Source organism: Suricata suricatta, chromosome 12, assembly GCF_006229205.1.
Source record: "Suricata suricatta isolate VVHF042 chromosome 12, meerkat_22Aug2017_6uvM2_HiC, whole genome shotgun sequence".
Lineage (NCBI taxonomy): Eukaryota > Metazoa > Chordata > Mammalia > Carnivora > Herpestidae > Suricata > Suricata suricatta.
This window is the reverse complement of record NC_043711.1, coordinates 80,395,101-80,461,395: the sequence shown is the minus strand read 5'-3', so window position 1 is coordinate 80,461,395 and position 66,295 is coordinate 80,395,101. Positions and strand designations below refer to the sequence as shown.

Genomic DNA, 66,295 nt, shown 5'->3' with positions numbered 1-66,295 from the left:
CTCAGGCTTCAACTCCTTGTTATACTGCGTGACCTGAAGGAACACCCTTCACCTCTCTGAGCCTTCTGCTTCCCCACTGGCAAAATCGCAAGTTCACAGATGAGGAAACTGAGACTCGGTTTGGTCATGGTAGAGCCGGGATTTGAAGGTGCAAATGCCCTGAGGTTACCAAGAAGGATCATTGAGATTAGGCTGGCAATGCACGCGCCATGGTCTTGGCACACAGTAGGTACTGACTGAACAGTGGAGGGTAATAGCAAACTGGTCACTTCCAGGCCAGGAGCCCTTAGGACCCATTTGGTTACGGTTCTGTTTCTGGGGGTTTGTAGTGGGCTCTGTAAGACGGGCCTCCACACCCCCTGAAATGTTCTCGTCACTGCACTTCCTTCAGACTTCCCAACTGAAATAATGATATCATCCTGTATGCATACCTATCCCGGGTCTGGGGGAAAAGTTGGCTTCGTTTTATTCCAGAAAATTTTCAGTGCTCCCAGACATCAGTTACCATCTTCTACATTTTTAAGGCTTGACCAGTAATTTAAACAAAGACTCCCTGTTTATCTGGTTGCCAAATGGCCATTTTTCTCACCCTCTCCTTGGCGCCATGAATTGAGGCAGCATTTTCCCCCCAGTCCTACCTATGATCACCTGAGGGTGACAGACTCCTCTGGGCGGCCAGGAACTTCGGAGGACTAACTAGTGAACCCCGTTGGTCCCAGCCCGGGGTCAGGCTGGTAGTCTCTTTGGAAGCTCCTTCCAGGCACCCGGAGCCACCAGACTTTCGCTGCTGTCCCTGGGATTGACAGCAGCGTTACAGATATCACAGATGAGAATAATGGGGCCCGAGAGGAGGACGGGCCATCAGCCCCCTTTTTTTTTAATGCTTTTTATTTATTTTTGAGAGACAGAGAAAGCAGGAGAGGGTCAGAGAGAGAGGGAGACCTAGAATCTGAAGGAGGCTCCAGGCTCTGAGCTAGCTGTCAGCACAGAACCTGATGCGGGGCTCGAACTCACGAATCATGAGATCATGACCTGAGCTGAAGCCAGACGCTTAACTGACTGAGCCCCCCAGGCGTCCCGGCCATCAGCCCTTTGCACCTTCGAATCCTGGCTCTACCAATGAGCAAGCTGTACCTCAGTTCCCTCCTCTGTGAAATGGAGCTAATGCTTAGCCTTTTGGAAGAGTGGCCGGGAGAGAGAGTAGACTATGCTGAGAGGTGACTGTCGTCTCTGTCACCATATCTCCCTTTCCGACTTCAAGGCCCCTCCTGTGGAAAACCAGGGGTCAAGGCAAACGACTCCCATTTTCTAAGTGCTCATTCTGCATCAGGCGTGGTTCCAAATATAAACCAAAGCCAGGGAACTCAGGAGGGCAGGAACCATACTGTCCTCTTCTGGGCTGTAACCCTGGGCCTAGTGCAGTGCCTGGCACCCAGCAGGCACCCAGCGAATATTTGTTGAATGAAGAAAAAAAACAACAACCCATGATCAAAAGAGTAATGTTGTGTTCCCTTTATAACCGAGGCCACCGAGCACAGAGGAGTTGAGAGGTTTGCCGCGGCTCGGCTGGAATAGGATATTGAACCAAACGGAATGGCTTCTGAGGCATCGGCTGTGTGGGGCCGAAAGATTTGTGTGCGCGTGTGTCTACACTGTAGAGTGCATCCTTTCTGACATGGGTTCATGTCCGGCGTGTTCACTGCTGCCCCTCTTGGGAGTCTTGGCCTTGAAGGTTCCAGGGCGGGCCAGCCCGTGCCACGTGACCTGCTCTGGCCCTGGCCCGGCAGCTGTTCCCCAGATGTGCCCACAGCATGGTCTTCCAGCCGCCAGGCCGGCGCCTCTGGGCTGGGACTGCAGAGCTGCAGGGGAGAGACCTTTGGCTCTGGCTGTCCCCGCCCCCTCCCTTGTAACAGGAGCCGACAAGCACCCCCCATCTCTACCCCCCTAACCGTGCCTCAGCCAACATTGCTTCTCTGCCCATCACACTGAGAATAAAATCCACCCCCCTGCCCAGCCTGCAGCCCCTGCTCAGGGCTACAAACCTCAGTGCCTTCCCTGCCCTTTCTCTCACTGAGGCATGGCCTCCTTTACTACACTAGCAGGTCCTGCCTCAGGGCCTTTGCCCGTGCTGTTTCCTCTGCCCAGAACACTCATCCAGGTCTGCACAAGACTTCTCATTCTTCAACCTCCTTTGGGTATTCACTTTCTTTCACATTCTCCTGGTCTTAATTATTCATAGAATTTATTGCCATCTGAAATGATCTTTGTGTTCTTGAGTATTGTCCATCTTCCTCCACTCTGTGCTCTCCCCAGGCTGTGAGTTCTAGTTGGGTAGGAACCATGGCTCCTTTGGTCACTGCTGGTTCCCTAGAGCTAAGCACAGGGCCTGGCCCAGAGTGGGTAAGTGAGTTGCTCAAAGTCACATAGCACACGGAGCGCCTGGCTGGCTCAGTTGGTGGAGCATGCGACTCTTGATCTCAGGGTCTCATGTTGTGAGTTGGAGACCTGTGTTGCACAGAGACAGCATGAGTGGGGGAGAGACAGAGAGAGACAAGAGAGAGAGAATCCCAAACAGGCTCTGTGCTGACAGACATGGGACTGAAACTCACAAAACTGAGATCATGACCTGAGCCAAAACCAAGAGTCATAAACTTAACTGACTGAGCCACCCAGCCTCCCCATAGATTACTTAAAAAAAAAAACACAGTTGGGGCGCCTGGGTGGCTCAGTCGGTTAAGTATCTGACTTCAGCTCAGGTCATCATCTCACAGTTCATGGGTTCGAGCCCTGCATCGGGCTCTGCACTGATAGTGTAGATCCTACTTGGGATTCTCTCTCCTTCTCTCTTTCTCTGTCCCTCCCCTGCTTGAGCTTTCTCTCTCTGTCAAGATAAATAAATAAACTTTATTTTATTATTTATTCATTTATTTAAATACTTATTAATCTTGGGAGAGTGCAAGCAAGGAAGAGAAAGAGAGAGGGAGATAGAGGCTCCATGCTGACAGGGTGACAGCAGTGAGCCCGATGTGGGGCTCAAACCCACGAACCACAAGATCATGACCTGAGCTGAAGTCAGACGCTCAATGAACTGAGCCACCCAGGTGTCCCAATAAATAAACTTAAAAATAAATAAAGTAAATTCTTATTGTATGTGAAATTGCACTCTCCTTCCATGAGGTCAAAGTCACACGGCACGGTACTTAGAATAGAGTAATATCTGTTGAATCAAGGAATTGTTACCTGATGGCCCTCAGTTTCCTCATGTGCAAAATGGGGACAACATATAAATTTAACCTACAGATATGACACTTTGGTACTTAGTGTAAGAGTTACCTTAAGAAGGCGACCGAGCGGCCATTTTGCTGTGGGTTGGAGAAAAACACCGTGCACCGACGACCCCCACCCGCAGACCTGGAATGTCCTGCGCCATTTAAAAACAGCCAATCATGAAGCTCCAGTTTTCCCCCCACCCTCATGAAGCAGGCAACCTAGCCTGTCCTGCTGCAACCCTAAAATGCCCTTACTTGGTAATCTGCCCCCCAAGACCAAACCCGGAACCCCCTCACCCATAAAAAACCTCGCCCCTCCCCAACCACCCGTTCGACTTCCCTGACTTCCCACTCCCGGGGTCATGGAACCTCGCCCCGGAATCGCAGATCCCAATAAAGGCTTTCTTGGCTCCATAACTTGGTCTCTTTCTTTCCTCCCCTCTCTGCCTCCATCTATTAAATCTTACACTTAGCACCTAGTAAGCTCTCAGAAATGGAAGCAGAGGTGCCTGGGTGGCTCAGTTGGTTAAGCATTTGACTTCAGCTCAGATCATGACCTTATAGTCCATGGGTTCAAGCTCTGTGTCAGGCTCTGTGCCGACAGCTCAGAGCCTGAAGCCTGCTACGGATTCTGTGTCTGCCTCTCTTTCTGACCCTCGCTTGCTAGTGTTCTGTCTGTCTGTCTGTCTGTCTGACTCTGTCTCTCAAAAATAAAACAGCATTAAAAAAAAAAAAAAAGAAATGGGAACCAGAATACTCTTGTGTGTCCTTCTAGGGATCTCTCTGTTCCATCCCCCACACCCAGCAGGCAGGGGCCCCAGATGGGCACATGAGGGTGTGGAGGCTTCAAGGTCTCTGTCCGTAACAGCTGTGAAACCTCTGCCCAGTCCCTTTCTCATTCTGGACCTCAGTTTCCCCATCTGCTGCCAACCCTCTGCCCTCAGGGTTCTGTGCTGGCCTCCTGGGTCATTTCAGGGAGAACGGGGGGTCTAGGCTTAGGTCCACCTTTTGCCTCTCATCCTGTTTTCAAAAGAACAATGGACAGGGAAGCTGGAGCCCGCCAGTCTGGGCCCCTCCCTGGGTCCCCTGCAGATGGAGGGGGTGGAGCCTTCCTGTGGCCTGACAAAGGACCACTGCTGTCCTGGGGTCTCAGGGGCCAAGAGGAAGGGCAGTCAGGGCCCGGCATCTTCTATCCTAGGTCACTCGGGACAGGCCAAAGCCGCGGAGCTACGAAACTTGGTGCTACCCACACCCACACAGCAACACAAACACACCTATCTGCACAACCGACAGAGACAGCTATGCACCATCCCTACTCACTCCGCACAACCGGCACACCAACGGGGAGGACCCGACGGTAACACTGAGAACCACACTAAAGCAACTCACCACTCACCACCAAGGTGCCAGCCAGCCACGCCCACAGCCTCAGAGAAAACAACACAGGCAAATGGACAAAGCAGGTCCCCTGTGCACCTCCTCCCGATGACTGTGCGCATCCCTGAGCCACACTCACTGCCACGGGTTCAAGCACACACACTGCCTCCTCTCACCTCAGCCGTTTTGTAAACAGACGTCACTCCCACAACACACAATCTGGAATCCTGCATAAACCCCAAGGGCATGCACCACTGCCCAGCCCCATGCAGATCCCAGGAACTCCTGTCTGGGAATTCGCAGGCCTGGGCCCTGTCTGGGGACAGAGGTGTGGGAGCTGGTCTGAGCCCAGCCGCCAGAGGCTGATGCCGCCAGCCAGGAGCACCCCAAGTCGGTGCCCTCTGTGGAGCCCTGCAGAGATGACTGATCCTTGTGCAAGGCCCGTGTAGGACCAGAGGTGGGATGAGGGAGATCCAAGAGGCTTCCAGTGGGGCTCCGGTGGTTTTTTCCCCAAATGCCCTGGGGCAGGCAGGGATGGGCAGGGATGGACCCGAGGCCCCAGAGGCTCGCCTCCCGGAAGCCGCACCTCTGCCCTGTTCTCAGCCAAGCCTTCCCTTGACGCACCTGCCTTCTACACATCTGGTTCCTTCTCTCGCCTGGGGCCCCCCGGAACCGGAACCAGCGGAGGGTGCGTCTCTCTCCAGACCTGCCCCATTCCCTGCTCACCCAGAAGAGCCTGGAGCAGTCCCCACCCTCTCTGCTCATCCCAACCCCAGCACCCTGTCACTAGGGGGCGGCACCTCCGCTGCGCCCTTGCCTCGGGTCACAGGAGTGGCTACCCTTTTCAGATACTATGACTCATGACAATCTCTTAAGTCTTTAAAAAAGGCTTATTATTTTTTTGCTGACGCAAAAGCAGAGCTGTTCTGGTTGAAAGGAAGCTGACATTTCAGGGACATTTAAGGAAGAGGGGACCTTTTTTCCAGGACACCGTGGAGTGAGGTTTTTCAGAGGGCCAAAGAGCCCCGGTTTGCATCCCGCCCTCTGCTTATGAACTGTGTGATCGGAAGTCACTTCATTTCCTCTTACCTCAGTTTCCCCATCTGTGAATGTGAGGATGGTATGAGCTCCATCTCCAAGAAGCTTAAATGAGCTGAATCACACAAAGAGCTTAGAAGAGTGTCTGGCGGCGTCAACATTCAATAGATTCTAAATGTTAATTATTTAACTTTTTTTTTTAAGTAGGCTCCATGCCCAACGTGGGGCTTGAACTCACTACCTTGAGATCCAGTTGCGGGCTCTAAAGACTGAGCCAGCCAGGGGCCCTGACTGGGGTCACTATTAATACTGTGACTTTTCTACCTCTCCTCCACGTAACCCCTGTTAGGTAATTGGGTATATGCTCCACCCACAGCATTACAAAACTTTAGAAGTGTTAAGTGCCAACCATTCATTCCGTAAATGATTAGCGCACATCTACTCCATGCTACACCCAGCGGTGAAAGAGCAAGATGAGGGTTCATGCTTTTCAGGGAGCCAGGTTCAGCTGGGAATAACCAAGTGGAAATGAACAGGACTGGCCAGGTGGTTGGTTCCTGGCTGCTGTGGCCACATGCTGCCATCCAGATGTTGAAGATATGTGGGCTGCTCCATCCCAAGGGGGCACTTTGTAGGAATTAGAAAGGGGAGCCCTTTGGGGGTGCCTGGGTGGCCCAGTGGTTAAGCAACCGACTTCGGCTCAGGTCATGATCTCACGGTTTGTGAGTTTGAGCCCTGTGGTGGAGTCTCTGTGCTGACAGCCTGGAGCCTGCTTCAGATTCTCTGTCTCCTTCTCTCTCTGCCCCTCCCCCATTCACAATTGGTCTCTCTATCAAAAATAAATAAACATTAAAAAAACCTTTTTTTTTAAATAAAGAGGAGGGGTGCGTGGGTGGCTCAGTCGGTTGAGTGTCCCACTTCTTCAGCTCAGGTCATGATCTCACAGTCCGTGGGTTCGACCCCCGCATCAGGCTCTGGGCTGACAGCTCAGAGCCTGGAGCCTGCTTCAGAGTATGTCTCTCTTTCTCTCTCTGCCCCTCCCCTGTTTGCTCTTGGTCTCTCTCTCTCTCTCAAAATAAAGACATAAAAAATGTAATAAAAAAATAAAATAAGAGAAAGAGGAGTCCTCTAATTTTGGGCAGATGAAGCTTTCTGTGGTCACTCTGTAGCCCTCGGTGCTCCTCCCAGCCTGCCCAGTGGGCCTGCAAAGCTGGGCCCTGCCCCGGGGAGCTCCCAGAATGCGGGGAGAGGTGGTCACTTCCCATCCCTGGTGCTGTGATGGGGAAGCACAAGGGGCTGCCGAAGCGCGTCACGGAGAGACCTCAGTCTGCTAAGGGAGGTCAGGGAGGGCCTCTTGTAAGAGGAGGCCATATCATGGCTGAGATGAAAAAAAGACAAGGAAGGGCAAGTCAGGTGCTGCTGAGCCACAGCATTTGCACATCTGGAACGAGCAAAGGACACGAGCACCACATCAAACTGCGCAGACTTCCAAGTCTGATAATAGAACATGTGGTGAGGATGTGGGGAAACTCCTCTCGTCTCCTGCCGGTGAGAGTGTGAACTGGCAGGATCACTTCGGGGCTGGGTTTGGCAATATCGAGTAAAAGTGCACCTTGGAACACCTTGTGACCCGGCCCTCAACTCCCATGGACATTCCCTGCAAGTCCAGTTCACCAGACACCAGAGACAGGGCCAGACGTGGCAGCTTTGGCCTACAGCAGCAAGAAAAGAAAACTACTTCCTTGTCCAGCCATGGAAGGCAGAAATGAATAGATAAGCGCATGGTCGACAACAGTTAACAGGAATGAATTAGCCCTACGTGTATTCTACTGGATACGTGCAAAATCTGATGTTACTTAGGGACAATGCAGAATGATTTTTAAAAAGCATAAACACACACACACACACACACACACACACGTAAGGCTAATATTGGGGTGCCTGGAGGGCTCAGTCGGTTGAGCGTCCCACTTTGGCTCAGGTCATGATCTCAGCCATTTGTAAGTTCAAGTGCAGCACTGGGATCTCTGCTGTCAGCACAGAGCCCTCTTAGGATCCTCTGTCTCCCTCTGTCTCTGCCCCTCCCCTTCATTCTCTCTCTTAAAAATAAATAACATATTAAAAACAACAAGTAACACTAATACATTTATGTACAGTCAAAGTATAAGGAAACATGGCCAAGTCATGGCTAGTTGGGGAGGGGGTGAAAAAAGTCTTGGAGAAAAGGGCAGCAGCTCTGGTTACAAAATGGTCAGCCAGGTCTGTAAAGTTTTACTGTTTATTTATTTAGTTAGTCTATTTTTTTTTGAGGGGGGGAGGAAAGGCAGAGGGAGAGAGAGAATCTTAAGCAGGTTCCACACTGAGTGGGGAGCTCCATCTCAGGACCATGAGAATGTGACTTAAGGCGAAATCAGGAGTCCCACAACCAACTGAGCCCCCCAGGAGCCCCTAAGTTTTATTACGTGACTTATTTTTTTTTTAATTTAAACGTTTTTACTTATTATTGAGAGACAGAAAGAGACCGTGCATGAGCATGTTGGGGTGGGGGGACAGAGAGGGACACATAATCTGAAGCAGGCTCCAGGCTCCGACCTATCAGCACGAATCCAACCCGGGGCTCAAACTCACAAACCGGGAGATCATGACGTGAGCCGAAATCCCACGCTCCTGAGCCACCCAGGCACCCCTAAAGTTTTATATCTTAAAGAAGATGAAAGGGGAGCAAATACAGCGCGCTGCCCACAATTGGTAGCTCTGGGTGGCGGGAATGTGGGGTTAGGAGCACAAGTCGCGGGCACTTCTGGGTAAGTTTTACATTTCACAAAAGGTAGGCGAGCACTGAGACAGAGCCTGCGGCCTCCCGGGGCAGTGGGGGCCGCACAGTTGCAGGTCTCGCGGCTGGAGATGGAGGGGCGCGCAGGGCGCCCCGACCGTCCCGTGCAGGCGGCAGAGGTGGTGGCAGGCGGCGGGCAGGTTGGCAAATGGCCCCGGAGGGAAGAGCAGGAGGCCTGGAGGAGCCCAGGGGCGGCGGCCGAGGGCGCAGGCGTGCAGGAGAGGCCCCGCAGCCCGGGGTTTGTTCCGGGGCGCGCACCCTCCTGAAAGGCATTCCTGGGCACGGCGCCCCGCCCCTTGGGGACGCCTGGCGGCTGGACCCGCCGGGCTTCCCGCGCTAGACCCGTGGGAACCGAGCCCGGCGGGCGGGGGCGAGCGCGAGGGCGCCGGGATCCGCCCCGGGGGAGAGGGGGTGCGCGCATGCAGATAGGCGGGGGCCGCGGGCGCCGGCAGATGGGTGCGAGGCCGGCCTGGGGCAGGGCGACAAAGTCTCGGGGCAGACGTTCTTGGCCAGATGTTCGCGGGATGGGGGGAGCCTGGGAAAACCCAGCTCGCTCTCCCGCCGCCCTGCCCCTGCGGCGGCTGAGGGCGAGCAAGGTGCGGCCGGGGCGTCCACCGCCAGGGGCAATGGGAAGGAGGAGCTGAGGCAGGGTCCAAGGGCTTCTCTGCGGTGAATATGTGACTTCTAGCCCTGCCCCCAACCGTCCCACTGGTCGCCGTTAAGTGCCAGAAAGGAATCTGGGCTGAAAGCTCCGCCCCCATGCTTCCTCGTTCCCTCCCCCCCAGCCACTCCCATCCCCCAGCCACCTGTATTAGCCAGGCATCCTGGCACGTGGGCATGTGGCGGTGTCGGCGCACACGCCCCGGATGCACCGCCACCGCCATCATGGCAGCAGTGCTGGCTGACATTTATTAAGCATTTATCAGGACTTGACTTCATTTCCTTAATTGTCACTGCCACGCTGTGCTGACCGTGCGCTTAAGTACCGCTTCTGTCGGAGGGAGGATGATGAACCTGGAGGTCATGAAGAATAAGTGACCTGGCCAAGGTCACAGCAATTTTGTGGCAGGGCTGGAGTCGGAGTTCAGGATTCTGGAAGCCTGCGAGTTCCTGGATACCACACTTCTTTTCTTGTGTGCTAAGTGCTTCACAAGCCTCATTCTTTCCTTCGGTGGACAAGAATTTGGGGAGCACTTATTGCATGCCTGGCCCTGCACCAGCGCTGGGATGTTATAATGAACACAACAGACAGAAGTCCTTGACCTGTGGGAATTTGTGTTTGGGCAGCGAGCGGGGTACACATGAACAGGGTCAGTGAATATATATTATCTTACCTGGTGATAAATATTATGGAGAAAATTAAGTTAGGAGGAGAGAATACGGAGGGCTGGGGTTTGGTGTGTGTGTGTGTCAACAAAATCCTCTCTGAAATGGTGATATTTCAGTAAAGAACTTGTTATCTGGGTGCCTGAGTAGCTCAGTCGGTTGAGCGTCCAACTTTAGTTCAAGCCATGATCTCACAGTTGGTGGGTTTGAGCCCCCATGTCAGGCTATGCACTAACCACGCAGGGCCTTCTTCAGATTCTCTGTCTCCATCTCTCTCTGCCCCTCTGCTCCTGCTCTCTCTCTTTCAAAAATAAACACTAAAAAGGTAATAAAAAAATAAATTGTTCTCTCACTTCCATCAGCTATCAGGAGAAAAACATTTCAGGCAGAAGTCACAACCAGTGCAAAGACCTTGGGGCAGAAGTGTGCCTGGTGTGTTCAAGAGGCCAGTATGACTTTAGCCAGAATGAGCAGAGAAGCGGGTGCTAGGCAGTGAGGTCAGGGAGATATGAGGAAGTGGGTAGAAGGCAGAGATGGATCATGTAGGCCACAGTGAGGACTTTGGTTTTCACTCTCCGTGAGGCAGAACTCATGGGAGGGTTTTCAGCAGAGAGGACTGTGTGACCTGACTCTGCTGAATCTCAACAGCTCTGATGCTCTCGCTGCAAGGTTGTTATCCCCACTGCGTGAAGCATGGCCCTGGCCAGCTCGGCCCTTATGTTTCTCCATTTGAAGGATGACAGCAGTTGGTTTAGATCAGAGTTTCTTTCTTTTTTTAAATTTTAAAATGTTTTATTTACTTTTGAGAGAGAGCGCAGGGGAGGGGCGGAGAGAGAGCCATACATGGACTCCTTACAGAGTCATACACGGGGCTCAACCCCATGAACCATAAGATCATGACCTGAGCCGAAGTCGGATGCTTAACCGACTGAGCCACCCAGGCGCCCCCAGATCAGAGTGTCTTAACTTCAGTGCTTCTGGGTAGATTTCAAAGTTGGGTGAATTTGATGCATTTTTTTCCCCTGGCGGCAGTGGCCGGAGGTGGGGAGGAGCCACTGCCTCTAACACGTTGCCAAAGGGATGTGAGAGGGTGTGGAAGTGTTCATAGCAGATTTGTTCTGTTCAGAGCAAATCTGTTCAGAAGAGCCACCAATTGGAAACAACCTACGTGCTCAACAAAAGGAGAATGGTTAAATAAACGACGAAATGCCATGTGGCCCTGGGAAATCATGAGACAGCACTTCCACTTTCAGGAATTTGTACTAAGGACACACTCCAATGTGTGAAATGGTGTATGTAGAGGAAGGACAGGCAACTGGAAAAAACCCTTCTAGGGATTGGTTAAGGACGTTTTCTCCATATAACGAATCCAAGCAGCTGTAAAGGAGACGGAGGAAGCTGCCTCTTATCAGAAGCTGCTAAGAACGACTAGGTAAGTGTTACATGGAAACAAACCCCAAACAAAATGAGTTCCCGAGTAGTATGCGTAGACTGCCATCACTTAGATTTTATTTTATTTTATTATTACTTTTAATATTTATTTTTGAGAGAGAGAGAGAGAGAGCACCAGCAGGGGAGTGAGAGGGGCAGCGAGAAAGGGGGACAGAGGATCCAAAGCAGGCTCCGCGCTGACTGCAGAGAGCCGACACAGCTTGAACTCCCGGACCAGGAGATCACGACCCGAGCCTAAGACCAACGCGAAATTGACTGAGCCATCCAGGCACTCCATCTGCTTATATTTTAAACAGGAGAAAAAAATAAAAAATAATAAATAAAAGAAGAAAAAGAAAAGGGGTGTTTGGATGGCTCAGCCGGTTAAGCATCCGACTCTTAATTTTGGCTCAGGTCATGATCTCACAGTTTGGTGAGTTCAAGCCCCACGTCGGGCTGTGTGCTGATGGTGTGGAGCCTGCTTGGGATTCTCTCTCCCTCCCTCTCTCTGCCCATCCCCCACTCTCTCTCTCTGTCTCAAAATAAATAAATAAACTTAAAAAAAGGAAAAAGAAGAGAAAAAAGATCGTATACCTGTTCTGTGTTTGCTTGTATCTCACTGAGATACTGATCACTCTCTGCCTCTGCCACATGTTACACTTGTTTTTTTATTTGTTTGTTTAAATTTTTAAGGATTTATTATTTTTTAATGTTTATTTGTTTATGAGAGAGAGAGACACACAGACAGAGTGTGAGTGGGGGAAGGGCAGAGACAGAGGGAGACAAAGAATCCTAAGCAGGCTCCAAGTTCTGAGGGGTCAGCACAGAGCCCAGTGCTGGGCTTGAATTCAGGAAGCGAGATCATGACCCAAGCTGAACGTGAGGGCTTAGCCAACTGAGCCACCAGGCGCCCCAAAGATTTACTTTTTTTTAATTTGTTTTTTTTGGGTGAGACAGAGAGAGCTCCAGCAGGGGAAGTCAGAGAGAGAGGGAGAATCCCAAGCAGGCTCCAAGCTGTCAGCACAGAGCCTAGTGTGGGGTTCGGACTCACAATACTGTGAGATCATGACCTGAGCCGATATCAAGAGTTAGATGCTTAACTAACTGTGCCATCCAGGAACCCCTGTTTGTTTAAATTTTTTTATTTTCATTTTAGACACAGAGAGAGAGAGTATGGGAGAGAGAGAGAATTGAAAAAAAATTTTTTTTAATGTTTATTTATTTTTGAGAGAAAGAGAGACACGGAGTGTGATTGGGGAAGGGCAGAGAGAGAGACACAGCATCCGAAGCAGGCTCCAGGCTCTGAGCTGTCTGTAAGCACAGAGCCCAACGCGGGGCTCGAACCCACAATCCGTGAAATCATGACCTTGGCCGAAGTCAGACGCTTAACCAACTGAGCCACCCAGGTTCCCTGAGAGAGAATTTTTTTTAAGTTTATTTTTTATTTACTTTGAGAGAGATAGGGAGCAAGAGGGGAGGGACAGAAAGAGAGGGAGACAGAACCCCAGGCAGCACTGTCAGCACAGAGCCCGATGTGGGGCTTGAGCTCACAAACCGTGAGATCGTGACCTGAACTGACGTCAAGAGTTGAATGCTTAACCGACTGAAACACCCAGCTATTGAGAGAGAGAGAGAGAGAGAGAGAGAGACAGACAGACAGAGACAGAAAGAATTTTAAGCAGGCTCCATGCTCAGCAGAGACCAGAGAGACCAAAGTGAGGCTTGATCCCATGACCCTGGGATCATGACCTGAGCCCAAATCAAGAGTTGGATGCTCAACCAACTGAACCACCCAGGCGTCCCAGTTAACATTTTAAAAATTATTTTTTAAAATATATTTTTTAGGGGCACCTGGGTGGTTCAGTCGGCTCAGGTCATGATCTCATGATTCATGGGTTTGAGACCTGCATCGGGCTCTGTGCTGACAGCTAGCTCAGAGCCTGGAGCCTGCTTCAGATTCTGTATCTCCCTCTCTCTCTGACCCTCCCCTGCTCGCACTGTCTCTGTCTCTCAAAAAATAAATAAAATACATTTAAAAAATATTTTTTAATGTTTATTTATTTTGGAGAGGTGGGAGTAGCCAAAGCAGACTCCAGACTCTGAGCTGTCAGCGCACAGAGCCCGACCCGGAGCTCAGACTCACGGACTGCAAGATCATGACCTGAGCTGAAGTTGGATGCTTAACTGACTGAGCCACCCAGGCACCCTGAGATGTCTACATTTAAAACATTTGTATTGTGACCATGTATTACCTGTTCAAAAATGAAGTGAAATTGAAATGTAAAGGAGAGAGGTCTGGACCAAGAAAGGACAAAGGGAGAGCGCTGTACCCCACCACGGACCGCGTGTTTTGGAGAAGCCTGTGAAGGAGTCTGAGAAACACCTGAGAATCACAATGGCCTGGAGGTGGGCCCCAGGAGGCGGCGAGGCTTGGAGGTAGTGAACACCCTTTAGGTTTTCTAGTTTCCTTTTTTTCCTCTTTAACAGCTTTATTGAGATACCATTTATTAATCATAAAATGCACCCATTTAGAGTGTACAACTCAGTGGTTTTTAGTACATCATGGAGTTGTGTATCCTTCATGACAAGTAACTGTAGAATATTTTCATCAAAATGTTCTGTAAAAGAAGAAATTCCATTCTTATTAGCAGGCGCTCTCCATTTCCCCCATCTCTCAGCCCCTGGCAGCCACTGATCTCTTACCTCCTTCCTGTCTCAGTACATTTACCTGTTTGGGATACTTCACATAAGTAGGGGACTCAGACTGAAGGTGGATTTTCCCTTTTTGTTGTATGTACTTCTCTATGATCTGCTTTTTCTTTTTCTTTTTAATGTTTTATTTATTTTTGAAACAGAGAGAGACAGAGCATGAACAGGGATGGGGCAGAGAGAGAGGGAGACACAGAATCGGAAGCAGGCTCCAGGCTCTGAGCTGTCAGCACAGAGCCCGATGTGGGGCTTGAACCCACGAACTGTGAGATCATGACCTGAGCCGAAGTTGGACGCTCAGCGATCTGCTTTTTCATAACAATTTGTTCTTTGTGTAAAAGCTGGTGACAATGGTAACACATATTCATTATAGGGAATTTGGATGTGCAGATGAACTCTAAACAAAATTGAAATCATTCTTAATCCTATCCCCACACCCATAAATGCAGAGAGAAAACCTCTGAATATGTAAATGTGTGTGTGGGGCGGTGCTGGGATCTGGGCAAGTTGCAGGAAGGCACTGGGGAGCAGCAAGGTGGTGGGGCAGAATCCAGGGACTTCCAAAGACTCCATTTATTAGGTTTTATTTCTTTAAATCAGTAATACTTTTATTTATTTATTTTTAAAGTAAGCTGTCTGCCCAATGTGGGGCTTCAACTTAGGACCCTTAGATCATGAGTCGTGGGCTCTACCGACTAAGCCAGCTGCGTACCCCAAGGCTCCATTTAAAAAGGCAATCAATGACTTTGATTTTCTATTGCTTGCTGTAACTGGTAACTATCCCTTCTTCAGAGACCTCCCCCTGCACCCCACCCCCACCCCCAGTTACTTGTCACAAGGCAGAACTATGCATTTATTTGGGGACTCATTTATTCAGGAGGGTTTTGGTTTCTGCAGGGTATCAACCAAATAGGGCTGACAATTCCAGCTTCACTCAAAGAGCAAGCAGTGCGGAGACAGTTTGAAACCAGGCAGGGCAAGGCCCAGCACTCAGCAGGTGCTCAACAGAGGATAAGAGACAAGGAAGCAGTCATTAGGCACCTGCTGTGTGCCAGGCTCTGGCCAAGCCCTAGGGAGATAGAGGTGAGGAACATTTAGGACTTCGTCCCTTCCTAGCTTCCTTAGGGACTTTATGAGGCCTTTTCCAGGATCATTATCCAACTCAGTAATTGCAATGATGATAATGATGGTACTGATCTAATGGGGGCTAAGACTTCAGGCTCTGGGGTGAGGCACAACTGGATTCTGACCAGGGCTCTGGGGCTTTGGGGACTGTGGTGCTCCGTGTCCGCTGGGCCTCAGTGTCCTCTTCTGCAAATTCAAGCAGAAAGGTTATGGTGGCGATGCGCCCGGACAAGGATGCAGTGATTCCTGACACATCTCCACCGATCTGACGCTCCCCAGCCTCACCGTGAGCCAGTACCATCACCTCCATTTTGCAGATGAGGAAACTGAGGGGGCAGACTACTGAGGGGCGTGGGGAGTTGACCTGGGCACTCTCCCTGTGTCTCACTCCCAGGACCAAGGGGCAAATGGGGCTGGGGGCTGGGAGGAAGGGGCTTTTCTCCTCCACCCTCTCCCTCCCTTCCCTGGGAAAGTCCAACAGGTGGCAGGCCGAGGCGCTGGGGGCCATTGTGCAGGGGGCCTGGGAGGGTCGGAGGGCCCAGTGTGTGTCTGGGAGAAGATGGATGCCTTCATTACCATGTGAATCCTGGGAAACTGCCACCGGGGCTGGGTGGTGGGTGGGCCCGGGCCCCAGGGCCAGGGGCTTGGCGTTCTCAGGCCTGGACCACACAGCAGCTGGGAAGGGGGTCCCTGTGGAATCCTACGGGACCCATTAAAAAAAAACCTTCAGATAATGGGATTTCCCCTCTTGTTTAATTTCTTATTTTGGGACATCTCCATCCTGTGGGGCTTCAGAGAGACATAGATTGGAAACAAAAAGATTTTTTTTAAAGGACAAAAAGACCCTTTTTCCCCCCTCTCAGGGTCTGAACAGTTAAAATCAGAGCCTTTCACGGAGTGCCGAACAGATCAGCAGCTCCATGGGGGCAATTTTCAGGCCATTCCCTGAATGGCTCTTTCATTCCCGTAAAATATGTCCTAGGTAAATCCAGGATGATTAGCCAAGAGTTGCTGAGCAAATTGGGAGAAGCAGGTTTTAGGCTTAAAAAACAAAGATGTCATCAGTTTGGCTGGAGCAGAAAGGACTGGCCAGTGTTTGGAAAGAAGGCAGGCGGCCGGGGAAGTGGCAAGGTGATCAACCAGTGACCAGGCGTCCGCATCTCCCGGCGGGAGAACTGAGGCTTTGGAGGGACCCACAGACTCTCTCTCTCTCTCTCTCTCACACACACACACACACACACACACACACACACACACACACACACAGAGGCAGGAAGAAGGTTGCAGAAGTTCCTCCAAGCCAAGCCTTTCCATCCTGGTCACGCACGATCTTGCGCTCTCTCTCTCTCTCTCTCACACGCACACCAGTGCAGGCATTTGCTCACAAATGCTCGCTCATAAAAACACCACAAGTACACGTTCACAAACGCAACCAGGTAGAGCACATCTACAACACTGTCCCATGTAAGATGTCCTCACGCTCACTACACACTTGTACGGACCCGAGCCCATTGGGGCTCTCACAAGAACACAATCGGTCTGTGCTCACAGACACACACTCCTAAGTGCACAGGGAAGCTCCCCATAGGACCCGGGTCCGGCAGAGGGGCTCGGCTCCTCCCCCAACTCCACACTTGGGCAGCTGGCTTCCCAGCTACTGCCCCCCACCATCTGTGACCCGTGTGTCTACTGTGTCTCCACCCACCCACCCCCATTCCAGCCCGGGGTGCTCCCTGGGGGAGCCTGAGAAGCGGTAGGCACCCAGCTCTCAGCAGCAAGGGTGGGACAGGCACGTGGAGGCCTTGAATGCAGAGCCCGGAGGTTCATTCTTCTCTGGGTTCCCTTCCCGGGCCCCCGCAGGGCTGCTCCCAGACAGGCTTGGGGCTGGGTCACTCCACTCCACAGCTTGGAGGAGGGCAAGGCAGGGCACAGAGGGGAGGAAGGGCTCACCGAAGATCCCAGCGGGTCTCATCCGCTGCACAGGGGTCTGCCTTCACATGCAGATCGCCTGTTTGTCTCACCTGGTCTGCCTTTAAATGACAAAAAAGGTTGGAGGTGGTCAGGGTATTAGGCAAGTTGACAACTGACCAAAACGGGGAGGGGAAGATTGTTAACTGTGGAAGCAAAATAGATGTGCCCTTAGATATAATTTGCGTTGCAAAAAGGACATAATAAGCATTAAAAAAAATCCTGAAATCTATGTTAAAGTGTCAACAGCAATAATCTCTGGGTGGCAGGAAGATGCTCTTTTTCCATTTTTAAAACACATATTCTAATTTTCTACAAGGCACGGATGCAGCTTTTGGGTAATAAAAGGTTTTTTGTAAATGATTATTCGATGACATAAAAAATGACAAGGAGGTGGTGGCTGCATGTGAACCCAGAGCTTGGGCCAGGCTCTTGATTGCAGGCGGGCAGGTCTGGTCTCTGTGCCTTTATTTCCTCATCTGTATAACGGAGACTCCTCACATGGAGGGCGATGTGAGCTTTCAGGGTGTAATGCATGTAAACGCGTGGAATGGTGCTTGGAAAACAGTAAACGCTCAATAATGTAGCCGCCCTTTATTATTCTTCCAGTGACGGTTTCTGTTTACACTGTCCCGGTATAGTGTCAACTGTACTGCCAGCAGAGCAGGGTGTGCACGAGTCCCGGAGGCTGACTTCCTGTGCAGGTTCACACGCATAAAGGTCGGCCATGTGTGCGCCTCATGCACACACCCAAATTGTGTGCATCGCACACGCGTGGGACATCACGTGCGTGCACCAAGTGCCTACAAACGGGAGCCAGGCCCTTGGCCCAGAGCCTCTTGGTGGGAGGTGCTGACACCATCTCAGTGCTCCACCTCCAGCACGCATGTCCCCAGATCCTTCGGCTCAAAGTTGCTGGAAACCTAGGCTTTTTCTGGGCATCCCACCAGGCTCAGGGCTGCTTCAGGGGTCTTAGGACATATTTAAAGGTGAGAGTGGTGTGGGTTGAATAACCTCCAAGGAGGGGTGCCTGGGTGGCTCAGTTGGTTAAGCACCGGACTCTTGATTTCAGCCCAGGACTGGTCATGATCTCAGGGTTCATGAGATTGAGCCCCACCTCCGGCTCTGCATTGACAGCATGGAGCCTGCTCAGGATTATATCTCTGCCCCTCCCCTGCCAGCGCATGCACTCTTTTTCTCAAAAAATAAACAGGAAAAACCCCACAAACCTCCAAGGAAAAGGACATTGGTAAGTGGAGCTGGGACACTTGGGGTTGCAGCCCTGCCAGGCTACAGACGGACATCTGGATGACCTTGGGTCCGCTCTCTGGCCTGCTGTTGTCCATTCATGTCCATGGCCCTTGCCCTTTTATCACTCAGAGCATCACCATCGCTGGCCAGTAGCTTCTTGACTTCCATTTCTAATGCTTAGAAAGGACTATGTACCCCCTCCTGCTTCAGAATCCTCCCTTGGATCCCCACTGCCTTCAAGATAAAACCTACACTCCTTGGCCTGGCCTGTAGGACCTGCTCACCTTTCTTCATCTCTCACTCTTTCTCACTCTGCTGGCCTTTCCCCTCACTCAGCCTGGATCCGTCCTGGAGGCCGTGATCTCTCCTCCGTGTATTTGACTTGGAGTCCAACAAGTTGGCATTCAAATCACATCTTTGCCATTTCCTAGCTCTTCGCGACCCTGGGCAGGTTTCAGACCCTCCCTGAGTTTTAGAGGCCTGCTTTGCCAGAGAGAGATAATAGTTAATGTGTCTTTCTGCTGGGGTTGGATTTCTTTTTATTCTCCATTTCATTTGTATTGTTTGTGTTGCATTTGTTTTTTGAAAAGTATGTTCACCTGGCTCAACATTTTAAAAATACAAAATATACCAAAAAAAACACCTATACAGTAGAAATTTCCTCCCGAACCGACCAATTCCTTTTTATCTTTCTAGGCCTCAAATTTACCCAAATAGTATCTCTTTTTACACATCTGGTAGATGCTTTGGTAAATATCATCTATGGAGGACCTGTTAATGTGTGCTCCCCACGGTGATTTCACTTAATCCTCACAGCCACCCACGAGGTAGATGGGGAAAGAGGTTCTGAGACAAGAAGCCCCTTGCTTGAAGTTACACCTCGGGTAGGCAGTGGACCCAAGATAATGTGTGTCCGTTTATGAAATGCCTACTATGTGTCAGGCCCCTAGGGTACTGAGTGCACTCATCTTTTGGCCACCGGGCCAGGTGCCGGGTTAAAATGGTGGGGAGGACGGCTCAGCCCTCCCAGAGTTGGTTTTCTACTGGAACTCTGGAGATCGTCCGTCACTGTCACCCCATTTCCCGGCTAAGGGAACCAAGGAACAGAAGGGCAAGAAACTGCCCCAAGTCACGGGGTGCTAAGAAAAGAGCTAGGATAAGCAGACCCGGTTCACTGGTGGGGAAACTGAGGCCCAGAGAAGGGGAGGGGTTTGCCCAAGGGAACCCAGCTAGCAGTGGCAGAGCGGAGGATTCAGGGATCACACAGGCTGACCCGACACCAAGCTTGGCCGCTAGGCCGCTTGGCCCCTCCCCACAGGGGCGTCCCCAGCCCGGGCCCCGCCCCCAGCACTCGCGGCCGCTTCCTGCCTGCGTCGCTGGGCTGGCGGCCGGCCCATCTGGCGGCCCCCACGAGGAGGCGCGGGGAGGCGGCCCAGACTCGCTGGAGCCAGGCGCCGGCTCGCGCCCCCCGCCCGCCGGGAGAGCCCAGGTGTGGCCGCGGCGGGGGTTGGGGTGGTGCCTTCCTTCCCGCTCGGCCCTTCCTGACGCACCCGGGCAGGATGCAGCCTCCGCCTCCCAAGACCCGGACTGGAATCGCGGAGGGAATCTCAGCGGTGGGAAAGCCGGATGGGGTCAGAGCACCCCTACCCCCCACCCCCCGGCCCAGTATCCACTTCTTGTGAGAGCCCGGGTAAGGTTTGCCCCTTTTTTGGGGGTGGGGCTCAGTCCTGCCCACGTGTGCAAGGACAGATGAACTCTGACTTCTAGGATCTGCCTGGAAGGGACCCCAGGCAAGATTGTGGAAACCGAGGCACCTCTCCTGCCCCAAGGCTTGACATTATTCACTTTTTCAGCCATTTCAAGCTTATCAGTTTCAGCTCGGGAGCGGGCGCCTGACCTGTGTTCCCTGCTGTGCCCAGCTCCTTCCTGGTGCTGAGGTCCGACAGGGTATCTCAAGGCTTTCCCCCCGAGAAGTTGGAGCCGCCCTGGGAGGGTCTTACCCCTTTCACAGCTGAGGAAACAGGACCCAGTGGGCAGGCCCCTGCAGGCACAGGGTGGCGGCCAGCCCTGCTCCACCAGACGCTGACCCTTTTCTCCAGCGCTGCTCCCCAGGAAGGGAACCCGGAATCCAGTATCTCGATTTATGTCAAACAGCACCTGTGGTGAACACCATGGTCTTGGAAGCCAGACATCCGGGGTTCAAATCTCCGCCCCCGGCCCTCCGTCCCTTAATGTCTTTCTGCCTAGGTTCTCTTGATCTGTAAACGTGATGGTACTACCTTGCAGGGTTGTTATGATTAAATCAGTATTTTAAAAATCCAGAACACATTGCTAGAAACATGTGAAATACAAACGAAATTGTATTAGGGCTCTCCACGGGGCACGCCTTCCCTGTTGGAACCCCCGCTACCGAGATGGGGGTTCCCCCCCCCCCCGGAATGGTTCCTCTCTCAGGGACAGAACTTGGGGGCTTTGGAGCAGTTTCTCAAGAATCCACCCTCACCCCAGGGTGAGGCTGGCACCAGGCCCACCCCTGCCCTGCCCAGCCACCCACCCCTACCTCTCCTGCGAGCAGGCCCCGTCCGTGCCGGCCTGGTGCCATCTTTCCATGGGACTCTGGCGGTGGCGGTTCACATCTGGAGTCTAGACTCGGAGGCTCTGCGGGCCGGGCCTACCGCCCGGGCTGGGCCACCGCTGCCCGCTGTTTGCTCAGCTGAAGCTGGTTAATTGGAATTAGAGTGGCCTCTGTGGTGCCGGCTGGCCGGGCGGGCCCTGGATGGCCGCTGCCGAGGTCTGTGGAACATCTGGCCGGGCCAGGACGGTCATTAGGTGGCAGGCGCCCGGCGCCACTGCCACCTCAGCCTCCGCCGGGGGCCGGCGGTGACTCAATGAGGCCTTTGTGGGCCCTGGGCCGCGGAGCCAACCCTGCTGTGTGCCTGGGCTGCCTGCCCCATCTGCTGCCCTCAGAAGGGCCTTGTTCCAGGACCACACGGCCTCCCCTCTGGAGGCAGCAGGAGGCGGGGGGGATCCAAGAAGCCCCTGAAGGGGACCCCGTGGCTGAGAGAAACCTCTGAGATTTCCTACCCTTTCTTTCCTTCCCTGTAGGCCCAGAGAAATTGGGTGGCCATCTCAAAGGTGCCCAGAACAGCAATCAGTGACGCCAGCCTGGGGGCTAGAGGAGAGTCACATAGTCCTTAGGAACTTCGGCATTCAGTGTGGATTGCTTGGATGCCCAGTCCATATCCACAGGTGACCCACCTCGATTTGCACAAGGGGCCTAGGACTAGCACCAGGAGCGTAAGACAGAAATGAAGGGAGATCCTATATGGAGGTGTGATCATTACACAGATACTTCCTATCCTCTGCTCATACTTGACTTCCGGCCACCTCCAAAATGTCTGGAAGCCACTGTTTTCCCAGCCTTTGAACCCAAAGCTTGGGCAGGAGAGAGCTCTGGGCTGGGGGTTGGAAGTCTCAGACCAGTGGTCACCCCCTTCCACTCGCTTCTCCACGCAGTGAGCCCACACCAGGCAGACAGAGAAGGGCTGTGCCCATGCCTCGCCTGGTCCACTGGAGGTTCGCCTGTAGGCCTGGGCTGCTTGCTGTCTGCAGCAACCCCGGCTCTGGGATCTCCAGCTCTTGGGCCTGGATCACCTCCAGGAGCACTGGGCCTCATGTCCTCCCACGGCAGCCTCTCTGGGGCCCTGGCCCTTGTGCTGTGACTGGCCCCCATGTGGGAGTGGAGTGGGTGGTTTCTAGCAACAGGATCCTTCTGGCCTTGCAGTCATTTTGGGAAGAACCCAGGGAATGAGCACAATAGGAATGACGGGGGCTTGATCTACAGGGTGACCTGGAGTCCAAGTGCTCTCCAGCTGAAGCCATATGGACATCAGGCCTGGGGAAGTGGGCTCCTGCCAGCCTGCAAATAAAATCAGAACTAATCCCCGGGGTCCACAAGGCCCTGCACATTTCTCTAGCTTTGCAGATACCGGTCCCCTTGCTAAGTCGGGTTGGCTTTTCCATACTCTCCTTGAGGACTTGCTGGGGTAGGTGGGTGACACATACAGCACTTGCCCCCAGCCTCATAGCCCCCAAATGTTGGAAGTGGCAAGGAGAACTCAGAGGGTGGGGAACTGAAGGCAGGCTCGTGGGCCCCCTCTGCTGGCAAGAGGGCATCCATGGGGTGCTGAGTTGGCCAGGCACTGGGTGGACCTCCCAAAGAGGATGGAAGGACCTGGAGGTCAGGGCCTCTCTCCCAGGTTAAGAGTTCACCGTCCCCAGGAAGGGGCTTGCAGGGAAGTTTCTGGGTGGGAGGGTGAGAGCTAGTAAAGTCAATGCAAGATGCTGGGTGCAGAGAACCCCTCCAGGGGCATGGTGGCCTGCCCGGGCAATGGGATGAATTTTTAATGTAAGGCAAAGTCAGTCCACAATACAAAAATCTAAAAACCAGACCCACTTTCCCCACCTGGCCTCTAGGAGCGGGGGGAGGTTGGGGGCTTTCTTTGCCTGCAGGGGACGTGAAGGGGCAGAGGAAGGCCAGAGAAGCGGGGAGAGGGAACCAGGCCACGGGAGGCCCCGCTCCCGGAGCTGCCAGGCCTCCTGTGCCCTCTGCCCGAGCAGGCCTGTGCTCGTCTGTCCCCGCTGCCTGGCCCGGCCCGCAGAGGGTCAGGCACTGGCCGCCTCATTTCTCCTTCTTCTCCAGCCCCTTCGACGCCGAGGTCTCTGTTCCCTCTTTGGATCCCTCTGTCACTGCTGCTGGATCCTTAGGATTTGACTCCTCATAACTGACCAACAAAACAAAACAAAACAATAAAAACGACACCTTTAGAGGAGGAGGAGGGCAGAATCTCTGGGCCTCGCCCCCCACCGTCCCAGGAGAATCTCTGGGTGCCCGAGGAACGCCAGCCTGGCATCCAAGGGCCAGCCATCCTCTAGCACTTGGCCCTGGCCCCACCATATGCCCTCCTCGCACAGGTACTCTCCTTTTTCTGTGCCTCGTGGTACCCAGAGGTGGCAAGGGCAGTGGCAGATGGAGGAAGGGTTGGCTGGGCTTGGGTGGACTAACTTTAAGCTTCTTGAGCTTTCTACCAGAAAAAGTGGGGGGAGGGAAATGGGGCGGCCAGGACGAGGTCATGGAGATGGTCTGCTTCCCAGAGCACATGGCACATGTCCCCCAGTCAGCCCCAGGGGTGCAGGCAGGGGGTGGCACTACTGGCAGGTGGTACGGCGCTACTCTTGAAGGCCACCACCCTGGTTTAGCTCTTGCGATGGGCCCCACTTACTGAGTTCACACCAAGGACAGTACCTGTGTCTCTTCCCAGGGGACCCCTGTGAGGCAGGAATGTGCCCACTTACAGATGAACAGGGAGAGGGTCCGCAAGAGGGAGTGAAATGCCCGGGGTTATGTGTAGGGGCATCTACTCCCGGACAACCAGGGCTGTCACTGCCTGCCCTCTTGTACGGGCCCGGCACTACCGGTGAGGACAGTGAAGTTCTAGAATCCTGTCCCCGGCCCCAAGGCTGGGGGTAGTGACTGCCTTGGCCATGCTCCCTGCCCCGGGCCCTGGAGCTGGGCTGTCTGCCCTACCTTGGGCCCCGGGGCAGTGGGGGAAGCGGGCAGGTGGGCACCCGCCGGGCATTACAGGGCGCTGGCATTCTGCGGGCGCCGGCGGCGAGGGCCAGCTAGCTTCTGCTGCATGGAGTCGGCCAGGCTGGCTGGGGAGCCCGAGACTGTGGGGAAGTGGGTGAGTCTCGGGGTGTGAGGCAGGATTTCCGCCGAGGACTCGTAGCTGTGTGAGAGACAGAGAAGACAGGAAAAAAGAGATGGAGAGGAAAGGACGGGGAAGGACAGAGACTTCTCTCGCAAGGGGCAGGAGGCGGAGTGGGTCTTATTTTTGTCTCCCGCGGCCCTGTCGGACTCCATGGAAAGAAGCTGTATTACTAGGAGGATAAGAAAGACACACAGGTACGAGGGGACACTATGCAGCTGTGCAAAAGAACAAGGACATTCTCGATGAGCACACGCTGCTGCAGAAACATCTCCGAGATCCACCGTTGTGTGAAAAACCCAGATGCAGAGGCGAGCAGCGCACCCGTGCCCTTAGCAGCGGAGCGCTCTCTGAAGGGCTATGCGACAGAGCTCTGAGGTGGCTGGGGCGTCAGGGGTCTTCCCTTCCGTGGCTGTGAAATTTGGAGCCATGTGACTGTGTCGCGTATTTAAAAATAAACAAGTGAATCACAAAAAGGAGAGTGCCTCTTAAGGGAAAAGGAAAATAGAAGGTAAGGCGGAGAATTGGGGAGAGATGGAGAGAGAGGGAGCCCACCTGCTTTCTCACCTTAAGTCAAGAGTCTCCCAGGGGCGGGGGCAGAAGGGGCATAGGGCGCTTAAGTGGGAGGATATTCAGGACCCCCACCCCCGGCACGGAGCAGGCGCCTAGTGGTGGACGTTCAGGCCTTGGCCCAGTGTGGACACCACAGGACTGGGACTTGTGGGAGGGGCTTACACCCAGGCAGGGGGGTGGCTGAGAACGGACGAGGCAGAGGGTGAGGGCAGGTGCTGAGCTCAGGCGTCAGATCCCACCCCTGCCCGCAGACCTGCTTCTGAGTTCATCCCCGGGCCTTACCTCAGAGCCCACAGGGCTCTGCCAGGCCAGGAGACTCAGGCGGGCAGGTTGGGAGCCTGGAGCTCCTGGGCAAGATGGGGAGGGCAGAGGCAGGTACGGGGGAGGGGTGAGTCACAGGTTCCCCTGCAGGCAGCCAGGTGCACAGATGGCCCTGGCAGGCACTCGAGGGACAACTCGGAGGCCAGGCAGGTGGAGCTGGGAGGGAGGCCCCTGAGTGGGCAGCTGCAGTCGCAGCTGGCAGCTATTTCTGGGTCCCTGGCAGGCGGGGTCAGGGGTGCTGGGGAGCAGACACCTGCCAGAGTCACGCAGGCCCTGGGGCATGGGAGGGGCTGTGCACTGGGTGTGGCAGGTGTGCATAGGGCCACGGGGAAGGGGTATGTGTGTGAGCCACCGAGGCAGCTCGACAGGGACGGACATTCGATTTTCAATCCGGGGCACCTCCCACCGCACTAGCACCCTCCCTATTACTCACAAGGGAAAGCTGAGGCCAGGGGAGGGAAGGACATGCCTGAGGTCAGCGGTAGCAGAGTTGGGCTGGAGACCAGGACGCCTGACAGTGGGGCAGCCTTCGGGGAAAACTATCCCAGCCAGTCCCGTCTCAGGCCCTAGCAGGCATCTGGATATGGGGGCTGCCCTCTCCTGGCTCGCAGCCCAAGGAAAGGTTCCTGCTGGCGCCACAGGCCAGGCACCCACGTGCTGGCAGAAAGGACAAGAGGTGGGGCTGGCGGCGGGAACAATGTTCCCCTGGAGACGTGTACAAGCAGCTCCACTAGGCAGGCTCCCCTAGCTAGGCTCCCCTAGCTGCCTGCAGGTGCACCCAAGCTGTGAGGATGTCCGCCCCCTGCCCCGCCTTACCTGAACATCTCTGTCACTTCTCCCTTGGCCAGCGCCACCAGGACAGGAAAGCCGATGCAGGCGGGGACCAAGTACAGAAGAGCAGGCTACGAGAGAACAGAGGCCGGTGATGAAATGCTGGACAGGGTACCTGCCCAGGGCCACGCCCATCACACCAACCCTCTCCTAGGAGCGAATGAAGGACAGTCACTGCCCAGGTTCCCGGGGCACGTCAGGGACTGGGCCCTCACCTGGGGCTCCTGGCCCTCCGACCAGGCTGCTCCTCCCAAAGAAACTCAAGCACGCAGGGCTTTAAGGGTGCCCAGGAGTCTGGCTGGCAGTAGCCTCATCACCTGGGACATCAGGTTCAAACAAACAACCTCCTGGGTGGGTCCTGGTCACAGAGACCAGGGGGGTGGTCCAGAATGGATGAGCCAGAGAGCAAGAGCAGGTGCCAGGCTCAGGCCTCAGATCCTACCGCTGCTTCCTGAGTCTCAGGGTGGAAGTCTGAGTCCTTAACCAACACCCCAGGAGGTGCTGTTAGAACAGCCTGACCCAGGCAGCGTGGCCCCAGAGCCTGCGAGGAGACTCCTGTGGAAGCCGGGTTTGGAGCACAGGACGGAGCACACGCTGCACTGAGCTCAGCCTCCCCAGGAACATTTCAGTCGTCTCCAACCCCCGGGACCATCCTCCTTGCTCATAGCAGGAAGGCTGACGCTTCGGGGTGACAGGGGACAGCACGGGCCTCGTAAACTGGGGGCTGAACCTCAGGCGTACCAGACTCCAAAACTATTCTTTTCCCCACAGCACCTAAAAGTTGGACATGACCGCCCAACCCTCCACGACCACCAGGGCTCCCAGGGGCCTGCAGTCCCCATGAGACATGACACTGCTTCCTTCTCCAGTGTTACCTGACCTGCCCTCCTCTGGCCACAATGACCTTGTTTTGGGCCTCCCTGTCACCTCTAGCCACAGGACCTCTGCACAAGCAGTATCTGCAGCCTGCGATGCTCTTCCCACCTTTGCCTAGACTATTCCTCCTTCAGACCTTTGCTCACTTTTTCTTCTCTGGGGAAGCCTTCCCTGGCACAGTCAGGCCCTCTTGTCCCCTCTCAGGGCCCCGTGCCATGCCCCACAGCGTTCCCTAGCAATTTGGAGCAGAACACTGCAGTGTCATTACAGACTTCAGTCTCTCCGCTGCTAGGCTGTGAACTTCATGAGGGCTGGGTCAAGGACCATCTTGGTTATTGCTCTATTCCTGGCAATCCGGAAGGAGGCCTGGTAAATCCTAAGCAAACGGCTTCTTCATGGGTGCTCACAAAGTTAAAAGGGTGCCCTGGAGAGGACTGGGGTACGGTGAGGAGACCGCGCTCTGAAGGTGAAGCCAGCCTCTGGTCAGAGGCCAGGGCTCCCCAGGCCCCCAAGCCTGACCTCTGGACAATTTCTTAGCACCTGCCACGCATGGGCTGTGAACCACACCGCTTCATATGTATTACTCTTGGCACTGATAACACAATCTGCGTTCTACAGATGATGCTACGGAGGTTTAGGTAAGGAGAAATGACTCACCCAAGGCCACAGGAGGTGTGTAAATGGCTGAGCTTTTCCCACTACATTAGGTATTTGGGTGAGTCAGGCCTTAGCGCTTTTGGAGAGCAATAGAAATGACAATGACAAAAGTCTATACCAAAACCTGTGAGAGGCAGCCAAAGCAGTACTCAGAGAAAAATTTATAACTCTAGGTGCATTTACTAGAAAACACCAAAGAGGTGAAATAATTTTAGCATTCAAGTCAAAAAGCCAGAAAATGGATAAAACATCAAAAAAGCAGAAAGAAAATAATGAAGGCAAAAGCAGAAATTTGTGAACTAGAAAATGAAACAGAACCGTATTAGAATTTAATTTCTTAAAAGATCTCGTCATACTCACTTTCCAGATGAAGACACTGAGGACCAGAAGAGGGAAGGGCTGCCGTGAGGGCTGGGCTCCTCTGAGAGGAGGGGAGCCTGCTGTTCTCACAGGACCGCAAGCCTCTCACTCTCTTTCCTCGCGAGGTGCGGAGGAGAGGCTGGGATGCATAGCTCAGGATGGTGAGCTGGGCATCGGGGCTCCTGGCTCTCCGTCGGCCTCCACTCTGTGGTGCGACCACAGCTAAACCGCTTCCCTCTCTTTGTACAACGAGGTCACCCGATCACCTTGAAGGGGGCCTTTCTGGGAGGCTTGGAGTGGGTTTTTGGGTAGAGGTACATGGGTTGAAAACCACATAAGCAGCATCACTGGGACTCTCACTAGGGAGCTGCTGGCGCCGGGCCTGCCTATGTCACGGAGAGGAAGAGGGTTTTCCAGAAACAGGGTGCCCTTGTGGCCTGGACTCCCTTCCCAAGATTTCCGTAGGACACCCTCGTGAATGACAGGGCAATGGCTGGGCTGCTGCTAGAGGATAGCACGGGCCAAGGGCCAGGGGCCAGGAGTCTGGGGCTCCACCTAGGGCCCAGCTCAACTTGCTGCGTGACCCAGGAAATCTTTTGTCTCTGGGCTACCGTGTCCGGCATAGAGGGCCACCTCTACAGCCAATGCGGGAGCTCCCAATGGGATGAGTCTAGCCAAGGCCGAAGGCAAGGCTGCCACCTGGTGGCCTCCGGAGGAATGGCTCTGGGCTTGGAGCAGAGACTTCCCACAGGGCTCCCCCAAGCCAGGTCCAGTCACTCTCGGTGACCTCCTTGTCAGGTATGTATCACCCTTGGCTTGCAGGCCATTTGGAAAAGTGAGTTAAGAAGTGGTGCCCCTCTGCTTCTTGGTTTCTCCACCCACAAGCTAGGGGACTCTGGACCTTGGACCTTCTGTGGAGTAAGACTAAGACTATTTAGTTCACAAACATGGTAGGTACTGCAGGGACTAAGTGAGTTAATGAGCAAAAGGGTTTAGCACAGCACCTGGCACAGAGTAAGTGGTCCATAAACAGCTCTTCTGATTAATTCAAAGGTGGCTTCTCTGTGGCTGGTGCCCTGGGGAGGGGGTAGGCGGGGGAGCAGTGGGAGTTGGATGATGGAGGGGACAGTGACCATGACTAATACTACTGGGGCCAGGCACAATCGTGAGCACTCTCCTTACACCAACTCATTCCACCCTCAAAAAACTCCAGGCTAGCAGTGATTACTAATCTCGATTTTTTTTTTTAAATAACCCCCAAAGGAAATCAAGCAGGACTTCTGCAACCTGCCCACAGCCCTGCCGTGAACGGATGGGGGAGTCTGGCCTTCCCCTCCCCTGGCCTTGCCCACCGCCTGGCTCAGAGCCTGGGCTTGGTTTCCACAGGACACAATCCGGGGCCCTGGCTCTAGCACACACCTGTCGCATGGCACCACCTCCCTCCCTGTATCTGCCCCCGAGGACCCTCGCGAAGACCTGAGCGGAGACTGGTGCAGGGAAGGGCTCTGCTTCCCAGTCTACTGGCGGTCCCCTCCCGGTCTCCCCCTCCTCAGGTCTCAATAAAAGCTCTCAGCCCTAGTTCGCCCTGCTTCCTTCTGTGGTGGCTCAGTACCCGTCTTGGCGGGAGGTGGAAGCAGAGGCTGGATGCTTGGGGAGTCAGAGGAGAGGACCCCAAACAGCTTCTCTCTCATCTGGTAGGGTGGGCACCGGACGGAGGCACTCAACAGCCACCGACACTGTTCCACTGGCCCCACTACTGAGGCTCAGAAGCCGGAGCCCCTCTTTCCTAGGCTCCCTGCAGCAGGGGCCATGGGACACCATGAGATGCGGGCAAAGCTCTGCCAAGAGCATTATGGGAGAGGGTTTGCCTTCCTGACGAAGGCAACAGGCGTGGCTGGTATCCGTGCTCCTCCCCCTCATCACTTGCGTGCCTGTGCTATGGGAAGTGGTGGCGGCACCGCAAATGGCCACAGGGGTAAGTCCCAGGGTCACAGAGGTGCGCACTGTGACGTCGCTGGGGAGCACCGACCTCTGGGCTGCTGGTGTATGTGAGACCAGCCCCATGTATGTAAGAGCCAGCCACCTGAGCGAGAGCACCCCCCGGCGCAGCGGGCACAGTCCACTCACCTGGGCGTGCTTGAAGATGTGCATGATGAAGATGGTAAGGCCCAGGCCGAAGATGTAAGCTGCGAAGCTGGTGTAGAAGTACGTGTGGGTGTTCTTCTTTAAGCTTCGGGAAGGTGTGGGAAGAAAGAGGAGGAGGGTTAGTTACAGGCACGGGAGGAGCACCCCTCTTCCGAGGGGCAGCTGGGGAAGACCACGGGGGCTGGGTGGGATGAGGAGAGTTTGGCTCCGGCTGGGCATTCAGGTACTGCCCCAGCTAGAGGTCTTCGGACAAGTCACTTTCCTTCTTTAGGCCTCAGTTTATTCATCTGCAAAATGGGAAAACCATGGCCCATCTGCTCAGTGGTTGCAAATATCAAGTGCCATGACCTAGAATAGTGGCTTTAAGACGTTAGCCAGCACACAAGTCCCCTAGGAAAATCCCAAAGGACCCAAAAAACAACAGACTTCCAGGTCCAAATCCCAGGGAATCTGATTGAATAGGTCTGGGGCAAGGTCCAGGAATTTGCATTTTTAAAAATTATTTTTTAATTTATTTTTTAAAGTTTATTTTTGAGAAAGGGAGAGAGGGAGAGTGTGTAAGCAGGGGGAGAGGCAGAGAGAGAGAGAGAGGGGAACATGTGATTCAAAGGGGGCTCCGCACTGATAGCAGAGAGCCCAATGTGGGGCTTGAACCCATGAACTGTGAGATCGTGACCTGAGCTGAAGTCAGACACTCAACCAACCGAGCCTCTCAGGCGCCCCTGCATGTTTAAAAAAATGTTTAGTTTGAGAAAGTGCTCGCAGGCCCTCGCCCTCGCCACTTGCGTGCCTGTGGGGGAGGGGCAGAGAAGGAAGAGAGAGAATCCCAAGCAGGTTCTGTGCCATCAGCACAAAGCCAGATGCAGGCTTGAACCCACACACCATGAGATCATGACCTGAGCTGAAGTCACGAGTCAGATACTTATCCCACAGAGCCACCCAGGCGCCCGAGGAATGTGCATTTTGAAAAACCACCCAGGTGAACCTGACATGGGGCAGTCATGCTCTGAGACGCACAGACACAGACGCCACAACACTGAGTTATTCCTTTCTAGAACAGTGGCTGTAACAGGTCCGTAGCCTGTTCCATCCACTAAATGGACCCTGAGACAGTGGATAAAGGGCCAGCAGCTTCCTGGAGGCAATTCATCCAAGATCAGCCTCAGAAGGGCTGGATCACACTGCCGTTACAGGACTTCCCTTCGACATCAGCTCCAAGACCTCCGCGTGTCCCCAGTGCCTCCTGTGGGGTGAATGTGTCCTTCTAGTCCCTTTTCTCCTGCTCCTGGCAAGTGTTCTGGGAGCTAAACCACCGGGGATGCTGGGCTGAAGCTGACCACTGTGGCCGTGTGGGCTCAGGAACCATCGAAGGGCTGGCCGATCCTGCGAAGCCAGGCTAGGGACGAGAGCCTGCCTCTCAGGGTGCCGGCAGCTGAAGGTGAATCTGTCTCCCTGGCAGGTGGCCCACGACTCTCCTGGGGTTCTCTCTGTATTGCCTCTGAATAGCCACGACTCCAGGCATGTCTGTGCCTCTACTTACAAACTGGCTGGGTCCCTTCCAAAGGCTGGAGGCCTGCGTTCACAGGGTCGGAGTGCTACTACACAAATACCCAGATGTACGTGAGCAGGGGCAAGTTTAACAGGCCAATCCGACTTCAGTGACACTAGTACAGAGCTTCTCGTATCACCGTCAACACAATTACTGCTTTTGCAATTAATTATTGGGCACGAGGAGATTGAGAAGTTTGTAAACCGCCTTGAACTTTAGCATCCTCACTGCCAGCCTTGCACTGGGAAGACGGAGCGCCACCTGCTGGTGGAAGGTCCAGCGGCCCAGGTGCTTAGGTGACCCGTGCAAGCTCTTCGGTTGGGAGTGGGAACTCAAACTGGCCCTCTTCCCTCTCCCTGTGTGCACTTTCTACAGTGGACTGAAAAAATCTGAGTGAACAGAGGGCAGGGAGCAGCTAGCCCAGCTGGGACACAGTGACCTGACCCTGGGCTGATAATAGGAGGAGAAGCCCGACTGGGCTGCAGCTGGGCTGCCCCGAGGGCCTGTGCTCAGCACTCCCTCCTGATTTTCTGGCTAACGCTGGGGCAGGAGCTCTTGTTTACCACTACATTCAGAATGAGAAACCTTAGCACAGAAAGGTCAGATCCCTCACCAAGGACACACAGAAAAAGCACTACGAATACCACTAGGACCTTCTGGGTTTAAAGCTCTTGGACTGTGATCTTTTTCTTCTTTCTGGCCACAGGCTCTCTGAACAGTCAGAACTTCAAAGTGCAGATAAAATCAGACCTGCACTGGCTGCCGGGGGGTGGAGGGTCTGATCCCCAAGTCACTCCTCTGGGCTCCTGAAAACTTCCGGGGAGACCCCGGAGTCCCTTGCCCAGAGGCCCCTCACTCATAGAGCTGGAGGGCTAGAATTTCCAAGCAGCTTACCTGATGTCAAAACGTAGCAGCAAGGCAATGAAGATCCCTGTGGGCAGAGAGCCATGTTTAGTCGGTGGCAGGGAAGCCAGCACTCAGGAAGGCTGGGGATGGAGCACCCAGCCTGGGACGGGAGGAGTGGGGTTGGGAGGAGGGGTAGTAAACTAACAGGCAACTGGCTCCCCAACCTCGGACCCCAGTCAGGAGCAATCACTGGGGGCCTAGGGTGTGGCCAACACTGCTACCTAGCGGCAGACATCCTGTTTCTCTGCCATCAGGCCACCCAGAACAATGTGAAGGTCCCAGGAGTTTGCTTTGGCCTGGGACCACGCTGACCTGGCACCTCATAGCACTACACCGCGTCACACTGGGCCCACCCACCCAAATGTGTCCCGAGGCCTTCTAAGTACCAGGCACTGTAGGCCACAGTAAGCAAGACCACTGCACGCACAGAGCTCAGCTGAGGGGGCAGGAGCTGGACAAGCTAATTAAACAGTAACTGAAATGCAGAGAAATGCAGTAACGAAATGATCAGAATGCGAAAGGGTGCTTTCTGCGTCATGGGAATGTCTGTCCGTCTATCCGGGGATATGCCAGACTAGGGGGAGTGGAGGGAAAGAGGGAGGAAGGCTTCTTTGAGGAAGTGACACTTGCCAGGGAGAGGGAAGAGTACGTGCAAAGGTCCTGAGAGAAGAGGGGCTGGAGCTGTGGTATGCAGGGGACTGAACGGCCATGCAGGGCTGAGGGCACAAGGAGGAACTGGGTCTCTATTCTGACTATGGGAATGCACGGAAGCATTAAAGTATGGTGCGGGGCGGGGGGGGGGGGACCTAAACAGATTCTGAAAACAACTCATGTGGCAGTTGCTTGCTGGAAGGGAGTAGGAGTAAGGAGACCATCAGGAGGCCCTGGGGGAGGGAGCACAGGAGAGGATGAACTCTGCCCACCCACTGCATGCCTATTTGCATTTCAAAACCCAGCCCAGACACCTCAAAAGCCAGACAGCCCCTGACACACGCCCAGCTGGCCAGTCTCGGTATGCTGCTCACACACCACTGTTTGTCCCCCTTACTGGTCTTTGGGCTCAGACAGGGCAAGGGCTGAATCTCATTTAGTTGTGGGTAGGCTCTCAAGAACCAACACATTCTGTGCTGATCAGAAGCACCGAGTGGCACCCTGTGACTCCTTTTATTTTATTATTTATTTATATTTTTAAAAGATTCTACCCTTAAGCAATCTCTACACCTGACGTCGGGCTCGAACCTACAAATCCCGAGACCAAGAGTTGCACGCTCTGCTGACTGAGCCAGCCAGGCACCCTGACGCAGGGCTAATTTTAAACCGGGAAATGAGTCAATCCTCCCCAAAGATCATGAGGCTGTGTGTGAGAAGGGGTGGGCAGATGGAGTGGGTAGATACAGGCTGCCTTTCTGGAAGCAAAGCTGGGAACCCAGTATGAATTCTACAACTGAATTCTACAACTGCTCTCGCAGCAATGTATCTGGTCCTCAAAACAATGGTCTGCAGCAACCCGTTATCCTCTGAAGAGCATCACTGGGGCACTGGGAGAGTGCCACCAACTCCCACCTACAGACACTGCTCAAAGACTTAGATAAACAGGGCTGTGCAGTGACACACCACGCACGCCTCAAGTCCAGAATGACAGCCAACAAGGACACCAGGCACGTCTGGGGGCTGCCTGGGGCAGCCAGTCCTGCAAAGTGAGTGGACTGCCTTTCAGGATTCAGCTGCTTCTGTCTGACGCAGCTGCGTCTCCCTGCCTCCCAGCACTGTAAGTTTTGGAAACTCCTGAGTTCAAGACCATACCCCATGTGCCCGGGAACCTGAGCAAGTCTCTTTGAATCTCCATTAACTCATCTGTAAAATGGAAATACCCTCTGGCTCACTGGGCTGCCAGGAGCAGCAAAGACAAAGTATGAAAAGCACCAGCGCGTGGCAGGCACGAAACAGGTGCCTGACAAACGGCAGCCATGGCGATCACCTCTTCATGCTGGGATTACTGGTGCAGGGCAGCTCTCACAGGGAAGCCCTTTTCTGCGGACACCGCGATCTGAGTCCTAGCCCTGACCTCACCAGTGTGCGAAGTTGTGTAGGTCTATTTATTTCTGAGTCTCAGTTTCTCACAGGTACAAGGGGACACCTCTGCCTTACTGCCACAGGTGACACGAGTGCCTGTACCATCCCAGGCTAATTAGAACTGCCATTACTTCTTAGAGTGAAACATAGGTTGGCTTTTCACTTGCTCCTTCTCTTAAGGAACAAATCCCTTCTTTGAAGCAAGCACCCGGGGTGCTTCTGATCCTTTGAGTCTGAGCCTCTGGACCACAGAACAGCGTGCCCTTGGATACCTGTCACTGGGCCCAGGTCTGTGGAAGCATGCACCCCGGGCCCAGCCACCGCAGCGATGCACAGAGCAGCAGCTCGGCTCTGCCCGGAGTCTCCTGACTGGTAGTTTGGCTGCTAGCGCCCCAGGGATGTGGACCCCCAACCACAGGTGCACTGACTAGCACCCAAAGTAGATGGCCCGAAGGTCAGCTCATGTGGACAAGCGGGCGCGTACCACGTGTCCCTCTGCCAAGAGTACAGGGGCCCACGCTCACGGCGCCCATGTCCACACACCTGGGCATGTGACTGGTGCTCCACAATGTGCACCAAGACCCTGGGCTGACCAAGGGGGTGGGTGTCTGGAATCGCCTGGCCTCACCCCTCAAGGTTTCCAGAGGGCGAGACTGTCTCTCGGAGCTCCATCCCCCTTCAGCCCTTCCACCCCTCGCCCTGTGCTCCCCCCCCATCCCGCCCCCAACCCGGTCACCTGGAATGACGATATCTCCGAGTCCCAGCATGGCGAAGTTGTCTGCTTCGAGGCCCTTCTCCAGCAGGTCCTGGGGAAACACCACTGTGGGGGGAGGCAGGGGTGCGAGGCATTGGTGAAAGCGCAGCTCAGACCACCTCCCAGCCTCCCACCTCGGTTGCATGAAATGAGCACACCAGCATTTAAGGGGACGGGGGAAGTAAGGATGCTGACAGGTTGAACGGCTAAGTCTCCATCTGAAATCACAGCTGGTTAGACGAGGAGGAATCTAGGATCGTGCAGAATAAAAGTTAACTGCTAGAACTCACACACCGTACCATGTCAGTGACCTCGGATAGCTAAGTGGGACGGATGGACCCTAAAGCCGCTTGTGTAAAAGAAACCAAAGAGGCCATGCCGTGCTGACATCTCAAAGGCTTTCCATCTCACCGCAGCAGGGGCACCGGGGCCACAGGCTCTTTGGATATGGCGAACAAAAAAGGCCACCATCCAACACACTCTTTACTTACCCCCCCCCCCTGGCAAAATCCGGCCAACGCACTTGTTTATACAAACACAGATGGAGATAAATGCCTCCTTCTGTGTCCAGTTACGGCAAGAGGTGGCCATAACTGGATTACATTCGTAGCGTCTTGCAAGCAGAAGAGTACTTAGGTGTGGGCTTCAGGATCAGATCGAGTGCGTCTGGCTCTGCTGTGTAACTTTGCACAGGTAACTTAACTGCTCTGTGCTTTAACTTTCTCGTCTGTGACACAGGTGTAACAGAACTGACCACATAAGGCTGCATGAGAACCAGATGATTTGCACATTGTTAACTGTCATCCTATGTCTTTTTCTTTTTTTAATTTAAAAAATTTTAAAATTTATTTTTGAGAGAGCAGGGGAGCGGCAGAGAGAGACAGAGTCACAGAATCTGAAGCCAGCTCCAGACTCCGAGTGGTCAGCACAGACGCGGGGCTCAAACCCATGAACCGTGAGATCATGACCTGAGCCAAAGTCGGACACTTAAACCCATGCCTTCTTTACTCACCTAGTTCTGACTCTGGGTGGGGCAGCCTTCCCAGGTGATAGACCAAGTGTGGCAGAAGGCTAAGGCAATCTGGACAACCCTGGTCCCTGAATTCCTAACTTCCCTTCTAGCTAGGGGCCCAGCTCTGGCCAATGATATGTAAGCGGAGGCAAACTGGGGGTTCTGGGTGAGCTTGTGGCTCCCTAGTGAACACCCAGATGCCCTTCCCCACCCCCTTCTTCCCACTCTGAATGCACAGTCACAGTGACTTACAGATCTCCTCAGTCGATCTTCCCAATCCTGTCGCCTACCATTCAACTCTAAGCGGCAGGTGTGGAAACCAGGCCCCAGAGAAGTGAAGACTCTTGCCTAAGGCCACACAGCCAACAAGTGTCAGATCTGGGATTCTAGGCCAGGCAGCCGGACTGAACCACTGTGCTACCCTTCCCGAGCTCTAGGCCTAGCAGGGAAGGGCAACAGGCCTTCTCCCCACACTGGAACCCAAGTCCAGCAGTGCCACTGCCCTCTTCAAAGCCTTCTGACGGACCATCACTGCCTGCTGGGCAGTCTAGGCCTCTTGGCATGATACCCTTGACTTCCCAAATCTGGCCTCTTTTCTGCTGCTCCCGAAAACTCAGCCATGTTCCCTCCGTGATCCTCTGCTCCTGGGGCCCTCCATGCATTTCTGTGCCTCTGCCCTTTGCAAATTGCCCCTAATTGCTTGGTAAGCCTGTGTTCATCCTCCGTGAAAGTGTCCTTGGCAGCCTGGCTGGCTTCTTCTGGCCCAGCACGTGAGGACAGCTGCGGTTCTGGCTGGCCCAGCATCTGTTCTGCTGGAGATCCGCTTTGCTTTACACCCTCGGTCCTGGGGGGCGGCCAATTCAAATACCCTGCTCCCAGACCCCCAGGAGGGCAGTGACCCAGGCCTGTCCTTTGTGATACCCCATCTCCCCAGTGGGAGGGCCTGGCTCATGGGCTGGGCCGGGTCCCAAAGGTCTATTCAAGCCAGAGCTGGCAGAAACTCATTATCCTTGGGGTCCCTGAGCTGGCACATCTGGGCACAGGGCTGGCCAGGTGCCTCTGCCTAGCTCACAGAGGCCCGGCTGCAGCAGCAGAGGGTACGACTGTGAGAAGGACAGTTATTTCTTGCTTCTCCGAGGCTGGCCTCCCCCTGGCTGCCAGGGGCCCCTGGCACTTGCTTCCCGGTGACCATGGCTTCCCAACAGGACTCGCCACTCTTCCTTGCTATCAGCCCGACCCATTCCATCTTCTTCTTTGGGTCTTGTGGTCCCTGGAGGTGACTGAGTTGTGCAAGCCTTAAACTCAAAGCTAATCATGCTTTTCTCACCTCCCTGCTGATGACCAGTTTGGATTTGGGCCTGTGGGGGAAAACATCCCTGTGTGATGAGAGAGAGACAAAGTTCCCTCTCTCTGCCCCTGTACACGTGAGGAGTTGGTGCTAGGAGCTGCGGCAGCCGGCCTGGGACCATGAGCTTAAGAGACAGGGGAGCGTGCCGGAGACGGTGGTATGGACACTGGAGCAAACCAGCCCTTGGGGGACTCCACCCCGTGAGGGTCACTGACTCACTCCCGAGTCGCTCTGCTCGAGTGTGAGATGAAGTTCCCTCACTGCTCACTGAGGCCTAGGCAGCTAGGCTCTTTCCTACTTACAAATAATGAGCAACTACCAGGGAGAATACAGCTTGAGCAGCAGGGGGGCCGGGGCAGAGGGCACCCCCAGCTAGCTACTGAAGGCACCCGGTGAGGCTTCAGGGCTCAGTGTGGACTCTCCTTTCCTGGAGGGACCCTGCATGCCCCGCCACAGGCTGTTAGACGCCCCCTCTGTGCTGGCTCCTCTCTAGCTCATGCCGTGTCATGCTACACGGGGCCCGAGGGGCCGGATGCCAGGGCCCGGGCCGAGGTCAGCTGTGCACAAACACAGCCAGAGGAATCAACGAGGGGAAAGAAACTGGCTGGAGATGCAGGAAGGCCTGGAGGAGGAGTAGGTGCAAGTACCGACCAAACTAGGGACCACGAGGGGTAGGGTCACAGAGGATGCGGTCACTTACGTTTTATTGGTGCCTCAAAGGACTTGGCCACTGTCACCATCACGTTGGTGCCAAATACCTAGGAGGAGAAGAAAAGAGTCTGGAGGGAGGTGATGGCCGGGTGGGAAAGGGCGGTTGTCCTAGGGGTGCCTGATTCGGTACTGCTGAGATCTGCAGGGAGGGGCGGGAGCGAGGAGGCGCTGCGGACCGGATGTGGAGCCGTGATGAGGTAGCCACCCAACCTGGTCACGTGGACACCTCACAGCGTCCCTGGTTCTGGGCAACAAGCAATTCAAAGGAGCTGGAAAAGGGCCTCTCCGATGGCCACAGCCAGGCCTCCTGCTCGCCCACTTAAGGGGGAAAGAGACTGCATGAGGCCAGGGAAAGGGCGCCCAAGCCAGGCTGACCTTGATCCCTCAGCAATGCCTGTGGGGAGTGCGCACGGCAGGTCCCCCGGCCCAGGGCTGGTGTGTGCCAGGGTGTGCTGCCAAGAGCAGCTTCCACCCTCAGATCCGTGCCCCGACTGGGCCCAGTACCCGCCCCTGCCTGAATTTCCCCGAGTCTCCGTCCGTTTGCTGGGAAGACATGGGAAAGGAAGCGCCATGCCAGGGCCACCGGGAGGAAGAGGGGACTGGGGCTGGAAGGCACCGGGCACCATGTGGGCTCTCAGCTGGGCAGGGAATCTGCTCTCTCGAAGTTTCACAACTGAGAACAAGTGGGCCCAGAGAGGACCTGCTCCGGAGTCTCGCCCGCCTCCAGATGACTGCCACTGGGGCCAGAGGGATGCGGGAGGCGCCCTCTGCATCCCTGCCTGACTCACCCAGAAGACGTCATAGATGAAGAGCCCGCCCAGCAGGATGCAGCCGGTGCTGACGTTGTTCAGGTGCAAGAGCTCCACCCCGTTGAGGGAGAAGGCCAGGCCAAAGAGGTTGTTGGCGATCCAGTGCTGTGGGGGAGGCAGGAGAGGGCTCAGCCGTGTGCCTACTCGCGCCCGCGCCCCAGCCCCCAGGGCCCCACTCCTCACCTTTCTCAGCAGATACCAGACGCCCACAATGCTGCTCAGGCCCAGGCACACCAGGTCCTTGGCGTCAAACTCATAATTGATGATCTCTGGGCAGAGAGGCCGGGTAAGTCCACTCCCCGGGGGCGGGGCTGCCCCTCCCACCTGTCAGCCCCTGGACGGAGGAGGGCATGGCTGTGGGCGCTGTCAGAGCCTCCCCAGCACCCTCCCTCTCCCGGACCTACTAGAGGAAAGACCAGAGGCCCAGAGAGAACTCAGGCCTGACACAGGGTCAGCGGGGGGTGCTGGAAGCACACACACCGCATTTGCAGCTCGGGGGCCTTGGGGGAGGCAGTTCCCTCTCTGAGCTTCAGGGTTCTCCTCTGTAAAAAGGGAGTTGCAGAACCATCCCGACAGAGCTGCCCTGGGGAGCACGTAAGAGGGTCCCGAGCAAGCACTCAGCACAGTGCCTGGCACACAGTGGGTGTTCAGCCAATGCCAGCTGCCCCCGAAACCAGGTCGTCAGCTAGGTCCCAGTCCATTCAGGAATCTCTCTCCTTTGCCACCGAAGGAAACTGAGAAGGTTGCTGGCAGCCCTCCATTGCCAGCAGAGGAGGAAAAGGAGGAAGGTAAGAGCGGGAGGCCTGGAGAGAAAGCAAGAGGGAGTCCCTGAATCTGCTCCCGTGGACGTCCCTCTGACAGCCAATCTCCATCACTTCCAGGATTGAAGCCCAGGAGGTGGTGGGGCCTGCCCACGGTCACCGCGTGCGGCCATTTCTTTCAGATTCCGGAGTGGAGCGGATCGTCGGTGGGCCCCAATTTCTGACCTCTCTTCTGCGGTACCAGCACCCTGGAGATTTTTACCTAGACATGAGGCCAGTTAGCTCATGGCCGCATTCTTTCGGCTTGCCCTGTAGCTAAAATGGGCCCAGTATACAGCTGCCTCTCCCTCCCTGGGACAGCAAAGATGCTGTGGTGTGAGCTTAGCCTTTTTTCTTTTTTCATCCAACAATCATCTATCGGGCACGGATGCACTGGAGATGCAGGAAGGAATGACACAGGATTACTGCTCTCTAGGGACATGGCAGAATGTCCTGGGCGCCCATCAGAGCGAGAGTGCCATTTACAAGCTCCGACTTTTACAAAAGAAATACTGTCCATCTGGTCACGCTGACAATGCTGTTAGAATTCTTGAACCCATACCTGAATGATCCCCAAACCCCAGGCGTTCCCCAAGTTCCTGAAGTTCTCCATTTTTTCAAAGCCAGAGAACCTTCCCTTTCCTAGTCTTCGGTGGGAGAGTCATCGCACTAAAGACGGACACGATCCGAGGAGCCAGGCTGGCCAGCTTTGCTGAGCATGCCATGGGCCAGGCGGTGTGCTGAGTGCTCCCCTCATCATGTGCTCACGGTCCTAACAACACGCCTTAGAGGGAGGGACTAGATGGAAACAAACAAACCCATCACAAAAAAACACCAAAGGCTCGGAGAGGTAAAGGCGCTCACCCAGAGCCGTGTGTGTTGGAAAAGGCCGAGCGGGGACGGACACCCAGGCAGGGTAATTCCAGGGCCCGCCTTTTCCATTACTCGCTCTACTGGAGAGCCCCGAATTTGGAGACAAAGGGGAACAGAAGCAGATCCCTAAGGCAAGGGAAAGCGGCAGCACTGACCTTCCTTGTTCTCCCCAGAGCCCTGTGTGAAGAGCAGCTGGTACTGTCGATTTGGGAAGTTGGCTGGAAAAAACTTATTCATGAAGGGGCTGGAAGGAAAGACAAAGCAGGTTGGCAAACTGGGCTCCCGTGGGTAGTCACAGTCCCAACAGCACCCCAGAGGCACCCATTCACAGCCCTTGCCTTCTGGAACCTTTCCGGCTGCCTTGCTGGGAAGGAATTAGTGCCCCCATTTTACAGATGGAAACTGAGGCCCTCAGAGAGTAAGTGAGTGCCCAGGATCAACACCTGAGCTGAGACTCGAACCCAGGCCTCCAGACTCCTAGTGCTTCCGCACTGCCTCTCGGTTACCGTCCAAGAAACCCGAAGCTGGGGCAGACTTCCGTATCAAATGCACTTTTAGGACAGTGACAGAGGCCAGAGCCTGGTCCGCTCATGGTCTCTGTGACAGTCCTTTGTCAAGAATGCATATTCTTGGACTCCCTTCCAGACCCATCAAGTCAGATGACCTGATGGTTACTGCCTATCCCTGACTCCATGACTTGTCAGGCCTGGATCTTTATAAACTCAGCTGGACTCAATTAGCTAGATGAATCACAGCCCCAAGGTGGGGGGGGGGGGCACCTCACATTCACTTCTTCCATGGGTTTAGCCTCATCCCTGGAACAACCGTCTGTGACTATGCAGTACACTCTATGCCTTGGCCAGGCAGGCAACGGAAAGTCTTTTTTGGATCATCTTCAGAAAAAGAGGAGCAGATAAGGACCTCTTGGCCCAGCCTGGGCCTGGGGGTAGCCCAGGCCAGACCACTGTGTCCTACCCCAGGCTGTGTGGCCTGGGGCGACTCGCTTCAGCGGCTCATCTCCCCTGCTGCATGTCGGGCAGTAACACCACTGTCTGAAAGCGCCGCTGTAAAGATGTGAGACAAGGCAGGGGAGAGGCTTAGCCCAGCTCTGGCCCCACAGCAGGGAAGTAAGAACTCGGGGTGTCCATCGGCGCTGGCACTTGTCTGGAGCCTGAGATCAAAAGCATGTGGCGACACCAGATCAGACTGACAGTGGCAGACGAGGTGGCCCAATCCAGAATGGTGCCCCCAGCCGGTAGGTAAATGGAAGCAGGCCAAGAGGTACCCAGGGCCCAGCAGTAAAGGCAGGGGAAGGGAGCTCCCTCTCTAAAACCCTGGAGGGTAGAGAAAGATGTGGAGTTAAGAACTGTTTAAGGGCCTCGGCTGCCCTGTTTGTCAAACAGCCAACTCCTCCCCGTCTGCAGGGCTGTGGAGTGAACGAGGGCTTTGGGAACCAAGTGTGGTGGGCACGCGGGCAGAAGCGGGGGGAAGGCTTCCACAGGAGGACTCTGAGGAGGTGGCGGGCAGAAACTGGGACAGGTGAGGCTGCAGGCTACTCTCAGCTCCATCTGCTTAATCACTTTTGGGAGAGCCTGGGCCAGAGCCTGAGGCAGGAGCAGGGGAGGCTGAGGAGCTGAGCAGCTCAGCCCCTTCCTGACGAGCTCGATGCTGAGCTGGGGAACTCTTGAAGTGCAGTGGCTGGGAACACAGACTCGGAGCCAGACTTCCTGGACTCAAATCCTGACCCTGCTGCTGCTGAATCGTGTGGCCTGGGAAAGCTACTTAACAGCTCTGTGCAATGATCTCTTCATCTGGAATGCGACGATAGTATCTTTCTCTTTGTTATTAGGAGGATTACATGAATGCATGGCAGCCTGTAAGCTCAACTGCAGCTTCGACTTCAAGGAGGAAGTCTTTAGACTGAGGACTTGGTTATCCCGAGAAAAGAAGGGCCGCTGGAGAACTCAGGATAAGAGCCAAGCAACCTGGCGGGTGAGCCTGACCTTGAAAGTGGGGGCTGCGTCTCATCACCTTCACCCCCACCCAGCACAGGCCTGGTGCCTGGGAGGCAGCTGGTCCACAAATGCTTGCTGCCCGCCTCTGAATGCAGACTCTTGAAACCGGTTCTTTCCGGCCCCTGATGGCTCATATCAAACCTAAAGGTCACGGCTTCCTGCTGGGAAACCACATCCTGGTGCCCTTGTCCCCTAGGAGTGCAAAGCAAACTGCCCTTTTCCTCTTGGGGTGGCGGATTTTAGCCTCACGGGCCCCTTTCCTTCTAAAGGGCAGTTGGACAAGGTATGAGCTCAGAGACGATAAAAATAAGCTGTGGTCCCCTTGGCAGGAAGGGTGCTGGCGTGGGCTCGGATTCCGTAGCCATACAAGGTGAAGGCAGGTGGCAGGCCAGGGGATGGCGGCGGGGAGCATTTCCTCCCGGGGCTGACCTGATCCGGCTCTAGAGGTCCGTTTCCCCCCTCCCCCAACCGGTCCTCTGGACATGGCAAGACTACTGAGAGGGGTCAGCCAACCCCCCTCTCCAAGCTCTGCTTCCCCTTGACTGTCGCCCAATTGGAAAGAACATGGGCTGCAAAGTCGGGACAGACGTGGGCTCAAAACCCTGTCTGCTCCCACCAGCTGTGAATCCCGGTGGTCACATGACCCCTTGGAGCCGCACCTGCCCTGAATCCCACCTTCAGACCCTCTGGTTTGGATCCTGACTCCAGGCCTGTGGATATAAACAGCTCCTGGAAATGCTAACGACACTGGAGACTTTCTTTCTTTGACAGAGTGTTTGAGGAAACTCAATTTGATTGACAAAGAAAAAGATATTTACTCTTCAGCTTAGCTTTCTAAATAACACAATTAAAGTATGCCCACCTCCCTTCCTGCTGAAATGATCTGCATCTCATCCACCTCTTGCCGTGTAAATTTTTCAGAGCAATTTCTCTCATGCTGCTGCTTTTCCTCCCGATGCAGTTTTTCAGTGGATGGCCCTGACCCTGTGAGCAACCAGCCTGCCCCTGGTCATCTGTCAGCTTTGGGACGTCGGATTTTTCCCAGGTGTCCAATACTGTGCTCTCAACTTTATCAAGAAAATGACCTTTCCGTGAAGTTTCAGTGGCTGACGTATTTTGCACATGCACTTCCAGCTGCTGTTGGTTCTACTCCCGTCAGTGATTTCTACCAGTCAAAATCACCAATTAATTACCAATTAGACAAAATATACTGGGTTTTTTCACTCTGAGGTTGGGGTTGGGCCATGGGGAGGCCTGGGAATCTCAAGCCTCTCACAGATGCAGGGGTGGGATGGGCGAGAGCTGGGGTTGGGGAGGATATCCTAATCCGCTTGGGGAAGGAGGGGCCCCATTGGCTGGAAGGGACTGCCCCCACCCACCCCAGATCCATCAGATACAAAGGTCCGCCCTTTGAGACCAGGTCTGCCACCATCTTGTAGGTCCAGGTCACTAGGAAGGTCTCTGAGCCTTCATTTTTTAGGATGGGGGCTGGAAAAAACTTCTTGTAAGATGGCCAGAACAAGATTTTGAGGGTAAAGAGAGGTACAGGTGAAGACGATACTGAGCTCAGTCAAAGGACCAGAGTTCAAGTCTGTGACCCTGGGCAGAAGCACAGCTCATGGTGTGCACGGCACCGTGCTCCAGGCTACGGACTGGCTCACTCCATCCTTCCCACACCCCCCAAGAGCAGGTGCTGTGGCATCTCTGTCTTACAGGTGAAAACACGGAGGCACAGACAGCTTGAGAAGCTCACACAAGTGGTAAACAGTAGGCAGCGCCCACCCTGGTCCCGGGGTCAACGGTCTCCTGACCCAGGCTCCTGACGACCACACTGTCCTGCCAGCATGCCTAGAGGAACGAGGCCACACTCACATCTGTGAGTGGGCCTGGTGCTCCCTCTCTAACTTTCTCTCTGACTCCCGTGGAAAGGCCCTGACTGCGCCCTCACTGCACACAGACCTTCCAGCTCCCGGTCTCCCCACTCCTCTGCGCCTCTTCCAGGGTTCCTACCCTTCAAAGCTGACTTCAGACTGAGTTCCTTCCTTCTGGGAACTCCCCTGGTCTGCTGGCCACCTCATGGTCGGCGGTCCTCAACCTGAGACTGTACAACCCCAAGGGCCCAGATGACAACAGGTGGGGACGCTTTTGCATTCACAAGCTAAGGGATGGGCTGGGGGACACCTGGAGGACTAGCCTGTCCGCAAGGTTAACAGCAGCACCCCGAGGGCCCCTGCCTGAGTCCTTCATCCCCACAGACCAGACTTAATTAAGCACGTGGCAGTCTGAGCAGGGTGGCGGTGGGAAGATGGGCTTCTGGGGTCACCCAGACCTGGGTTTGAATCGTGGCTCTGCTGCTTATCCAATGCGTGATCATAGTGAACCTCTTAATCCCTTTGAGCTTCCGTTTCTGAAGATAACACAGGATTAAAAGCAAAAGCTAACCTCAAAAAGTGACCTGGAAGATTGGCACAGGTAACAATGGGAATGACAGTCAAGTTACGGGACACATTAGGTGCCAGATACTATGCTAAGAGCTTTCCACGTGACCCACGAGGAAGGTTCCATTATTTTCCTCCATATTCAGGTGAGGAAATGGAAGCCGGAGAGATGGAATACCTGGCCCCGAAGTCACAGGCCTATTAAGGAGCAGAGTCTGGATTCGAATTCAGGTAATCAAGTTCCAGAGCCTGCGCTCTTCTCACTACCCTGCTTCTCTCTCATGATGCAATGAGGGCATGTGTGAGAAGCCGGGCTCGGTGTGCAGCCGCCCACAACCCTGGGCAGGTGGCACTGGCCTCACCCACCTCAGCAGCGTGATGAGTGACATCACGTTGCTGCTCCCAAATAACTTTCCCAAGAGCTGTGATGGTGAGAAACACCCACTGGACCCTCTAATCACTCCTGGTAGGGAAACTGAGCCCCCCCCCCCCCCCCAGAGGTTAAGGGTCTCACTCTAAGTCACCCACAGCGTAACACAGGTTTTGGGTTTTACAGCCAGGATTCAAACCTGGCTCTGAGTGACGCCAAATGTCATGTTCTCATCCAAGACCCTGTCCTGGTTCCTGAGAAAGCTGCTTCAAATGTTGCAGAGATGCCTTCTGACCTGATGGTGTGGGACAGGGCCAGGATCCCCAGCACGAAGAAATACATGGACAGCAAGAGGTTGATGTACTCCTGGGAAAATATCTGAGGCAGAAATAAAACAAGAAACAGGAAGTCAGAGTTGCCAGTGGCTAGGAGGACACCAGAGCCCCGCTTCCCTTCTGGAGGCTGGACTCACCCTCTGGAGCTAGGAAACAGTGTCAGGAGGAATTTCCAAGAGGGCTAGGGGCCTCCTAGCTCCTATGGCTAGAGAGAAGGGAGGAACCTCGGGCCCCCAGACGCACTCCCAAAGGGGTCTGTACGTTTGGGCTCGGTGGCTTTGCTGCCTGGAGACAGGCAATAGATTTGTGCTCGGAGTCCTCGCGTGGGAATCTCAAGGAGGACGGTCTGGAGTGCGGAGTCCCAGGGCGGCCGCCTAACCTCAGAATGCACTCTTCTGAGTTTCCATCTCCTTGCCCCCAGATCTAGGGAGCCCCCTACGGTGGCCACCAAGGCACTGAGCGCACTGTTTACAAGTCACCCGAGCCCTGCTCCATCCTCTACGCTACGCGCTTCTGGACGACTCCTCCGGGGCGCTGGCTGGAAGTGCGGCCCGGACTTCTGCTTCTCGGTCTCCCTGCCCCGAAGCCAGCCGTCACTGTTGTACATTCCCGAGTCTGAGAAGACTCTGCCATCTCACCTGTGTTCCCTGCATCCTCTACTGAGTGTTCCTGAAGGGTCTGTAGCCATGGCATGGGGCAAAAGGGCACCAGGCGTTCGCAAGGAGGCTGGCACAGTCTGTCTAAACACCTGTCTGCCCACACTGCTCCACTGCTTAGAGCCTTGCTGTCGTAAGCTCCGGCTCTCACCACCTGACAGTCACCGCACACCTTCTGGGCTGCGGCCACGGCAGCCCTCCTGCAGGGCCTTGTTTTGTGCCACAGCCCTGGCACAGGTGGCCGGCCTGCGCGCATGCTCTTTTCTCCTTGCTCAGGCTGCTCTTCCTTCTTTAGCTCTCGGCTTGGAGCAGCTCTCCTGCGTACGACCACCCCTCATCAATTCAGCTCATGCTGACTGACTGCCTACTATGTGCACGGCATCGTGCGAACTGCTGGGGGGACTGCAAGGAATGAGGCACACGAGACCCTGCCCTCAGGGAGTTCTCGTGCCAAAGGATCCCAAAAGAGACACGTGTATATATTGTCAGGTGGCAGTGCTGCTGAGGGGCAGGGAGACAGAGAGAAGAGGGGAGAGATGCTCTTTTAGACAGGTAGCCAGGGAAAGCCCTCTACTGAGAAGATATTCCTGTTGTTTAGGAGTAGAACCTTAAGGAAGCAAGAGAGCTGCTGTGAGGATACTGGGGTGGGGAGCATTTGGGGCAGAGGTGAGGGTGCGTGCAAAGGTCCTGAGATGGGTACGCTGCTTATGTGTGTGGGGAACCATGAGGGCCCATGAGCTTGGAGCCGAGGGAGTAATGGGATGGCTCTGGGAGATGAAGCTGGGAAGGTAAGAGGGAGAAACCCTGCAGGGCCATGAGAAACACTAGATTCTTCTGGGCGAGACAGGCTGGCACTGGAGGCTGAGGGCAGGGCTGTGACATGATCTGACAGCCTGAGAGGGTCCCTGTGCTGCCGTGTGGAAGACAGACTCCACAGGGCAAAGGTGGAGGCAGGTGGCCTAGCGAGAAGGGCACCTGGCAGGTGGAGAACGGTGCCCCCAGCTGGGGGGCAGAGGGAAGGGATGAGGTTCCAGCTCTGTTCTGGACTGGCAGAAGTGGGGCGTGCTGAGGGGCTGGCTGGCTGCTGGGGTGTGTGGGAGCAAGGTGAATGGGGGCGCTGCTGTGTGAGCTGGGGGGGGCAGGACCGGAACCCCATTAACTAGGCTGGCTCTGCCATGCGTCCTGGTGCTACAGGCCTTGCCCCTGCAACGCTCCCAGGACCGTAACCTCACGTTTACCTACTCGATGGACCGGTGTCCACCTTCACCAGTTAACAAGAAGCTCCCTGAGGGCAGGGATGGGCCAGCTGCTTTTCTCACTCTGGGCCTTGTACACAGCAGGCCCTCAGTAAATGTTTGCAGAATGAGTGGGTAAGCAGAGCAGCGGCCTACAATGTGACAAGGAAAAGAAAAAGACCCACGAACATAGTTCACAGGCACATGGGCCACGTTTTGGGAAGACGTGGTGGGCCCTTGGGGAAATCTCTCCGGCTGCAACTCCGAACTTCCAAGTGGGTCTGACTCTGTGGCCCAAGAATGGTGCACCAGGCCTGGCTTTCTCTGGGCTTCAGCTGCTAGAAACACACAGCCACAGCAGTGTCGGAGTCTCTGACAAGTGTGTGTCAAGTGTGGAGCCCGGGGTCAGGGTGTGCTCCTCACCCAAGGCTTCCTTTTATCCTATTTTAATTTTCTCCTTCACCCCAACTGCTTCCTTTACTTCCTTGACTTACACTGTCGGGTATGATTTTTATAAGCTGCCTGGAAACAATCAGTTCTAAGTGAGGTAGGGGAAGGTAAATTTTAGGATACTGAGAAATGTCACAAATGCTCTCCCCATCCCAGCCGCCCGGAGAGGGGGGAAAGGGGCTGATGGTTACACCCACTGGCAAACCATTCACCGAGCTGTCAGCCTGGAGCCTGGTGGGGATGTGCTGGCTGTGTGGTCCAGGCAGCTGCCTCTCCCAGATCTCAGTGTGGCCCTTCTAGAGACATGGGCAGGAGGTCTGCTGTGTCCACTGGCACAAGGCGGGCAGGGGCTTACCTGCCTGGAGAGGGGCATGGGCCTACCACCAGGGCCTTTAAAGAAAAATGCTCAGGCCTTCTGCTGCCAGACATGCCTCTCTGAGGGAACCTAGCTGAAGGAGAAAAATCCTAAGTCCAAAAAACGTCAGAAGGTCTTGAGGCAATGGGCTTTGTGTACAGACAGCCACAGAGAGATCTCTAAGTTCAGGGGAGACAGAAAGCCAACAGGGAGAAGTGCCGCACAGCCCTACCTGGGGGAGCTGGACTCTCACGCCCACGGATACACTCACGCCATACATTTTATAAGGAGACACACATCTGAGGACATAAAGCAAATGCATCAGGGCAGGTGCTGCTCGTGGAGAGGGCAATGAAGGTGGGAAATGGAGGCGGGCACTGGGGATGGAGGGCGAGCCTGGCACAGACGAATGATCGTGTGCTGTGAACCAAAGCAGAGGATAAACCCAACTCTTCACCCAAGGTCCAGGAAAAAAAAAAATCAGTGAATAGCTACTGTTATTTGATGTACTCATTTTTAAGAGGAAAAATGCAAATGGCCTCTTCTGTTTAAAGGGAGGGGGATACTGGAGGCTGGGTAGCTCAGTCGGTTAAGTGTCTGACTTCAGCTCAGGTCATGATCTCACAGTTTGTGGGTTCGGCCCCCGTGTCGGGCTCTATGCTGACAACTCAGAGCCTGGAGCCTGCTTCTGATTCTGTGTCTCCCTCTCTCTCTGTCCCTCCCACTGACTGCTCTCAGTCTCTGTCTCTCAAAATAAAATAATAAAGACATAAAAAAATTTTAAAAAAGTGCTGTTCTGATCCGACAACAAGGGAGCAATGGAACAGCAAACTGGCATTAAAGAAAAGGATGTTTCTGACTCACGGATTAGCAAGGCATCTGATGCTACTCTCTGTGGGTGAGAGCACAGGGGGGTCAGCACCCTCCTGTCAGAGACAACGTAAACGGAGGCAGTCCTTTTTGGAGGGATCTGGCACTATCTGTTCATATGACAAGTGGAGACGGTAAGTGACCTGGTTCTCCTGCGGCAGATACACCTGAGAACATGTGCCGGGTCAAAACACCACGCGCGATGTCCGCGCGGCCCTGCGGTGCCACCCCAGCACTGGGTACCCCTCAGGGCCACAGCCACAAAGTACAACCACAGGCAGCTGATACAAAGGAGGTAGAGGTGACCGTGTTGATACAAAAACATCTCCACAGCAAGAACCCTTTATCTGACACAGATCTACGCCTTTAAATTTTCACATAAATGTAGATCTATGTATTTGATTCATAAGACACTATATTAAGGAGAAGATTAGGGCTCACGACACCTTCCCTCAGACTGAAAACCTCTTTATAAACCATCTACATGTATGTTTTAAATGTAAATTAGGGGCGCCTGGGTGGCTCAGTCGGTTGAGGTGTGCGACTTTGGCTCAGGTCATGATTTCTCGGCTCATGAGTTCAAGCCCTGCATCGGGCTCCATGAAAACAGCTCAGAGCCTGGAGCCTGCTTGAGATTTGGTGTCTCCCTCTCTCACTGCCCCTCCCCCACTGTGTGCACGCTCGCTCTCTAACATAAAAACATTTAAACATAAAAAAAAATTTTTTAAATGGAAATTAAATGTCCCTCTTGAGGGATTTTAAGGCGCCAGGAAAAGAGCACGTGTGATGTGCTGCAGCAAAACCAAAAGGCACACCGCTACGGTTACAGCAGGACTATGATTATGTTCAAAGCATGCTTGTTAAGAGCCGGAACGGAGATATGCCAAAACGTCAACGGTGATCGTCACCTCTGTGCATTTCTCCCTCTCTTGGGAGCCTCCCCTCCCTTTCAGTTTCCTGCACATATTACTACTTTTGGAGTCGGAGATCACACGTATGTTAAAAACAACAACAACAACAACAAAAGCTTGAGCAGTGTTCGCAGTCACGTGAGAGGATGCTCATGGCGTCGTTAACGGGGAGGGAAAGCAGGAGCTCCACAGCGAGCACGCCGCGTGGCCACAGCGACGGACAACCATGCACCCCGGGGGACAGCACAAGGACACACCTCCACAGGGAACCTGTGATTGTCTCTGGTGGTGGGGTTTTGGAGGACTGCTGTTTTCCCCTTTTTACTTTTCTGTGTTTTCCAGGTTTTCAACACTGAGCCTGTGCAACTTTTACTGGGAAAATAAACCTCGGTAAATTAAAAAAAAAAAAAGAAAAAAAAAGAAGGCGATTAGTACGGCAGAGGCGCGGCGGAGACACAAGCCACACACCCCGTCCCGCATCAACAGCACAGTGCGACCAAAATGGTACCGTGAAAACCAAACAAAAAGGCTCATGGAGAAAAGAAGTGAGACTCCGGGAAGGAGTCGCAGACACCATCGCGGTCATCTCTATGGAGTCGGGTTTGGGGCAAATTATTATGACTTTCCCCCCTGCTCTTTAGTTTCTACAAATGAACATGCATGTCCCCCCCCCCCCTTGCCCCCGATGGGCAAAACACAAAACAAAGTCATTCAGGCCAAATGACACACGGGTGGCAGAGGACTTACTTTGAAAAAGAGATAGAGCCCCAAGAGCGTGCAGCTGGCGATGATGGGGAAGCGGGCGGCGTCCCGGCTGGTGATGGTCTCCGGCATGTCCGAGGCGTTCTAGAGCAGACAAGAAAGGAGGCTGAGAGCAGGGGTCGTGGTCCAGGCCTCCGAAGCCTGGTGCTCGTCCATCTCCTTGCCCTCCACGTCTTCCGGACCCAGGGCTTTGTCAACGTGGCAAAGATGGTCTGGGGCAAGAGGGTCTCCCCTGCCATTTTGCCCCTGGGGAGTTCTGGGCCCCGGCGGGGACAGTCCAGGGAGGATGCAGGGCACATGTGGCCTCTCTGGGGAGAAGGGCGATGCCAAGAGCAGTTCCGGTATGTGATAGCTGAAAGAGAAAACCCTGGAAACTGGTTAACGCCAGAGGAGTCCTGGACCTCGTGACAACGGTTCCCAATTTCCTGCTGGATTAGCTAAACAGGATGAATTTTTTTATCAGGAGGTGTGAATGGAAATGAAGTGACGCAGCAGCTGACACCGTATGCGGGAAGATAGGGACCATAAGAAACAAATGTGGACGAAACTTAAACCCTAAGAAACCTGACTGGGACAAGTGGACCTGGTGAGGGTAAAAGCCACAATCACATCTATAACGGCAGATGCTGTCGCTGGCGACAATGTGATTTGGGTAGAGAGATGACAGAGGATAAACACTGACATGAAAAAAACCTGACTGTAGTCAAAATGTCAGGGCTTGTAAAAATGGAAAAAACTGGAAGTGGAGCAACAGTGCAGCACAGGGATGGTATCAGCCTCACAGAATTCCTGCCAGAGAACGTTCTAATGAAAACCCATCCATGGTACTAGAATTCTGGTTTAAGTTTATAGAAAGAAAACCACAGAGTCAGAGCTTTCAAGATCATCATGCTCTCCACACCCTCTCTGCTCAGCAGAAGCCTCAAGTCCTCAAGGACTGGGCCAGTGTCCCTTCCACAAACCTTTCCCAGATTTCCCACCGGGCGAAGCCCCCCACCCAGTGCAATCCCCACGTTTTATATGCTTAATTCTATTTTACACACTAGCTACCAGAAGCCCTAGTAGTGCCAGATGAGACTTCTACCCGTATCAAAGTCAAGTCCTCTGATCAAAGCACCCAAGATGCTTCCATCACCACCTCCATCCTGTGAATAATGTACTGGCATCCCTGGGACAAGGGATTACGTCCAGCCATAGAGCCTCATTAATTTTTTGGCTCACAGCTGCCTCTTAAAAAACCAACCGGACAAACCATGCTAACAGGGAAGCTGCCCGGAGAGGGTAGATTCTGGCTCAGGCAGGCCTTCTGCTCAAGGATGGGAGGAAAGTTGCAGGAGGGGAAGGAGATGCAGGCCGAGAGTGGCAAGCCCATTAAATGGAGATGAGATGAGGGTGGGGGTGGGAGGTGGGGATGCATATACACTACAGTTTTAGCACAAACTGGCCCAGCCTTTTGAGGAGGGCGACTTGGCGGTTGCATCAAACTGTAATTTGCACAAGTCCAAGGACGGAGAAGTCTCACAGAGCAGGAACCACAAAAAGCTCCTAATAACAGGAAAAGAATATGCATCCTCACTTTTTAAATAAGAGAAACTTGAAGTGAAGCACACTGAGATTCCAGTTCTCATCCATCACAATGGCAAACAGCCTCATGCTGGATAACAGATGGAGCTGGTAAGGCTGTGGGGACACAGGGCTGACCCGCGGTGCCTTCAGGAGGGTAGATCGGTCTTCCTGCAGAGAGCACGTTGGCAACATTGTCAAAAATCACAAATGCGGATGCCCGGGGGCTCAGTTGGCTGCGCGTCCAACTTTGGCTTAGGTCATGATCTCATAGCTCGTGAGTTTGAGCCCTGCATCGGACTCTGCACTGGCAATGTGGAGCCTGCTTGGGATTCTCTCTCTCAAAATAAATAAATAAACTGTGCACGCGCGTGTGCACACACACACACACACACACACACACACCTCTGACCAAGCTGTTCCACGGCTGGGAATTTTTCCTGCATATAAAAATCGCACACATGCGAAGGACCATGTACGTATATCCTGGGTGTTCAGTGCTCTGTTAAGAGATTGCTGGGTGACTGAGAACAAGTCCTTGTTCTCTGAGCTTCAGTTTACTCACCTGTCAAACAGGAGCACAATCTCTAGCTTTATTTACCTCTAGAATGGCCAAAGGACGTCAATGAAAGGAGGTAGGCTGTGAAATGGCCCAGCAAACTGTCCAGTGCCGTGACGGTATGGGGAGCTGTGACAGTCAGGAAGAGGGGAGGGGGAGACACTTCACCAAACCCCGACCCGTGCATGACTGTGCTGGGCTAGGGACAGGGCTGGGGGGAGACCCTGGTCTCTGGAGTGCCGGGGGCACCTTGCTGGGAGGTGGGGGCTGGGACAGGGGAGCAGTCCCAACACAGAGGGGCACGGTCCTCTCCCTCCTTCTTCTCCCACAGCCCTAGGTTTCTGCGTGCTGGGGGGGTGGGGGGGTGTTGGGAAAATTCCTCCACAAATTCAGAGTATGTCCCCTGTAGTGGGAGCTTAGGCACAAACATAAATGAGACAGCTGCTGACCTCCAAGAGTTCGCAGGCAGGCAGGCCAAGACCCTGCCGTGTAAACAGAGTATCACCACACAATGGGACACGTGACAAAAAAAAGATGTATACTGGTGTGATACCCAGTACGAGCGCCAAGCGACTGGGAGAAGGTCTGATGTCAGGAAGCCCAGCCCGACTTCCAGGTTGGTCTCTCTTCTGCTGTGAGACCCAGGAAGGTCTTTTTCTCTCTAAGAGCCTCAATTTGCTCATCCTCTATGATGAGTTTTGGGATTCTATGACTTTTGATCGGAAATACTTAGTGTTGTGCCTTGAGCTATCACACAGGCTGTCGAGATTCTCTGGATGATGATGATGATGATGATGATGTAGTAGATGTAGAAGGGAAACACCCGAAAGCAGATGGTACTTAGGCAAGGCCCTGAAGGTCAAGCACGGGGTCAGGTATAAGGCAGGCGCGAGAGAAATGCCGAATTGAGGAATTTGCTCTACGTACAAGGTAGGGAAGCACGTACAAGGTAGGGAAGCACGGACAAGGCGGAGGGAGCTGCAGGTGTAGATCACATGGGACTCTGGCCTCACCTGCAACCCGGTGTTATGGCTCATTTCCACATATTCCTTTCAATTTAGCCCAGTAACCTGGGGCTGGGGAAGAGGCTTACAATTACTTGATGACAAGCCAAGGTGGGATGCATGCTCTACTATACAGAGGAATCTGGTCTCTTCTGTGGGTGACTGTGTAAATACCCTCACTGCAATGCTGAGTCTGAACGGGAGACTGGAAATCTGACAACAGTAACAAGTGTAACATTTACAGACAGCTTTCTAGATGCCCAGCACTGTTCTAGGTGCTTTACATGATTTCATCTCCACAAAAACTCTATGAGGTAGGTATTTTCAAGAGCTCCACAATACAGATGAGGAGGTAGAGGCTCAGGGAGGTGAAGTAACTTGCTTAAGGTCACACAGCTGGGTTGAGTGCTAGAGCCAGGATTCAAATGGAGGCAGTCTGGTTCCAACGTGCCAACTCTTAGCCACTAATTCCTAGATGACCTCTACCTTCCCTACCTGGACATTTCTGCTGGGAAGTGGTGACAAGGCACTCAGGGAGCCTTTGACAATAAAACAGTTAACCTTCATCATTACAAAAATACAAAATGTTGTCAGGATTCTCTATCAGTTCAACGTGGATTCTGAAGCCAGACACTCTTAGGCAAATGCAGTAGCTCCCGAAACGCAAAACATAATTAGAGTGTGTGTGTGTGTGTGTGTGTGTGTGTGTGTGTGTGTGTGTGGTGGGGGCTGACACAAATAACAGAAATAAATTTAGCTTCCAGTGACATTCTGGATGTTCAGTTATCAGGGCGGAAGCAAAAGCAGCGAGGGAAGACAGATGCCCAGCCTCAGGTCATTATTGGCTCAGTCCGAGCTCTGGGAGTACGCTTCCTAGCCATGCCCTAGAAATGATCTGGGATTTGTGGGCCATTCTGTTACTGTCACCCCAGCCAGAGACCCCAGGCTCTCTTCTCCTTTCCACCACACTCACTCACTCACTCTAGCAGGATGCTGCTTCCTGGAGTTTCTAGAACTCACTCCCCCACTCTGATCTTGTGCCTGACTGCAGTCTTTACTATGACACCTCACTAGCCTCCTTCCTGTTCTCCCTCCCGCCCATCACTGACGCTGCCAGGAGCACTTTCTGAGGCTTCGGCTTGGCTGTATCATACGTACCTGGCTCAGAAAGCCCTGGAGATAGCCATTATACAGGAATTGAGGTCATTGCTCCTGGGGGTGTAAACTTACACAACTTCTACGTGCAGAATTTGGTAAAACCCATCTAAATCAAACATGCACATAGCCGCTAACCCAACAGATTCATTAAAAAAATCATCCTATAAATATAGACAAGTGTGAAGTTAACCAAAGTGTTGGATTAATTTCAGCACGGTTTGTAATAGCAAAAGGCGGACGCCCGTCTAAACGACCAGTGCAGGACTCTAAATCAGAGGCTGGCACTGGAGCACACATCACAATTGCCAGGAGGGCTTTGTGAGAACAGACTGCCAGGCCCACCTTCAGCTTCTAATTCAGAATCTGCATTTCTAACATGTTCCCAGGGGCCGCTGCCGCTGCCGGTCTACGGATCACCAGGGCTCTAAACAATTTGTGGGACATAGGGGGGACATGTACAGCTGTTAAAGAACATGACCACCCCACGTGTAGACATATTTGATCTCCAGCATATATTTGGCGAAAAAACCAAGGTGCAGAAGAGTGTACCTGTAACAAAATAGGAGGTATACAGCAAAAATGGGGAGAGAGCCTGTGCTTATTTATCTGTAAAGGCACAGAATTTTTTGGATGGAAAGCCAAGAAACAGGTAACGGGGGCTGCCTCTGGGGAGGGAAACTGGCTTGTGGGGGCAGGTGGGAGGCTTTCGCAATGCGCCCCTCTGCACCTTTGGAAATCTATACCACAAGCACGCTTTACTTACCCTCCCCACCATAAAACGAGGCGGATCTGCACGTACTGACATAGAAAAATGACCAAGACATAGTGCTCAAGGAGGAAAAAAAGAAATCAAATCGCACAATATGTACTGTGAACTTCCACTGTTAGAAAAGTAAACCTACACGGGCGTATACACACAGGCACATACATGGGACATTTGTGTACACACAGCAAAAGGTTCCAGGAGGTGACACACCAAACAGCTAGCTGGGTTCCTTCAAGGAGGGGAACTGGGGAGGTTTCCCCTTTGTACTTCTGTGTGGCTTGGATTTTTTTGTTTTGTTTTGACAAGTGCACGTGTGTAGTCATTTTGTTAGCTGTGAAAATGAACTGCTGCACTGCCTTCGGGGTTCTATCACTTGGAAAGGCTGCAGGCTGCCTGAGCGTCTTGTCGTTACGGCCTCCAGGCCCCTGTCCCTGACTCACATCACACTGCTCGCTGCCTCCCTGACCACGCTGCGCGATGCCTCGCCTCCTTCTCTTCCGGCCCCACTGACCCTGTCGAACTTGCGCCCATCGGTACAAAGGCAGCTGCAGTCCGTCTCCTCTGGAAGGCGTATCAGGATTCGGGGCAGGCGGCTGCTCACACATCTGTTTCTCCGTGGGGACTAAGCTCTGGGAGGGCAGGTCCTGGCCTTCGTTGTCCCAGCACCCCTGGCACACAGCAGGGGCCCAGTGCAGTTGGCTGAGGGGTCCCTCTGAGTAACACAGGCCAAAAGCCTTTGAAGCAGTCTGATCCCAGCTATCACCTGGGCTGGGATTTGCTCCCTTCTGGGAACACGGGTCTCTGACAAGGACGGGCACCCTGCTAAGACCGCCCCTCCCACGGCCACTTCTTCCCAACACACTCCTGGGCGCTCCTCCTCTTTCTCCCCATGATTTCACAATGTGCTCTGCCTGTTAGGGACAACTTGGCTACAGGGACAATTCTGTCCTCACATGCCCTCTCTCAGCTGGCTTTAAGGTCCAACACTGGTGGGAAATCAAAACTCCTGGGCCCCCACACTAACTCTTCTCTCTCTTTGCCACATGACCAGGGAAACATGACTCGGGGTAGAAAACGGGAGTTGTTTGGCTTTTTTTTGCCCCCTAGGCCCAAATGCCACTTGTGTGCGTCTTTTGGAGGCACCTGCATCAAGGACAGCCCGGACTAGATCCAGCAACACCTAGTTCTGTCCCTACTTGGCAGAGGGATCATGAGAAGTCATTTCTTTGACTCTCGGTTTCTCTGCACAACAGGGGAAATAAAACTGGCGCCACCTGTCACATTCGGTTGCTGGGAGAAGCCAAAAATGGAGGAGAAGGCTTTGTAGCTTTCAGAATATCCTAGTTGGTGGTGGTGGGCCTGGCTGCCCACGATTTCAGGCAGCTTTCCAGCTCCCCTGCCCTGTGGGAGATGGTAGCGGAGGGCTCTGGAGGCTATGGTGGATCGGAAGCTCCCTTCTAGGCACACCCTCTGTTCCTGCCACACCGGACCCTCCACCTCCTCAACGGCTTCACACTGCTTACCTGGTTTCCTCTGCCTAGAACGTCTTCCAGCTGAACTTGTACTTCTGCATCAAGGCTCAAGCCCACCTCCAGCACGAAGCCTCTCTGCCCTGCCTCAGGTGAGCTCAAACGTCCTCCCCAAACCCTGCAGTGCTACCATACGACAATCACGTAGCTAGTTACTCCTCCATTCAGGCACCTAAAGTCCTTGGTGACAGAGCTCTGACCAACTCATTTTTGCAGCATGTCTTCCCCCCTCCACCCCCAGGCAATAGGGGAGGTTCAGGAAATTCTGTTGTCAGTAAGGTGTTTTCTTAAGAGATGAGTGATCCTTGTGAAGAAGACGCCAAGGAGAATTACTCAGTTTGGGGAGCCCCTCAGATCAGCTCATGCCTCGCCACCTTCGTTTGCTTTTTCCTGGTCTATTTCAGAACCCCCACCCCCCCTTCCCCCGCACAAGGGTCTGCCCAAAGACATGGCAGGGAGGCTGAAGGCCATCTGAACTCTGCTTAGAAGAGGCAGGATGGAAAGGCCAATGGGGCTGCCTAAGTCCTGCCTGACTACTCCCCTTTGTGGTCTGTCCGCAGGAGGAGCTCACAGCAGGTTCTCTGATCTTGGGGAAGGAAGGCGGCAGGCTTCAAGTTGGGTAATGTTTTGAGAACCCAGGCTCGAGCAGTTTCAAAAGTGGCAGCTGCTTTGTGGACCTGCCCTCTTTGGGTAAGACAGCTTCTGCTGAGGTTCAATTTCAGGTGTAGGGTCAGGGAGGAGCTACAGATCAGAAGAGAAGACGATGCCAGGAAGTGAAAAGCCATTGGTGCAATGGCCTGGAGAGACCTGAATATAGGGAAGAAGGGAGGAGGGGAGGAAGTCGGGAGGTGGGAGATGCCAGGGTCCTCTGAGGTATCCAGATGGGACATACATTGAGGAAGGGCAGGAGTGGATCTCGCCTAGACTTGTCAGAGAGGCCAACAGCAGCTCAGTTCTTCAGCAGGTAAGCCAAATTTGGTGGAGGGACAGTCTTAGGGAGCCCAGGAAGAAAAACAACTTTGAAGTAGGGTCTGGGCTCCTCTTAGGACAGTTCCAAGGTAGGAAGTCCTGTCTACCAGTCAGGGAGAGCAAACCAGCGAAAGAAGGGTCAATGCCTGGTAAAAAATAAAAATAAAAATAAAAAAATAAGAGAGAGACATGCTATGGTGTTAGGTTCTGAGGGGCTGGCTGCGCAAAAGTGGTTTGAGAAGTGACGCCAAAAACTGGGGCCTTAGCTGCGGCTATAACCTTGGTTTAATTTTTGGGGATGGTGCAAGGGCCTGATCTGGGAGTTCTAGGACAGGGCCCTACGGGTTACAGATTCCAGTTAGACAGGTGTCGCAGCTAGGGATGGCCCTGGATCCTTGAATTTGCCCTAGGGTGGATGAGGCCGAGTTCCTAACGGAGGAACGACAGGAGACTGTACCATTCAGCTGTCAGGACCAGCGCCCCATCAGGTACAGCCTGGGGACGGCCCAGAGCCCAGGATGAGGTGTCCCATATGGGATGAGCAGCCAGAGCAGAAGGTGAGGCCGATCTGGCTGGAGCCAGCAGGCTCGGAACAAAACACGCCCGAATCGCACGGGAGGTTGGCAGTGTCTGCGGCATGATGCACGGAGGGAGGGATGTGTCAGGGTCCGATGAGGGGTAGAAACCAGGCCCCATGTGGGAAGGTGTCAGATCCCCGGGCGCCTAAGGCCAGCTCCCGGATGTGGCCTCGGGGTGGGGAAGCGCGAGCGATACTAGCTGGGAAAGGTCGGTGTCCGGGGAGAGGTGGTGTCTGTCCCGTCCAGGGCGGGGTGGGGGAAGGGTCCCCGGCTGTCACGTCCCGGGTGGGAGGTGGCAAGCGCGCGCGGTGCCGCCTCCGGCCCTACCTTGCCGCGGGCGCAGCGCACGGAGCGCAGGGCGCCGAAGAAGATGGGCAGCAGCGCCATGAGCAGGAGGCTGCCGTAGGCCAGCGCGATGCCCTCGGGCGTGGAAGGCGGCCGCGCCGTGCCGTTGGCCGCGCCGCCTGCCTCGGCGCTGCCGTTATGCGGGTCGCTGAGGGCCGAGTCCATGGCGACGCTGCGCTCGGGGTCCGACTCCGGCTCCGGCCGCCGCCGCAGAAACGCAGACAGGAAGACGGACGCGGCGGGGAAAGCCACGTTCCCTTAAAGAAACAGGAAGTGACGTGCCCCCCTCTTGCCGGGCCGCGCCGCGCACGCGTGCGCGTTCACGGCTCCCCGCCCGCGCGCCCTCTAATGGTGACGGAGGGCAGGGCGGGCAGTTGCTAAGCAACTCGCCAGTGGTCGGGGACAGGAACGCTGCGGTGGGCACCCATCCTGAAAGAGAGGGAGACCTGAGGATGCCATGCCCCGGTCCTAGGCGGCTTCCTTAATCCCAGGCTGTCCTGCTCTCTACAAGTCCTCAGCCGAATAACTAAGACTTTGTTTATTCATGTGTCATTCATCCAGTATTTAATCTTTCCTTCACTCCTTCAATATTTGAATATTCCATGATATGCCAGACGCCATCCTAGGCTCTGGGAACACAGGGACAATACAGGCAAAAGTCAGTCCCTATACTCACGAAGGTTGCATTTTTAGTGCAGTGGTAGGGGGAGGTGTTGGGAAGACAAGAAATAAAATGAGCAAAATCAGTAAAATATGAAGCGTGTAGGATGTTAATGTGTAGCTGTGTATTACACAGCGTGTTAAGGGACATAAATAATTCAGAGATAATCTCCCTCTCTAGGAATCTAGTGTACTTCTGCATATGGCTTGGGCATATCTGTAGGGGGGTTCCCCGTCAGTTCTAGAGGACAAACGTCAGGTGGTTGGCTCTGTAGATGGACAGCCCTGTGGAGTGTGTCTAGGGCTGAGGAGAAGGTGTGGGTAGAAGTGATCTGAGTTTGGAGGCAGGCCCATGCTGTCTGGGGCTCCTGGCTATGTTACTGCTGCCCTATTTGAAAGCTGGAGAGAGTAAGTGGCAGAAAAACGAAGAAAGTTACATCCTGGGGACACCTAGCCCTGGAGAAACTTTGGGCCAAGTGGTAGGAAGTATGCTCTCCCAGAACCCAGGAAGCAAGCCGATCTGAGACCAGGAAGGGAAGAGCCATTGCCCTCCGATGTCCCTTTAGTACGCTGTACTGACAAAGCTTAACTATGTCAACTGGAAAAGGAGAAATACAAGGCCCGGCTCCATCAGCACAGAGCAGGCAAAAAGAGTGGATTTAGAGTTGAGAGGCAATAAATTGATAAATGACACAGATGGTATAAAATCACATGGCCTGGTCCAAGCTTGACAGGTGTTGAGGTGGGGTTGGAGCATGGGGCTCATGGTGAGGGCAGACAAAGGCCAGGAGTCAGATTATAAGAGTTTGAATAATAAAGCTGGTTGCCTAGTACATGCCAGGCACTGTATTAGTAACTGTATGTGTGTGTGTGTGATCTCCATAATACTAGTAAGAGATCATTGGTCCCAATTTACAGATGAGGAAACTGAGCCTCACCGAGGTAAGCTAAACTAGCCAGCCCAGGACGCATGGTCAGCAGTGGAAGAGGAGACCCTGAGCTCAGGTCTGTAAGGCTCACTCCAAAGCTTTTGCTCTTTACAGCATCCCAGCTACACAAGAGACTAAGAAGTTTGGACCAGAGTAACTTGGTTCTGGGCAGATGGTGTACAGTTTCAGGCTCTGTTTTGCAATAAGCTGGACATGACACAGATGGATGGGCGAAGGCGGTGTACCTGATGAATTCATCCATCAATAATTCAGGCCACAGGATCTGCCCAGCAACCAGGCCTCACGGCTCTGTGCTTCCTCATCTGAGAGTCTATGATTGGAAATGTGAGAGGCTCCCGCTTCTGGCTAGCGGAGCGCTCGATTTAGTTTATTCGAAGGCAGATCCAGCCATCTCTCTTGACACTCCAGAGGGGAAGATTGTGAATATGACCCAAGGTTTGATCCAAGTTCAGAAAGATCCTGTCAAGGCTTCCGGTGGGTTGGATTTCTGGCTAGGAGCAGACCTGTCTTGGTATTTTCCGGAGACAGAGATGCGAGAGTCTGCACGGGGTGCCCTGAAGCTTTATCTGCTGAGGCCTTTTCCAGATGAGATCTAAACTGACATCAAGAATGGAGCCTTAGAGCCTGGGGTGGTTAAATGACCGCATATGTGTTCCTGAGAAAGTTGTAGTTCCTCTCTCCTGTTCACTTATTACTGTGTTCAGTCATGGTGATGGATTTCAGATTTCCCAATTTTTTTTGCTCATACATGCCCACACACATATTCACCCACATGTACACACACTATTATGTGTTTAAATATTTTCAAAAACAGCAAGCAGAGAGTGTGAATGTGTGCGAAAGCTGTTGTGAGAAAGATTGAGGAACTATTCATAGAGCCTTAGAGTGTCACCTCACAGATTACCTGCTAGTCACAAAAGGCTTCCTTTACCATGGAGTGACAAAATGGGACGGGGTGGGAAAATATGCCAAGATGTGATGTGACATGTGGGACACATCCTCCGTGTGGTCTTCTCGCCAAGCGTGTTCGACTCACATCTACTCATGAAGGAACATCAGAAAAAGTCAGAAAAATACAGACTGTGGAAGATTCTACAAGACAAGTAGCCTGAACTCTTCTAAAAGGTTGGTGCCATGGCAGTGGAAGAGGGGGGGCTCTGTGGGGAATTGTTGCCAATGAAAGGAGACAGGTGCAATGTACCATCCTTGATTGGATCCTGGGTCACAATGGTTTTAAAAAGGCGGTAAAGAAAAGTTTCAGATGAGTGGGAAAATTCAAAGATGGATTGCTTGGTGTGGGTGATGGTGTGGTGAATGTGAGACTTTGCTCACTGGGGTGCAGTGCCCAGGTTGGCCCCATCAGCATCCCCCGGGAACCTGGAAGAAACCCAAGATCTCAGCTCCACCCAGACTACTGGACCTCCAGCTGACCCACGTGCACATTTAGTCCGAGAAACGCTGGTATAGGAGAAGCTCATTATTCGTAGGTGATGCATGTCTGCCTGAGGGCCTGGCTAGTCTCGGGTTCTTGATCCTTGGAAGAGGATGGGCAGGAAAGCAGTAAAACTCTATCATCATCTACAAGGGCCGCGGGGCCTTTACATATAAGTGATCCATAAATGTTTGTATGTGAATGAGGGAATGTAGTGTTCTCTGTGCATAACCTTCATTTTCTCACCCCACAATCCCTCAGAGCTTGAGTTCAATGTCAGCTCTGTGTCAGGTTCCATATTCAGGGAGCCCCAAGGAACCCCTGTATTTCTAGCAGGGTGGGGGCTGGCAGAAGTGCCCCTGGGGTTTTACTAAGTTGGAAGAAACAGGGAGAAGCACTTTTGGTGCCTCTATACCTCCTTGCTTTAGGGCTGGAATTCTCATTTGAGAAAATCTTTTTTGTTAAATGTTTATTTATTTTTGAGAGAGAGAGAGAGAGAGAAAGAGAGAGAGAGAGAGAGAGAGAGAGAGAGAGAGAGAGAGAGAGTTAGTTTGAGCAGGGGAGGGGCAGACAGAGGCAGAAACACAGAATCCGAAGCAGGCTCCAGGCTCTGAGCTGTCAGCACAGAGCCTGACGTGGGGCCCAAACCCATGAACCGTGAGATCATGACCTGAGCTGAAGTCAGACACTCAACTGACTGAACCACCCAGGCGCCCCTGCCCTGGCCTAATTATTAACAGAACCTCTTGCACTCTCAAAAGGGTGCTGGTTGGGATGATAATGGTCACTATCATGGATCAAGTAGAAGCAGAACCTGAGATGAGGATTCTTGTTTAAGAGATTTTTTTTTGAGAGAGACAGAGAGAGACAGAGAGTTTGAGCAGAGGAGAGGGGCAGAAGGAGAGGGACAGAATCTTAAGCAGGCTCCACACTCAGCATGGAGCCCAACACGGGTCTTGTTCCCATGACCTGCAGATCATGACCTCAGCTGACTGAGCCACCAGGAACCCCACTGTTTAAGCAGCTTTGAGGGAGAGTGTTCTTAGAGGATGGGCATGAAGGAATGCAGGAGGTAAAAGGCTAAGTGAAGAGGACATCTCAGCCAGAGACTTGGTTCACTGGGACCCCAAGGACAGCTCTGGGACACCACAGAATTGCTCCTGCTTTGAGGCCAGGCCTCTTGTGCCCTGTATCTGTCAGTCACTGGCTATAGTTTAAGAGTTGGGGGCGAGGTACCCTGGCTAGTTGGCCCCTGTTCGACCAAGGGCAATTCTCCAGAGAAGGCGGCCATTGCCTGTGGTTTTCAGCCAACACTCCCAACAGCTGGGTGTTGGGTCACTATGTCTGTTAAAGGGGATCTGAGTGGGGGACCAAACACGCTCCTTGTAGGCTCCCTAATCTTTAGGGGCGCCTGGATGGCTCAGTCAGTTGGGCGCCCGACATCAGCTCAGGTCATGATCTTGCAGTTCGTGGGTTCGTGCCCCACATCGGGCTCTGTGTTGACAGCTAGCTCAGAGCCTGGAGCTGGTCTTTGGAATCTGTGTCTCCGTTGCTCTCTGACCGTCCCCTGCTCATGCTGTCTCGCTCTCTCTCTCAAAAAATCTCCCTAATCTTCAACAACATGTGGAGATCTTTGAAACATGGAGCTGAGCATGAAGAAATGTGCAATATGATTTCCATAAATTAAAAGCCCGTATCACATAGCAACATTGCAAATCTAACAAGAATATTTACATACTAAAGAGTATACATCTGGGAATGCAAACTGGTGTAGCCACTCTGGAAAACAGTATAGACGTTCCTCAAAAATTAAAAACAGAACTACCCTACCACCTAGCAATTGCACTACTAGATATTTATCCAAAGGATACAGATGTGCTGTTTCAAAGGGGCACATGCATCCCAATGTTTATAGCAGCACTGTCAACAATAGCCAAAGTGTGAAAAGAGCCCAAATGTTCATCGATGATCAATGGATATATATATATGTGTATGTATGTATACACACAGACAATGGAGTATTACTTGGCAATCAAAAAGAATGAACTCACTCATAGGAGGACTTTAAGATACAAAACAGATGAACATAATGGAAGGGAAGCAAAAATAATATAAACACAGGGAGGGATGCAAAGCATAAGAGACTCTTAAATATAGAGAACAAACAGAGGGTTGCTGGAGGGGTTCTGGGAAGGGGGAATGGGCTAAATGGGTGAGGGGCATTAAGGAATCTACTCCCCAAATCATTGTTGCACTATATGCTAACTAACTTGGATGTAAATTAAAAAAATTATTTATGTATACATATAAAACAAAACCCTGGGTCTGAATAACTCCTAAAAAGAAGAAAAAAAAAAAGAATATACATCGAGTGCATCAGAATGGTTCCCTATAGAGAGATGTGAACTGGGAATTAGAACAACACCACCAGAAGCACCTGGATGGCTCAGTTGGAAGAGCATGCGACTCTTGATCTCAGGGTCCTAAGTTTGAGCCCCACATTGGGTATAGAGATTATCAAAAATAAATAAACTTTAAACAAAAATAACAACACTTACATGAATAAAATAAAACAGGGACTTTGCCAGCCAACAGTGAAGACAGTTCGCCATGAGGCAGGAGTATGATGAACTCATTCCTCTACTTCTGAGATTCCAGAAAGGAAGTACAGGGGGCTCCTGCCTGGCTCAGTCAGTAGAGCACGTGCCTCTTGATCTCAGGGTCCATGAGTCCAAGCCCCACATTGGCTGTGGCGCCTACTTAAAGAAAAGACAAGATCTTTGAAGACTTGAAGCAAAAACTGTCATTTCAGAGTCCTCTTTGTTCTTCGTTGGGTTGGGGACAGAGACTGGATTTGCAAAAGGAATGGCAAGCACCTTTCTTTTTTTTCTTTTTCTTTTTTTAAATAGTTTATTGTCAAATTGGTTTCCATACAACACCCAGTGCGCTTCCCCACAAGTACCCTCCTCCATCACCACCACCTGTTTTCCCCCCTCCCCCTTCCCCTTCAACCCTCAGTTCATTTACAGTATTCAATAGTCTCTCAAGTTTTGCGTCCCTCTCTCTCCCCAACTCTCTTTCCCTCTTCCCCTCCCCCTGGTCCTCCATTAGGTTTCTCCTGTTTTCCCGTTAGACCTATGAGTGCAAACATATGGTATCTGTTCTTCTCTGCCTGACTTATTTGGCTTAGCATGACACCCTCAAGGTCCATCCACTTTCCCACAAATGGCCATATTTTATTCTTTCTCATTGCCATGTAGTACTCCATTGTGTATATATACCACATCTTCTTGATCCACTCCTCAGGTGATGGAGATTTAGGCTCTTTCCATGTTTTGGCCATTGTTGACAGTGCTGCTATGAACACTGGGGTACATGTGCTCCTATGCAGCAGCATTTCTCTATCTCTTGGGCAAATCCCTAGCAGTGCTATTGCTGGGTCATAAGGGAGTTCTATGGATTGTTTTTTGAGGAACCTCCACACTGTTTTCTAGAGCGGCTGCACCAGTTTACATTCCCACCAACAGTGTAGGAGGGTGCCCGTCTCTCCACACCCTCGCCAGCATCTACAGACTCTTGATTTGTTCATTTTAGCCACTCTGACTGGTGTGAGGTGGTATCTCAGTGTGGTTTTGATTTGTGTTTCCCTGATGATGAGTGATGTTGAGCATTGTTTCATGTGCCTGTAGGCC

The 66,295-nt window shown here is 53.5% G+C and overlaps 1 protein-coding gene across 8 annotated transcripts; it reads right to left on the bottom strand.

The window, feature by feature from the left end:
• Positions 1–20,669: 20,669 nt before the first annotated feature.
• On the bottom strand, positions 20,670–59,833 carry HM13 (histocompatibility minor 13). Of its 8 annotated transcripts, XR_003901469.1 has the most exons (15): positions 59,544–59,833; positions 51,076–51,174; positions 50,586–50,714; positions 45,812–45,894; positions 40,849–40,937; positions 39,204–39,289; positions 39,000–39,125; positions 38,201–38,258; positions 35,123–35,206; positions 32,302–32,338; positions 29,841–29,943; positions 28,718–28,789; positions 25,806–25,891; positions 23,915–24,116; positions 23,024–23,111 (listed from the first exon to the last, which is right to left on the bottom strand). XR_003901469.1 is itself a non-coding variant. In XM_029918972.1 (14 exons), the coding sequence occupies exons 1-14, from the start codon at positions 59,724–59,726 to the stop codon at positions 23,009–23,011; spliced, it is 1,338 nt and encodes a 445-aa protein (XP_029774832.1). In that variant the 5' UTR covers positions 59,727–59,828; the 3' UTR covers positions 20,670–23,008. The 8 variants fall into 8 exon arrangements, 4 of the variants coding, with proteins under 4 accessions (XP_029774832.1, XP_029774836.1, XP_029774833.1 ...); XM_029918972.1 differs by lacking the exon at positions 23,915–24,116 and having other exon boundaries at positions 20,670–23,111; positions 59,544–59,828; XR_003901470.1 differs by lacking the exon at positions 28,718–28,789 and having other exon boundaries at positions 59,544–59,831.
• Between the last annotated feature and the right edge of the window lie 6,462 nt (positions 59,834–66,295).

What these genes read in the sequence shown, in the direction of transcription:
- HM13 (XM_029918972.1), bottom strand. Translation starts at nt 59,726, where the DNA reads ATGGACTCGGCCCTCAGCGACCCGCATAACGGCAGCGCCGAGGCAGGC. An exon ending in GCCCTGTCCCACACCATCAG is followed by an intron (nt 40,938 to 45,811) that starts GTCAGAAGGCAT and finishes CTTTCCTTCCAG; the next exon opens with CCCCTTCATGAATAAGTTTT. An exon ending in CTCTGGGGAGAACAAGGAAG is followed by an intron (nt 39,290 to 40,848) that starts GTCAGTGCTGCC and finishes CTCTCTGCCCAG; the next exon opens with AGATCATCAATTATGAGTTT.